Source organism: Eschscholzia californica, unplaced genomic scaffold (genome assembly GCF_041429995.1).
Source record: "Eschscholzia californica isolate CP2 unplaced genomic scaffold, dmEscCali1.0.p SCAF_5, whole genome shotgun sequence".
Taxonomy (NCBI): domain Eukaryota; kingdom Viridiplantae; phylum Streptophyta; class Magnoliopsida; order Ranunculales; family Papaveraceae; genus Eschscholzia; species Eschscholzia californica.
The window spans coordinates 18,007,686-18,079,774 of NW_028238472.1; the positions used below are offsets into that span (position 1 = coordinate 18,007,686).

General features: G+C 35.3%; 5 protein-coding genes across 5 annotated transcripts; 2 read left to right on the plus strand and 3 right to left on the minus strand.

Annotated features, from left to right (window-relative positions):
- Positions 1-16,582: 16,582 nt before the first annotated feature.
- On the plus strand, positions 16,583-20,255 carry LOC147537594 (uncharacterized). Its single transcript, XM_086643452.1, has 3 exons — positions 16,583-17,753; positions 18,655-19,089; positions 19,821-20,255. The coding sequence occupies exons 1-3, from the start codon at positions 17,075-17,077 to the stop codon at positions 20,006-20,008; spliced, it is 1,302 nt and encodes a 433-aa protein (XP_086499578.1). The 5' UTR covers positions 16,583-17,074; the 3' UTR covers positions 20,009-20,255.
- Positions 20,256-25,086: 4,831 nt separating this feature from the next.
- On the minus strand, positions 25,087-28,560 carry LOC147537595 (lipid phosphate phosphatase epsilon 2, chloroplastic-like). The gene is made up of 4 exons (XM_086644087.1): positions 28,064-28,560; positions 27,279-27,504; positions 26,717-26,790; positions 25,087-25,473 (listed from the first exon to the last, which is right to left on the minus strand). Exons 1-4 carry the CDS (start codon positions 28,391-28,393, stop codon positions 25,240-25,242), a joined length of 864 nt encoding a protein of 287 aa, XP_086500213.1. The 5' UTR covers positions 28,394-28,560; the 3' UTR covers positions 25,087-25,239.
- A 2,736-nt stretch (positions 28,561-31,296) lies between these two features.
- Positions 31,297-33,866, minus strand: LOC147537596 (uncharacterized). Its single transcript, XM_086642806.1, has 2 exons — positions 33,810-33,866; positions 31,297-33,723 (listed from the first exon to the last, which is right to left on the minus strand). The coding sequence occupies exons 1-2, from the start codon at positions 33,864-33,866 to the stop codon at positions 31,297-31,299; spliced, it is 2,484 nt and encodes an 827-aa protein (XP_086498932.1).
- A 5,857-nt stretch (positions 33,867-39,723) lies between these two features.
- On the minus strand, positions 39,724-40,482 carry LOC147537597 (uncharacterized). The gene has a single exon (XM_086642807.1). It carries the CDS (start codon positions 40,480-40,482, stop codon positions 39,724-39,726), a length of 759 nt encoding a protein of 252 aa, XP_086498933.1.
- Positions 40,483-59,419: 18,937 nt separating this feature from the next.
- On the plus strand, positions 59,420-60,796 carry LOC147537598 (uncharacterized). The gene has a single exon (XM_086641843.1). It carries the CDS (start codon positions 59,715-59,717, stop codon positions 60,495-60,497), a length of 783 nt encoding a protein of 260 aa, XP_086497969.1. The 5' UTR covers positions 59,420-59,714; the 3' UTR covers positions 60,498-60,796.
- The last annotated feature ends 11,293 nt before the right edge of the window (positions 60,797-72,089 follow it).

The following is a 72,089-nucleotide window of genomic DNA, read 5'->3' on the forward strand; positions in this document are numbered from 1 at the left end:
ATATATCTAACACTAGGTTAGTCAGATCTCATGCAAAAACTAATAATGAACTGGAAGCTTAGAGAATTACCTTAATTCGCTTTTTCCCTGTGACTAATTTGATTGTTTTTACCGAAGATCTAGAACTCCACCTGTGCAGCTCCACTTATGTAGCTCGCCTACTTGAGACACCCGAGAAATCAACTTGATCTTCCTCTCCTTAGGTTATGTAGAACCAAATCGAGATCCTTCTTGATCCTTCTTTAGCGGTAAAGATGAAGAATTCCTTCTTCTCTAGACTGGATAGCCAACTTGGGAATTTTCTCTTTTTTATCTTCTGTTAATGCAACCCGAGTTAGAAAACTTTTAAGAATTTTCCACACTTATTTTGTGTTATGATTGTTTCCTATTATAGGGACTTTTAAAGTCGAAACCTTAATCGAATTAGGATTCGAAAAAGAACACAAACAGAAATATGTCAGACTTCTTCTAAAACATGGATTCCCAGATGGACATTAATCCCATCTGAAATTTCCCATAGATGTGGCTAACCAGGAGTCTCGTTCTTAATGGAACTTGGTTGGGTAGCCCATGCCTTATGTGGCCAGCTTTAGGCATGGTCCAGGCCATGCGTCCGGCCACACCTTGGCTCGATCACTTGGCTTGGCTATTGTGCTACCTTTGCCCCGCTCTCAGGGGCCCTTCGGATACGTCTTTGGAGGATTTAATCTTCATTTTTTATCTCATTCCCTCTAGTTAGATCTTCTGATCGAGTCAACACTCTTTTGTGTGACTCTTTGTAGGTTACGATCGTCGTTAGTCGCGGATCATTCGAATAAGTCGCAGATCATTCGAATAAGCCGCAGATCATAGTTGATTTTACAATGCCAAAAACGACATGGCTTGATGATCTTCATCGTTGTCCTATTCGACAAATTGGTCGCATTGCTATCTTGATCGAAGGGACATCTCCTTCATAAGTATATGATTATACTCAAGATCCAAAATTTTACTCTATCTATTTCTATTATCTTGTAATTTAGCATTAATTCTTGTTTTGCAACCCTTTTGTTACTTGGTGAGGGATTCCTTGACGTCGATGTACACTTCCCCGCTTAGAACATTATATTGCAACATATCCTGAAATTCCTTATACTCTTCCCTATGATTTCTTTTTCACTGGATGCCCCACTTTTTTGGCGTCACGAATACAATCGTCGTACAACTGTTCAACACTATTAAACTCCATTCCAAACCTAGGTACTTCTAGTTATAATCAAACATTGTATTCATTATCATCGAATCATAAAGATCACAATATCCACTTTCTTAACTTTCTGGAATCATTTCCCCACACAAACTCAATGTGTAGTTACTAAAAGTTCAAACATAGTATTCAAAGAAGTAAATTCAATTAATAACTGATCATAAAAACAACTGATAACAAGATGTGCTCAGTCAAACTAAAACTAGATATTTTCAAAAACCTAAAACTAGATTTGATTTTTTCAAAATATTATTTTGGACTATTAAAAATAAAATAATGGAAAAACTCTCACAAGCCTTATCTCAGATTTTCTTCACAAATTGGGGTAAAACTGAACAAAACAATCAAACCATAAGTTAGGTTTTATAAGTAGTAAACCTTATTGTTGAAAAAAAAGGAAATTTTTTAACTTCCTTACGTCAAAAAATCTTCAGAAATTTGGGATGATTTTAGCTTCAAAGTGGATGAATCTTCAAAGAACAAACTTCACCAATTATTTTTTAGTAAAACCCTTTCGAATCGTTGAAAAATATGATTCTAACCTATCAGTTGAAAAAGAAAGGAAGAATCTGGTAGAAGTAAAGAGAAAGAAAGATGGAAAGTGAGTCAATATCAGTCGAGGAGAAGAAATGCGGTTTGGGGTACAAGGAATCAGCTTTTTAGATCTGGACTACCGATTCCTTTCAAAGGTCCAGATCAGAAGAATGACTACAGGACCTAATCGCGAACAAATGCATTTTGTGGACTTAATGTGAAAATTATGAGGAACCCATGTTTTCCGACACCAAAGTAGATTGACTTTCCATGTGTCAAAGTTTGATTCAATACGTTTATCGCATGCTCAAACCTTTAAATTGTCGCGGCTTTTGGGCATAAAGAAAAGTCTCTGGGGCATAAAACTTTGGTCGACAAGATTTCACTTACAGGGCAATCTTCATTTTGGGTCAAAAAAATTGACTTTGTTATTTTTACCCCTACTCTTCATCTCCTCATTTCTTTTTTCTCTCTCTTCCTCTTTCTCTCACTCGCCCTCTCTCTCTCTCGATGTCACTCTCTCTCTCGCACAATCTCTCCCTCCCTCCCTGTGTCTCTTACTATGTCATGCTCTCTCACACTATTCCTATCTCTATCTCTTGAACTCTTCCTCTCTCTATCTCTCTCACACACATAGTATAGTCTAAACTGAACTCATCAGACTAAAACTGCTCAAGGTAATGTGTATAAAAAAATTACTTTTAAAATAATCAGTTTCACAGTCTGTAGCACCCTGACTTTATTGTGCTACTAGTAATAGTGGGGGCCCATATAGCAACCTCTTATAAATACCCCTTAACCCTACCTCATTATATTCTTTTCTTTTCCTTCCTTTAATTCCCCAGTCGTGAATTGAAGAAGGAAGCACAACCTAGAGAGAGAAAGGTGATTTCTAGAGAGAAGAAGTGTGGAAAGAGAAGAAGCTTCAAAGGGATTTACTAAAGGATTTGGGTTTCTTCTTCTTGGTGCTACAACTCAAGTAAGTTTCTTCTTCCCTAAGGTTTACATAACCCTCTTCAATTTCAAACCTAGTTTTGAATTGTTAGAACTATAATAGCTTTAAACTATCAATGCTTGCTAGGTTATCATCAACTTAGACTCACTTAGTGATACAATAGACACCTATTATAATTATAATCTATTTCCAACAACAATATAGAAACCTAGATCATTATAGTTATATTAATGGAGTATATACATACCCGGACAACAACCTAGACTATTAGGGTTATACAAATAGAGTATAAATACACCCGTACAACAGCCTAGATGCTAAGAATTACTTGTGTTTATGTTATTGATGTTGACAGTTGATATTTGAGATATATATATGATGTAGTATTTTGCATCTCTAGACATACTTATGAAAGTAAACTCATTGTAATAGGTTATAGTGATATTATAACCAATACTTATCATGTTTGTCTCGTTTGGGTTTATGAGATGATATGTCTGTGAATTAGAGCATAAATACTATGAATATTTGTGTGTGATATATTACTTTAGGTTGTTAACCTGGAAAGCATAGGTTGGTCGAAACTAAGGATGGTTGGCTGGACATGTGACTCGATTGCAAACACTAGTTATTGATGTGATATTGGATAACTTAGTGGACCATGGGTTTGAATTCGGTTAATGGATTGAACTAAGACTGGTTGGCTCGACATGTGGGTCAATGCAAACACGGGTTTGTCAATGCATGTGATATTGCACAACCTAGTGGACCAGGGGCTTGAGTTCTAATATGGATTGACGGTTGTAATCCATAAGTAATCGGTGGTTGGCTCGACAGGATGATCGACGCAATCACAAGTTCATTCTTGTAGACCACATACTTCTAGTTTGAGAAGTGATTTACCAACTAGAGGTTGGCTCGCATCCCGCTCATATGTAAAGTGCTCGTGTTGCACTGTGCTCATGTTACACGGATCCCCTTTTTGGGAGGTATCCCTTATCTATTGAGAGGTTTAAGCCAATGCAAATACGGATGTCAAGTGAAGATATCTCGTGGACCTCAAAATTGGTTATACCCCTTTAAAAGGGAAATTGTATTGTATGAGTCTCTTTTCAACCGTGTAACAGGTTGGTTTTAGTTGTGTTGGCTCGATAATGGTGGAACATTTGCCTATGTTATTGTTTTCCTTCTGTTCGGCACTTTTTTTTTGTTATTGAATTGGTCTATTTAGACCTTAGGTAATTGGAAACCTACTAGTTGGGTTCTGACCTAACCTACTATTTTTCAGGTGATAAAGACCGTGGAGCGCCACCAACTTGATCTCAGTTCGTCATCTTAGAGTTTCTTTTGTAGTATTTGCTTTCTAGATTAGGTAGTTGTTTGGACTTCTTCCTTAGATTCGTAGTATTTTCTTTCAGACTTTTTTATTAACTGATGTAATCGGATACTCCAAAGATTATTATTCAACTTATTCTTCGTTAGTTTGGTTTATGATTTCTTTTAAGCTCTATATCTTGGTTTTCATGGCGGTCGACTTCAAAACTAGGACTTGGGGCGTTACATACTCTAACAATAAAAATTTACAAAACTACTTAGTCGTAAAGTTTTCCAGTGTAGTTTTAGTTTACTATTTGAAATATTAATTAAGCATGTCAAAGAGAAAACTTTGTTTGCTTAAATTAAATCTCCAATCAGATACTTAAGTTCTCAAATTCATCCATAAAACCCTAATATACACATAAAGTTATAATAAGATTGACCTTGTCATAATAAAAAATACATAAGCTAACTCAGAGCATGTGATTATGATAAGAATAAAGTAATAAAATCTCTCAATTGCGATCCAATACTTACATAAAAATATTAAATTCAGAAACTAAAGTTAAAATGACTAGTGGAACTACTAAATAGAGGTACTTCGAGAAGTTAGTTCAATTGAAAATGAATAAGTTTAGATAGAAATTGAAACCTTCAGTAAATGAATCCAGCATTCTTGTGTGAGAAAATAAGACGAACAAGTTTTCTATGAGTTTTTCGATTTCCCGTCTTCTTCTTTGCTCGTGGTTTCCGTTTAGAGAGAGAAAGAAATAGAGCGAGATCGAGGATTTAGGGGGTATAGGGAGCGAGAGATAGAGATACAACGAGAGATCTAAAGAGTAGGCGAGCTAGCAAGAGAAATCTACATAGAGAGAGAGAGAGCAACAGAGCAAGAGAGAAACAGGGAATGAAAGAGAGGAAGTGAAAGATAGTGAGATTGTGTGTGTGGGGTCAGTGGTCGGTAATGGTGGTGGTGATCGAAAGTTGTGGTGGTGAAGGTGACGAGAAGACGAAGATTAGGCGACAAAGTTCAATAAAGTGAATTTCTATGCTAAAGATAAATCTTCCACCAATCTGGAAAATCTGGAGGCTCGGACGGCCCCCCTCTATTACTGCCAAAATAAGAACGTTATTAATAATTTAAATCTCACTGACCTGTGTGTTGGAATCAGAGTCGAATTTGGCTCAACCTGACTCGTCAAACTTATAAACAGAATGCGTCTTTGCGTTCGTCTCGTTCTTTAACTTAGCCAAGAAGCACTCGAATCCGATTTCGGATGAATGAGAAATTCAAGTTCAAAGTTTGGACGAAGATTAGTTGAAATGGGGACTAAAACGTCAATTTGGACAAGTTATTTTGGGGGGATTTTTGCGAAACGAGCACGTCCAGATCTGGAGGGCTCACATTCGACACGCGGGAATTCTCAATATTTAACGGTCAGCGTTGAATTCTGCGAGATTGTGCCAGGACGCAGCCAGAAGCGTCTGATAGATCCAACGACGCGCGTCACTTTCGCGTCGGGCATCTGTTGGGATTTCATCAGATCTTTCATCTAACGGTCACTGTCTAGATCTGTTGGGAAGAATTCGATTTTAATTCAATGGTTCGCGTTTAGCCCGAGGTTTTGAGAGAAATCCAACGGTCCAGATTACAACCGACTCTAATATTCAATTATTTTCCAGTTGAGTCCGCCATTTTGAATGGATATATCTATTGACCCCAAAAGACACATGTACCTATTCAAATCCTATTTAAACAACCCAACCCCTCTTCATTTTATCATCCAATTCATTCGCTTCTTCTCTTTTCTTCCAAAATCAGTATTCTGGTGTGTTTGGAAATAATTCTGATTTTAGAAATATTCCAGTATATCTAGGATTCTGAAGAAAGAAGTATCTGAGTAACTTCCATATATTCTTTTCTTCTCTCCTGAAATCAGTATTCTAGTGTGTCTGGAATATAATTCTGATTTTAGAAATATTCTGGTGTGTCTGGAATTCCTAAGATAAAAGTATCTGAGTAAAGTTATAATATTCAAGCGTCTAGAAAATCTATTCGCTTCAGTCCAAGAGCTCATATTATTTACGAAGCTTCATCCGCTTTCAGAATATAGAACTACCATCTAAAAATTCTGAAAAGATAGTCGATGTATCCCGAAGGCATGCACCCTAATGTTTGGTACTGTTATGGGTCTGTAAAATGTCTTAAGGAAACAGAATTTATTCTTGCCTCGACTCCATTAATTTTTGTCTAACTCGGTTAATCCGAAAGAAGGATTATTGATTAGTCATTATTCGCTTATCATATATCTCTCTATAACTTAGAGAAAGGAAGTTCCCTACTTCAACTGAGACTCTGTCTTAATCAAAACAAGACAGAAATAAAGTGACATCGAACCATAACCATAGGAACAACACTGTGCTACTCCGGTAACCCATTCACTTGGACCAATACGCAATACAATGGCAAACTTATTCAGGAAAGGCTAGATAGAGCCTTAGCTAATCCGGACTGGCTTACCCATTTCCTGACACTAGAGTCCTCCATCTCGAAGGTGTCGGATCTGATCACACCCCCATTCTGTTTGACACAACCCCAAACTCCACCAATCAGCCGAAACCTTTCAAATTCCTCCGCACTTGGGTGACTTATCCTAATTGCCACCAGTTCATTGCCGACAAGTGGCCTCTTTCCACTTCCCAAGCCTATTAGTCCACCATCCAAAGTGACCTTAACACTTTGGACAAGAACCTTGCCAGGTGGAACAAAACCGTGTTTGGTGATATTGATTCCCTGATAAAGCACACCCCAACCCTCCTTCAACACCCTATGAATTAGCAACACTATATTTATCTTTCCAGCAAATTTAGAGATATCTATCGTAAAAAGGAAAGCATTTGGAAAGAAAAATCTAGAAATGACTTTGTCACTCTAGGGTATAAAAACACTAAATACTTCTACTTTACGGCTATCTCGCGGAACTGACAAAACTAAATTCTTTCTATCAAGAATGCTCAAGGTGAGTGGATTACGTACTAGGGAGCCCGCTATAGCTCATATCTTCAATGAATATCTCATCGATATTGCCAAATCTCACCATCCCACTCTGGACACTAATCTTTTGAACCTTTTCACACCTGCATCTCTGACAGTCAGAATAATGCTCTTATTGTTACCCCTACCAAAGACGAGATCGATATTGCTATCAAAAATTTTAGAACGAAGGCAGCTCCTGGGCCCGATACCCCACCATTTTTTTCCACTCTAACTAGGGTACAGTGACCCCGGATATTGTCCATCCGAACACCAACCTTACTCACTATTATCTCATTCTCAAATCTAAAACTCCTCAAACCCCGGTTGATTACCATCCGAGTATCCTCCTCAATACCACCTACAAAATCATAACTAAAATCATGGCTGATAGACTAAAACCACTCATCTACCTCATTATTTCTCCCTTTCAAGCGGCTTATGTCCTGGGTCGGCAAATTTTATAACACCATAACCGGTCAAGAACTTATCCATTCATATAAGAGAAATAAAGGCGCTAAAAGCTACTTCAGGCTAAAACTAGACATGTCCAAATCCTTTGACCGTATTGAATGATCCTTCCTCTCTGCCATCATGTTAAAACTCGGATTCTCGACACTGGATCAATCTGATCATGACCTGTATCGCGACCTCGTCTATGGTAGTCCTTACTAATAGGCGACAGGGGGAGTCCTTCTCTCCAAGTCGAGGCATTCGTCAAGGCGATCCCATAACTCCTTTCTTGTTCACGTTAGTGATGGAAGGTCTTAGTCGTCTGCCGAGCTCTACTCCAGGCGATAATGGTTTCCTTGGGTTCCCCACCAGTGATTCTGATTTGACCGTTACTACCTTCTGTTTGCGGATGACTGTATCATTTTTTTTCGTAATTCTTTGGAGAATATTCATAACCTTAAACAGCGCATCAATACCTTCTGCATATCCGCTGGTCAGATGGTTAACTATGCTAAATCTAATTTCTTCTTCTCCCACACCTCTCATCCTAAATTCAAGAGGATGATTATTAGAAGTCTCAAAGTTCGTCAGGCTTCCCCCTCAGACAAATATCTGGGAGCCCAACTTTTCATTGGTGCTAACAAGACTACAGTTTTCAACTCTCTGGTTGACCAAATATAGATTAAATTATCCAAGTGGAAGAACAAGTTTCTGTCCCAAGCTGGTCGCACGGTTGTTGTTTCGACAATAGCCTCGGTTATTCCTCAATACCAGATGCAATGTTTCACCATTTCCGAAGGTGTTTGCAATCACATTAAGACTGTGCAACGCTCTTATTAGTAGGGAAAATCCAAAGGTATCTGCACGAGATCCTTGTCTTCCATCTGTCTTCCTAAAATCCACGGAGGTCGGGGCCTCAGAGACCCATAAACAGACAATCAAGCCCTCTTGGGTAAACTGGTCTGGCGCCTTCAAACAGAAACCAGTGCCCTTTGGGTCAAATTTCGTAAGGCGAAGTATTTTCCCAAGTGTCCTTCTCTGGTCCCAATCAAGCAGACTCACTCTTGGATTTGGAAAACCATACAATACCAGCTAACTAAGATATCTCCTATCTCTTTTGGGAGGTCCATAACGGTTCTTCGTCAACATTTGGAGTGACAACTGGATACCCAATCACCCTCCCCCTCTCCCCAACATACACCACTCCTCTCTCACTAAGGTCTCGCAACTTATCGATAATAATAACTAGAATGTCAATTTAATTAACAACACCTTTGGACAATATGCAGGCCGACTCATCACCATTATCCCACTTTCGGAGGACGGATCGGATACGATGAAATGGTTCGTCACTAATTCTGGTACTTACGAGGCCCTTTCGATGTACCACCACATTACCAAAGAAAATACTACTAACCCTAGTACGCCTGTCGATTTGAACTTCATTTGGACCATTAAAACGATTCCTCGTATCTCTCTATTTATTTGGAGATGTTGTACTAACAGCCTACTAGTGCATCATATTATTGGCAAATACATTGGTAATGTTACGGCTTGTAATTATTGTGGTAAGATTGAAACTATTGACCATGCATTACTTCACGGTAGCTTTGCTAGGAATATATGGTTTTATTTTCATATTATTACTTCGAATGTATCATTTTTATTGTAATGGATAATTTCGTGGAAAGATTCCCATGATCATGTTTGTAGCACTCAGATCTCATTCCAGGCCACCATTTTATGGCATATACGGAAAGCGAGATGTACTCATTGCTTTCAGCAAATTAAGACTACTCTAACTCATGTAATCAATCAAACTTTAGTTTTTCCTCAAGTGACCAATCTCATTACCAAAGGTAAGTCAAACAAGCTTCAAATTAGATGGCTTCCTCCTACCAACAGTTTGTTAAACTTAATACAAATGACTCGTTCATTAATATTAAAGAACCAACAGGCACTAGCACCATCTTTCATAACAATAGTGCGGAATTTTTACATGCCCACACTTCAATCATTGATACCGGAACTGCAAAAGAAGGAGAAATTAAGGTCATAGTTGAAGAAATCTATTGGCCGATCTTTCATAGAATCGAGTTCCTTCATATTGAAAGTGATAATGAAGCTATAATCAATCATCTAAATGACCCTAGTTATCAAATCCACTGGAAAACCAAGGCGCACGTCCTATCGATCAAGAAACTCCTTACTCAATTTCAGGACACGATCTTCACGCATCTACCCCGCCAAGGCAATGTTCTAGCTGGATCTCTAGCTAAATGGGCTAGGACAACTCATGGTATTAATAACTGGGAGGTTGTTCCCACTATTAGACATAAATATTGTAATAACACTTTTGCTTATTAATATTATTTCCTTTGCAAAAAAAAAAAAAAGGACAATATCAAAAAAATCCAAATACAATTGGTGAACGTTGAAATGGAACTTGTTGCTTAGGTAAAGTAAGACAGAAACAACTCAACAGATGCAATAGGATATTAAATCCATGATTTTTGGAGAAACAACATGGGGTACATATGTAGACCCATCCCTCACCCTACCCCTTTAACACGACTTATTTGTCACGTGCAAAATGTGCTCTTCTGCCCTTTCACATTTATTTTATATATTCCTTTAACATTAGGTCAAAATACAGCTAATCATTTTTATGCCACTTAGAATGGGAGGATTTCTCAGAAACACTACAAAATTGATTTTGTTCAACAGCACGTATCATGTGAGAGTGGGAGATACATACTTATCATTGATGCCACCCTTTTGGTAGTTGGAAATATTTAGAACATTAATCAGTTTTCTGCTTCAAATATAATTTAGTCTGTCGACATGGTGAGACGATATATTTCGTATCGAACTATTTTTTCTAAATTTAATAAATCAAATAGGTAAATTGCACCATCAATATGTCGACAAATTCGAAAAAGTTGTAAATCTCTCTTTTTAGGTGTAAGCTATGTTTTCATAATAAGTATGATTTATAAACGTCTAAATGATTTGATCATAAAAGTTTGGGATCTCTGATACACTTCGTAGATCCTATACGACCAAAGACAAATTTGATATTTTAATCAAGAGGGCCAAAAGACATATTGAACATTTCACAAGGGCCAAAATGGTGATTTAGTCACCTATCCCCATTATTAACCCCAAAATTTCCTGGTCCACTAGCATCAACGTCACGAGCCACGAGGGGACAGATATTAGTTAGTTAGTTAGTGTTAAGGTAATTACCATCTCCCCTTAATTAAACGGCTACTGGTATTTACAGAGCATATATTGGTCTTTGAAGAGCAACAAATAAATTCACCATTTGCACTGCTTCCCCAAAGGATTGTGGACCGAAGACTAAAACAAAAAATAACGTATAAGGATCAAACTGAAAATAAATTATATATTCGTTATACAGTGAACAAATTGTTTTTATGTCAACACTTGTTTGTCCAACTGGTTGATAGTGTTGACGTAAACTCCAAAATAAGTTTGTCAAGTTTTAGGCCTCTTTTATGTTGTTGGCTCTTAGGTCTCTTTCATTATTGGTTTAACTTAGGTGGTTATCGTGCTTAACAAATCTTCAAGATGTATCAATGTCATGAAGCGACTAACGTACATCGTAGTCGATTTCTTTAAAAAAAAAGATTGTTTTTGTGTCCATCCCCAAATCCTGCCACCAATACCAGACCAACACATTTACAACCACCACCATGGCTACCAACAAACACAACACAACCACCTACCACAAACACCATTAGTGGAAGAACATTGATGTAGTTGCATTAATGGAGGAGTTTGAGAAGTTTCACTAATGGAAGAGTTTGATATCGTAGAATTCAACTATCACTCCTCATTGGATTCATATAGCAATATTCTAAGTGAAGACATATTTGTAGAGGTAAGACAACTATTTTATCGTGATTATACCTAATAAGATATCAAATTTCTAAGTCAAATATTATCTTCATTTTTCTTAATGACCTAAAATTTCGAGAAATCCATGCTTTAATGATTAAGGTTTTGGACAGTTTTTAGCCAAATTTACCCTGTAGCGAAAATTGTTCGAAAATTGCTTCCATAATTTTTTTTCAATCTATATTCTCGTCGAATAATTTTGATAAAGTTATCGTGCGTTTCACTTTATCTGCCCAAATATTAGTGGCAATGGAGACAAATGCGGGATAAAATAACACACAACAGTTTAAGCTTTGATTTGTCCCTGTTTTTCGACACAGACATGGTAAGCTACAATGAACTCATTTTATGTAATGTTTTCTTAATCTTTGGCAGTATTCGACCTTACGTACTCATTTTTTATGAGGCTGACATTATAGTTTTTTGGATCTGGACAAGAAGTTGTAATTGGTGCATTGAAGTGGAAGAACGACATAAAACTGTTTTGGGCAAATGCCATCACGCACAAAGAGTAAAAATGGTGGAACAAGTTCGTATATTTTGTTATCTTGCGACAAAAGTGGAGTTATTAACAGAGAATTAAATAAAAGTTGTACTACCAAGCCTAATGTGAAGAGTATAAGATTAGGTACCGTGAAATTTTATCGACCTTCTAAAGTAAAAATGAAATGTATCCATTCAGGAGTTCGGGTGATTATTGAACAATTGTCAAAATCATGTTCTTCCTGGAGATATTACTAGACAACTTACACTGCTCAGTTAAGTTAAGATGACAAAGAGATTGTTGAAAAGTTGACAAAGAGTGGGGTTCGACCAAAAGAACCCTTTTGAACCTCAAACAACGCAACAATGATAATTGTACAGTTAGAAGAGCGGAGTAAAACTAATCCAAACGGGTAAAACGAGATTTAAGTGAAGGTTGAAATGTCTAGAAACTTTCCTACAATAATTGTAAGTGATTGAAAACTTGCTTTGTTAAGTGCTATAAGTGTTGTATTTCTCGAGACTCACCATCTTCTTCATTTATGCCAACAGTAATGTTCAATCCCATGCAGCGAGTTTGTTTAAAGGGATGACCCTTACTTGTGAGGAGATCGTGGCAGACTGACGCATTGTTGTTTAAACAGATACACAAAAATCATTTAAAGCGAATATATGTACTTCAAAGAGTAATTGGTTTAAACTTAGTGTTGGTGTGCTAGTTGTGAATTACTGTATCAATACTTAGGTCACACGGTCACACCAAATAACAAGAACATTTTACATTTTTGGACAACACAAGGTAATACAATTTAGCACCATAACAACGAGCAGAGCTGAGGGAGGAGACTACAAACCTAAAGGATTTTTATCTAAATTAAAAGGAAGTTTTGTGACTTGTTAGGAGGCAACACACAAAATATTTGAGTTCGAGTTTTTTGACATCATAAACTCATTCCATAAAGACAAAAGAACTAGTATGCACCTGTATAATAGGATATTGTTCGACAACTACGTAACATGGTTGCTCACCGAGCTTTAGATCTTATTTTAGAAAAAGAAAATCAGATAATCGAGAATTCGTTAATCAACAATTTTTTTTATGTAGCATTCAGAGTCTACCTACTTTGAAACCACCACCAGCAACATGCACAAATAAGGGTGGGAAACGAGCTAGGATTAGGTACCCGTGGGTACCTCTTCTCGGGTTCGGGCGTTGCGCGTACCTACATTCAAGGCCTACATGTCTTAGCGAGCGGGCTCGGGCCGGGTAAATTTGAGATTTCTCTGCACAAAGTCCGCCATGGGCACTAGCTTGTTAGTTCCTTAACAGGTTTCGGGTGTGGCGGGCACGGGCACACTCACTAAAAAACCCAGAAAAATCAAGTACCCATAAATCAGATCTAGAACTGTTCATTTATTTTAGAGATCTAGAGTTGTTATTAAGATCCAAACTAAACAAAATATGTAAAGAAATATCTAGTACTCATATCAAGAAAATCATAAAACTAAAATTAAAAGAGTTAAAAAAAATTCATGAAACAAAGAAAATATCTCTAAAACCCTGACTTATAATAGTTGAAATTAGATCTTTAATTCATCAAACAGAAAAGATCTCTATAACCTTGACCCAAAAAAGTTCAAAATTATAACTTATGCATAAGTTTTCTTAACCATTTCTATGGATCATCATCAACTTCTATACATAGATGGAGGGTGAGAGTGACACAAGCTGAAATATCAAGAGAAATATACTCATAATTACTAAGAGAGTGAGACTGAGAGGGAGAGAGAAAGAGAAAGAGGAGTTTACAGATCCAAAATGAAACTACAAGAAAATTTATCTGGCCTGTCGGACACTAGACGATCTCGGTTCGGGCTTTTCCGATAACAATTTACAGAAACTTATAATTTCATTTTCATCCACGTGAAGCAACCCTCAAACAACAAATAAGAATCGAACCAGTAAGTATGAATGAAACTAGTAAGTATCTAAGTGTAAATCAAACCAGTAAGGACTAAAGATTTAGAGAAAAACATAACACAAAGTTATACAGACCTTCGTAGTACGATGCTCGATGCAAAACTTCAGATGGATGGAGAGATGCAGAGAGAGGCCAATATAAATAGAGAGGGAAAAAAACTAAGATGATCAAAGATTCTGTTTTAATGGAGAAATCAGAGAGAGAATGAAGAGTCTCAAGACTTGAAACCGACATTCGTTCAGGTTAGGAATTTAGGGATATTTACTTACTTGGACCTTGGAAGAAAATCGAGGAAAAAAGAAATTAAATTACGTAAGTGGTATTTATAAAGAGTTGGGTTTTGGGGTCAGTTTGGTCTTGTATATCTAATGACCATCATAAGTATATAAAATCTGACGGTCTATAACCTCTGAAAATGTGGATGGGTTTATTCGGTCACTAGTACTAGTCGGGTACTTGGACAGGTCATATTGGTCGATCGGTTAGTGGGCGGTCAGTCGACAAAGATTTTTGACCGTAACTGAAGGATATAGTCCTTCGGTCTGAAGGAGATGTCCTTCCGAAGGAGTGCCCTTCGACAAAGGTGGAAATTCGTACAATTTGTCAGTTAGGATAACGATGACTTTATCTGGAAGATCATCTAGTCTGATCCAATTAGGGGTTGTAATGCTTAGCTAGAAGCCGCTTACGATCGTCGGATCACTTCGGTAATAACATAGACCGGATCTTACAACGGGTTACACTAAAGAGTGGTAGCTTGATCGGAGAGAGTTGACTCATGAGAGCTTGCCTATAGATAGATATGATCCAGTCTGATAGTGCCAAAAAGATAGAAAAAATCGGGCTCGAAAGAGAAGCTCGAAAAGGTGGAAACCCCTCTTATGGGGTGTCCAAATCAAACCCAGTAATGGGTTGATCTGAACCGGCCATAGTGTGGAGTGGGCCGGCCAGGCAAGCCCATTAATGGGCTTAAGTGGCCGGCCACACACCATATTAAGGGGAAACCCTAATTTCCCTTAAAGGGTGTTAAGGGAAATTCAGGTGTTTATCTTTTCCGAGACTCTTATTGAAATCTAATTTGAGTGAGACTCCTATCAGGGTTTCTCTATATAAGGGTCATTAGTGTTCAGAAAAAGGGTTGAATTTTTCTCAAGAGAAAACATCATCTCTCTCACGATATACAACTAAGTAGAGAGAGAGGGTTTTAGAGAAAAAAACTCCCAATCTATCGATGGAGTCAAAAGAGGAATGGTTCTTCTTCTCAACCTTCAATGGAGTTCTGGCGAACAACAAAGAAGGGAGATCAAGTCACTTACTCGGATGTCTCAAGTAGAGGAGCTACATATGAAGCTCTCATCTTCGGGATAAAGGAGTTGGAATCTAATTCGAGGAAAGCGAATCCAAGTATTCTCTTTATGTTTCTAGTTCATTATTAGTTCATGAATGTGATCCTGGATGACTAGTGTTAATCATATGATGATTGAGATTCCGCTTACAATATTAGTTAGATGATATGTAGTCTTAGAGACATACAGAAGCTCTACAGTGACCGTCCCCTAATTTTTCGGGTCAGTCCACGTAGCTTTCTTCTACGTCCTTTTCCCACCACTAGGATATCACAACAAACACCTTTGAAGGAGTGGCAATTTTATAAAAAGACAGTCATGCTTCTAAGTACTTCACAAATTTGGTAAACACTACAATTTATCTATAAATATAAAATACGGATGTCTAAAATATCCTACTCGACATCATTAAGACGTGATAAACACGGTAACCACCTAAGTTATACCGATAGTTAAAGAGGTCTAAAATCCGACAACAAAAAGCCTAAAATTCGACAACATCTACTTTATTTAGTGCTTAAATTATATGGAATAAATCTTGGTGATAAATCTTGGGGAGCTGTATTACAAAATCAGTTTTTTTATACTTTAGTTCCCAATGCCAAATTGATATCGAGAGCTATTTTTTTGGATTTAAATCAAATAGTGAGATATGGAGGGATTAGAAAAAACAAGTACACAATTTAAAAAAATTTAATGGTAATTTTTTTTGTCATCTTCTTCCTTAAACCCTAAATATTTTAACAATATTACCTCTCTTTTAATCTCCACAATCAAGTTATATAACGACCATTACCACTAAATGACTAGTTTTTTATTCTTATTTTCTTTTTCTATTGGATACTTACATTATTATGTCTCACGATATTTCTAATATTGTTTAAATCGAAGAAAAAAATTATTTTTCAATCGAACCAACAAATAGAACTCGATCAAACAGTGATACTTTTCAATCAAATCAATTAATCAGAAAATTCTCGGTAAAAATAGTTCGGAGATGTTGTAGTTTGTGGAGGGAAAGGAGTGGAAGAGAAGAACTCGGAGGGGAGATTGGGAGAAGCCGAAATCGAAAGGGAGAACCAAGTGAAAAAGAAAGATTTTTAATTACTCCGTATTTTTTATTAACTTGAACCATATTACATTTTGGTCTTTCAAATCATGAGTTTTACATTTTTTTTTTAAAGTGGAGTTTTACATTTAAAATCTATAACAATCTTTAAAATAATAATCTAAATATTTTATCTCCATTTACTAATGTTTATTACTCTACAAGCATAATAGTTCCCTAACAACAATCTTCAACTCCCCTTACCAAACCCGACGCCCTTCAGCCAGGCATGACGAGAGAGAGAGACAGATGAGAGAGAGGAGAGAGATAGGGGAGGGGTGGACACGACACACGACGCACTAAAATGTGATGGCGGCACCGCGAATAAAAACAAAGTCGAATCTCTCTTTTATATCTCCTCCTTGAATCTTAAAAGGAATCCATCCATCCCCTCACCTCACCTTACTAGGGTTTCCTCTCTCTCTCTCTCTCTATGATCTTCATTTTTACAGAGCTGTAACTTGTACCCATCATTTTCACAGGTCCCAATTTCTTTATGACAATTCTTCTTCATTTAGGTCTTCAAAGGTATTTGATTCCAACTATAGAGGAGGTTCTTACTCTAATGTTCACCTTCCTCTGCTAATCTTTAACGCTTCCTCTATTCTAGGGTTTCTGATTTGGATCGTAAATAGGGAAGGGTCCTTTTTTTTCTTTTCTTTTTTCTGAAAAACTTTGATGCTTGAGAATCCATGCCGACGTTTACTGCAATTTCTTTAGATAGTTTATTAGATCGACCATCTCCAAAATCTTCGGGGAAAGTGAAACCCCCTATTGCTCCCAAACTGGAAAAGAAGAAACCTAATATAGATAAGGAAAATCAAAACTATCGGCAAAAATTGGTTTCACCACTTTTGTATACTACTCCTGCATCAACCCCACTTCCTGATTCTTCTTCATCAGCATCATCTTATCCTCCTTCTCCTTATGTTGTTAATCACAAAAGAAGAGGTCCTCGTCTCCTCAAGAGCATTTCTCATGATGAAATCTCATTACAACAATCATCCAAAAATGATGAAGGAAAGATTAATAACAATGGGGAAACTTTAAATTCCTCAATTAAAGATGAATCTGTGAATTCTGGCCCAGTCTCAATTCCTATTTTGGAAGTGGGTAGTTCTAAAAATGGTTTTTGTGATGACAACAAGGTTGGAAAAAGTTTTAATTTGGATGATGATCATGAGATTGGCAAGATTGATGATATATTCAATCCTGTTCCAAGAGAATCTGAGAGAGAATTCGAGTTCGATGACTTGTTTGATCCTCAAGAAACCAAGAACCTTGCTAGCAACTCAGAGGTGGAGGATAGCGGCGCGGAATCGTCTTTGAAGATGGGTACACCTAATGGAGAATTTTATGATGCTTATGAAGGTAATATTCTGAGTAGTATTCTACTGATCATTTATCTTTGTTCACTACTAATTTATTTCATGCCTTATGTGAAAATTCTTATGTGTCTCCAATTGGTGTTAATATGTTGACTAAACATCTAACCTAGATTTAGTCCATCTAGTTATTCAGTAACATATTGAATTCTATCATCGAAATCTGTTGACGTTATCTGAGCGAGGTTAACCTAGATATAGTCCTTGGTTATGCTAGTAATTCTTTGTATTTTTTATAGAAACTAAACAAACATATGATTCCCAAAATGTAAACTTCATTGGGCTATTTTTAACAAGTTGGAGCAGAGGTTAACTCGTAGTGTTCTCTGTATCTGAGCGATATATTTGATAATTTCAGTATTAAAGAAACGTTTTTCTTCTAAAATGTAGATGGAGTATGTCGATCTAGTTTATGATATTGTTTACCTTGCCCGATGTGGATATAGGGGATAAATCATGCTCGAGCAACCCCAAATACTGAAAAATCAAACTCCATAGCTGGTTTATGTTTATTCTTACTTTGATGAATCTCTGATATATTTGTTCTCAATCGAGCATACTTCTAATGGTTTTTTGCTCGTTCGAGTATTACAATATTTACATAATTGAGTATTTGACTTCAGTTATTTTATTAACTCTATCAAGTGTTTCTCGGACATCCCGTGTTTTTTGTTAAGATATATATAGTATTTATAGTAGATTTTTTATAGTACGAGCTACGAGGTTATAAATAGATACCCTCCTCCATTATTATATGGGTTTTATATCCTATTTCTTTAGGTTGAGTCTACTTACTTTCAAAGTCTTTTTATCCTTCCTAATAACATTGCCCTCTATCTATTGCGTAGTCAAAATATCTTACTGGAATTGTATCATACTTCTTATAGAACTCTCTTGTGATGGTGGCACACCATCTGCTATTCAAGATGTTGAAACTGAACAACGTCAGATAAGACTGAATTTGTTAGCGGAGATAGAGAAAAGGAAGCAAGCAGAGGAATCCCTCAACAAAATGCAAAAGCATTGGCAGAATCTCCATCAACACTTATCTGTCATAGGATTGAAGCTCCCTGAGTTTACATCCGTAGTAGCGGAAGATGGAGACTTAAGTTGTGATCCTGCGGAAGATCTTTGCCAACAAATACATATTGCACAGATTGTATCAAATATAGTAGCCGCAGAGTTTACTAAATCGGAGGTCAAGATGGAGATGGAGTCTCAAATTGAGTCAAAGAACTTTGAGATTTCTCGGTTATTGGATCGAATTCATTACTATGAAATTGTAAACCAGGAGATGTTTCAAAGGAATCAAGAAACTATTGGTGAGATTTCTTGCTCTTTTATTCCTTTTCCTCTTGGTTAATCGTTCTATTCATGAAAATTGCTCATCTGTTAGACTATTTTACTCAAATTTTGACGATCATGTCCTAATATTTCTCAAATGATCCAGGAAACTACTTATACTCATCATAATCTTAACAAGCAAAGTATACTATTAAATATTATCTTACTTGGGAGATTGCTTAATATGCTTATACTCCTTAGGGGTTCCTGTTTTTCTATTAGGCAACCAAAACTGTAAGTCTCCCAAGGGACGAACTCATGAACCACCCAAAACTTGTTTCATGTTTTCATGGCATATGGTCTCATGTAGATTGATTAAGAAAACTTGCATTACCCTATTTCCCTAAATATGTCTTCGTGGATTCTTTATTTGGCTGCATGCAGTCAAAATACTTGTATGCAAGTCAGCATACGTGTGGACACCAAGGTAGGGTTTGTAATTGTTATTTTAAGTATATCTGAATCTTGGTCAATGTTATGTGAATTTTACATATTTAAACAGGTGTTGATGGATGTATTTTGTTGCTTTAGAAGTGTCAGATCTTAAAATATTTTTCCTTGTCAAATGCAAAACATTTTGTTATCCAAAACTTGTGCAATTTAGATTCTGAATTTGGAAAACAATCACCAAAGATAAAAAGTTTTAATTGTTTCTCTTCTTTATAGGACCAAGTTTCTTGCTATTTATATAGTTTGTTTGTTTACACAGAGATGGAACGACGCCTTAGGCAAAGAAGAAAACAGAAACAGAAATGGATTTGGAGTTCAATTGGTGTTGCAATTAGTCTTGGAACTGCAGCTTTAGTATGGTCTTATAACTCCACTTCTAACGAATCATCATCAACCATTGTTTCTGATGCTCCTGAAAGTAGTTCTGATGGCAGAACCGAACCATGATCCCCCAACAACAGAAAAGAAAAAAAGATACTACAGACTAGAATAAGGTCAGCGATACCCCTTGAAAAAACACTCATGCTTTGATCAATCAATACATTTCTTTGCTACAAAGATCTTTGTATAGTAATAATAAAGTTGTATAAACCTCAAAGTTTAGCCATCTTTACTGGCAAATAGCAAAAGCTTAAGCATTTGCGTTAGTCTTACTGACAGGTTTTGTTTAATGTATCTGCTCGTATTGGTATAATGCTTCTGCTCGCCTCGGGCTAGTTACTGCTTTCCTTGGGCCCTTGTATGAGATAAGTTGGTTACTTTTTGTTGTCTTATTTGGATAGCAGAGTCTTTATGCTAAACGAAGTCGTAGATAGACATAGATCAAGTTGATGTTCATAGGATAAGATTGTGTTTGTTTTTTAATGGTCTAATTTGGAACCTGAATACACTTGTTTTGCATGAATACTTACATACATTCATCTCTATAACCTATGCACTACCATATTTGATTCCTAAACTTGGCGGCCGGGCCGAGCATAGTCAGGAAAAGAGTATTTCTTGGGTCCTGACTTTGACCGTTCAACTCTATCCAAATTGTGTTCGTTCATCCTGGATAGTTAATTTAACTCTATCCAAATTGTGTTCGTTCATCCTGGAGAGTTAATTTTACACGGGTCTATCAATGGATAGTCAAGTATCCATATGCAATCTACACATCCGAAATATTGTATATTTTATTAGGTACCGGATACGGATAGGTCGATGTTTTGGGAAAATAAGAAAAAATTTCAGAGAAGAAAGTTTTGGGTAGAAATCAATTTTTTTTGTTTCCTCCAAACACTACTCAGTTTTAACATTTTTTATTTTCTTCTTCATTCATTTTCTTTTCCACCACCATCAACTCAGGCGATCTCTACCATGTTTCTGCAACCTCCACTATTAATGCCGGCAAACTTCTCTACCATGTTTCTGCAACCTCCACTATTAATGCCGGCAAACTTCGCTACCATGTTTCTGCAACCTCCACCATCAACTCTATCCAAATTGTGTTGGTTACATACATTTTCTTTTCCTCTCTCTAAATTTTAGCGAAGGGGAGAGCCCCTTTGCTCGAATATAGAGGAAAGAGAGATGCAGGGAGAGATAGAGAGAAAGAGAGGAGGAAAAAGTCGCCGGCCAACTTCGGCTAGCAACATTCTTCAGACGACTTGAAGGGTGTGTTTGGATAATAGATTTTGAGATTTCCACCTTCTCGTTTTCTCAAAACACCGACATATATTAGATACATAATTATTAAATTCATATAGAGAGATGCTAGAATCACAAAAGATTTTGACAAAAAAAAGTTCCCAGCTGATGTGGCGGTTGTGATTTTCATCTCTCAACGGCCTAGATTTGGTCAAAGTTTGAAACCACACCCGCCACATCAGCTGGGAACCTTTTTTTGTCAAAATCTTTTGTAACTTTATCATTTCCCAAAACTTAAACATATGTATTTTGTGGAAAATGGAAATTTTAGACTGGGCTTAAAGGATTAGATAGTTTCCAGATTTGCCAAAAGACTCAGACGCAGATGGCAAATGTGCCGTCAATTCAATTTTGGATAGCTCTATGGATATTCGAAATGTGCTATCCATGCAGATGACAAGGCTTCCGATACTGAACTAGGCAGCATAGGATGCATCCCCAATTTTACATGTTTGAAATGTCTGGGAACTGCTAGGCTATAATTCGATTGCTATATTGTTCACTTCGAATACTCGCCAAATTTACGCCCGAAACGTTAGTCTGCCTATCTTTTCCCAATACCCATTAGGCCACTATGGAATTTTAGCCACTCCATGCAAGAAGCATCTACGAGAAACTGAAAATCACGAGCTACCTGTAAACTTTTGATAATCTTCTTGAGTTGAATGGGATTTCATATATTATTAGAAACTATTGTACTGTTAACCTATTATAATTGTAGATGATAAATGTAGGTAGAAATTAAACATCAAAAAATACTTGATGTAATAACCGATGTTTTATTATCTGGTGTATACATACTTATATCCTTTTCAAACTTGTACTTCCCCATAGGCCAAGAAGGTATTTAAAGATAAGGAGCTACAGGGTTGGTTATAGGGTGGACTACTGGATTAATTATATTTCCTTTAGGTCAACAGTTGGTAGCCCAAGTGGTTCCAAGGTGTTGACATAAACTCCAGAAATTCCTGGAGGTCTCAGGTTCGAATCCCAGAGAAGGTGGAATCTTTGGTTATTTGAATTGGAGTTATTAGGGTGTAAATAATGTTGTTGGGCTTTAGGCCATGTCTTGTTGGGCTATAGGCCCGGTTCTGTTAGTGTTTGAGTGGGCGGTTATCGAGCTTATCACATCTATGATGTATCAAGTGCCAAATGTAACGACATACGTAGATCGTAGTCGACTTCCAAAAAAAAAATTTATATTTCCTTTAGGCACCTCATGCTCCGTCTTCGTGACTCGGCAACTTTACACCTATGTGATACATGTCCATAACGATGAACTAATAACAATGCACTAATTACAATGAATGTTTTTTTTATTGTGATTTTTTTTTCATTTCATTAATGATGGAGTAAAATCCAAACATCTTACATGACTTTGATTACATCATGTGAACACTAAAGCAAATAACATCATTGTGATTTGAGAGAACATTTTTACTGCAATTAAAGATACTTGGACCTTTAAAGGTCATAATAAAATCCTAAAAGGCTATACCAAGACCCCATTACAAGACCTAGAGAAGATCTTTACTTTATTTATACCATACAATCAAAAATATTTTACATATGAGTAATGAACAACCAGTTTTATGAATCGAATCCATGACCTCTTGGATTTCAGAGTACTATACATCTAAAATAGCAAATAATGGAGAAACAGGAGATGTGATGAGTGTGTGGATTGAGGTTGTCGATCGGATACAGTATTTTCTTTTTAATGTTGTCTTTGCTTTGAGTCATCTTGATGCCGAGTATGAACAAAAGAAGTTAATACCATGATGAAACAACTTCATCCTCCCTTTAGTCTTCCACCCTTTTCGACTCCAAATTGCTTAAGAAATAAATAAAGACTAATACAGTTAACACCCCAGTGAAAAAGGAGATGCCGGCAAAGGGAACCCTCCCCTAAGAGCATCTCCAATGGGAGCTCTATCCCTCCAAAAAGTACAACTTTTGGAGGGATGGAGCTCCAAACCTTCTCCAATGGTTCTCCAAATCTCCAAAGATTTGAAGAACCATGAATAGTGGTTCTTCATACATGAAGGGGCACTATTCAACTTCTCCATATGAGATGGAACTTTTTATTTGGTCCTTTTGCTTTCATGTGTATAGTTTAGGTCCTTTAAATTATTATTTTAGTCCTAATTTATTGTATAAGTTCTTACTTATTCATTTTAAGTCCCTGCTTTAATTTTTTTCATTAATTAAGTTTCATTTCAACAATTTCATCAAAAAAAAAAAAGTTTCATTTCAACATATATTTTGATTAATAAAAATAAAATGTATTGTAATTTTATTTTATAAAGATTAACATAACTAAATTTTCATTAATAGAAATAGATAGTACAACTCGAAACTAAGACAAATTAAACTGAAAACTACGATAATTCTTCCAAACATTTTATTTTCATGCAATCTTTTTTGTATTTTTTTTCTAATACATTAGTGATTTTCAATATAATTATTATGTCTTTTTTAATTTTACTATATACGTAGTAAATGAGTTTTTGTTTAAATGTTAGATTAAAATAATGTAGTAAATGTTTTGGAGGGGTGGATAGAGATGGAACCATTGGAGAGCCCCTCCAAAAGTGGGCCCCAAATTTGGAGAAGATGCTCATTTGGAGGGGCATTTGGAGAACAACCATTGGAGATGCTCTAATCACTAAAGTTTTACTACAAAATTCATTTTACTACCGGTAGAGTTTTTCTACCTCATGAATTGGTTTTCCCAACCTCTTATTTTTTACACTCTCCCCTCTCTCGTCTCTCTCGGGGGTCTGACTCTCACTCTCACAACATCTCTCCATCTTGAACTCTCTATCTCTATCTCTCTCGCTCTCATCAATTCAAGCAAAACCTCATCTCTCCTCACTCTCGATTTCTCACCTCTCGCTGTTTAGGGTTGTTATAGATTTCTTCATAGAAAGGGTGTTGTTGATTTCTTCATGGGAATCAATTAGGGTTGTTGTTGATTTCTTCATGTGAAACAATTAGGGTTTCTCTTGATTTCTTGTTGATGTGATTTCTTCTTGGGAGCAATTAGGGTTCCTCTTGGATTCTTCATGGGAATCGGTTAGGGCTGAGTTGAATTAGGGTTGCTGTCGATTTTGTGATGGAGAGATAGAATTGGGAACGCCTAAATGCACCCCTTCTTGCAAATAACAACCCTTTTGCCTACCAAATAGGCCGCAAGCAGTAATAATTTCGGGTGCTCTTAAAATTTCGGTCAAATTTTTTCTTAATCTAACAAACACAAAAAATGAATTTTTAAACTTAGTTTTCTTTCCCATCAGAAAAAGGTGGTTTTCACACCAAATGTTTCCGCACGTATCAAACGGACCTAAGTGTAATCCAACAAGTTGCAACAAAATGAGCAGAGCTTTTCTACCTCATTTGTTTTTTTGGATTTTCAACTGCCCGTTTCTGAGAGTTCTTACAATTTAAGATTTTTCGAGAATGCTAGATAACCCAGCAATTTCAACCCACTTGGTTGACAAGTGCAGCTGGACCACAGTTCAAAAAAGAAAACTTAAATAAAATTCGGAAGTTCATTTTGTTGTCCAACTGTACTTGTCAACCAAGTACGTTGAAATTGCTGGGTTATGAAGCATCCCCCAAGATTTTTGGAGCAAATTGTAACGAAAATGAGCTTCATTGAATAGTTTCCCTTACTCTTCTAAGGGTTAGTTTGATTCTTTTTGGCCACGACTCAATTCAAGTCTTGCATACAAGTACATTTTTTTTTTCTAGAAGAACAAATTAGCACCCAACTAGCTTTTACATTTATACACAACATTTCATTAAATAGAGTAAGACAATGTTATCCAAAATGCCAGATAACCACATTGAATAGAATTAATAGTATATTCAAACGACAATATGCCTTCTTGAGAAGAATTATATTACATAACTATAAGATTAATTGGATTAAACAACCAAAGAATTGATTACAAACAACTTATCTACATTTTCGGAAAATTAATTTAAGTTAATTCTTCATCCATAAGCCAATGTCGAATCACATACAAAAGAAAGCTCAAGCAAAGTATGACAGACCCAAGAACAACAGCAATCCGAACCCACAAAAAGGAAACGAAGGCTTTCAAAACAAATGCATACCATAACTGAAACCACAAGATCGAGCAAATGGTTCCCAACACAGCACCAACGATGACTTGACTGATTGTGTGAAGTCGTTGTGAAACACGTAACCATGACTGCCATACAAAATATGAGAATAAAAACAATCAGCGCAAAATATACAACTTCACTGCAATATCTTACAAGATATATGGAAATCGGGTCTACTTAGGATATATGATACTTGCAACATCAAAGGGCACTATAGTATCAGACGGGCTGAACTGTGGTGAATTTTAGTGACACCCTCTCAACACCACCCACATGGGTTTTGTTACACGGGTTTTTTGTTATTCACACCTTTGGATATACAGATTACAGAAAACACCCGAACAGGTTATCACTATACACACTGCAACGTTATACACACACAAACCACCTTCTTCAAATCTGGCCGGACTTTCATTGCCCGAAACAATCTCTTTCTCGTCATGTCTCTAACGGATCTCTCTCTCACCGAGCATCACCACTAATACCGACCGCACCACCACCTTCTCATTCTTTCTCTTTCTCAATACAGTTGCAAAGGAGAAAAGGGAGCTTATTTCCCCTTCGCTAGATTCCTCCCAAATCCCAGACAAATCTAAGATTTGGGAGGACAAATCTCACACAAAGTTCATCTAGGATTTGGATCCCAGATGAAGCTTTCGTGGCATTTGGATCCAGACAAACCATTTTCTGGGATTCGGAATCCAGAAGATGGCGGTTGTTTGTTAAATCGACCGTGAGGGAGAGAGATAGCGAGAGAGAGCAATTTTCAGGCAGAAGTTTGGCCAGATTTGCGAAAGAATGTGAAGTGTGTACAGACCTTGACATGGTCATACGGAATTATCTCAGTCAAGTGCTTTGGCGATGTGAATAACACAAACGTGCTGTGTGGCTAAATTTTTCCCCAACTACCTTGTTCCTAACTTGGGCACCATCCAGGCTCACTTAGTATGGTCCTACATGATTTTTTCGTTCCACGGGTCTGCGCTACATAACCCTAGGCTTCTTCCAAGCCAAAAGGCCTAACAAATACGAAAAAAAAGGTGCTATGTGAGAAATAGGCACGAGTTTTTTTGAGCCTTCTGGCTCACATCATGCTTCCTCTAATCCTTTCCTTACCAGTTAACTCAAGTTTACCACAATAAATGCTAGCACTAATACGCTACTTTTATTCATTTAGGTTTGCCTTCAATATTTTAGAAGGCAAAAACTAGTCAAATATTCGGCAAACACTACCATTACGATATGTGAGCCTATACAATCAGAGGTAGTAGTAAACTAGTAATTTAGCTTATGACTACCTATTGTGAGAGCTGAAGCATTGATACTTACAAGATATGAGCTAAATCCCAAGACAAGCACCCCAACAGAGATTGTAATTTGGTTGAACCCCACCCATTTCACCACTGCCATGGAAAGGAACATAATGATACAACTGGACAAGAAAAATACTAGGCCAGAAGCAATAACCGTGCATAGTTTATAAATAGTTTACACATCTAGATTATAAAAAAAAAATATTCATAGATTATACATTTCTTTAGAATAGGTTAACAACTAAATTAATTAGCAAGCCAGGATAAGAAACTTGCTCCCGTAACCTGTTTTGGCCACTCTCTAAGGTTAAGATTATAAACTTAAAGTGCTTGTTTGCTTTTGTAGCGACCAGAATGTGAATTTCGTATTATTACTTGATGAACTTGAGTGTTTGACTGCTTTACTATGTAATAGACTTTTACTCAAGTAAATCATACAACAAGTACTCATCTTATGTACATTTTATTTGTCGACGTATCTACTCAGGCATAATTTTTTTCAAGAACAATTCTTAGTCATATTTGGCAAGATTCATCTACAGCTATATACTATTTCGAGTAAGAAATTGAAAACTTACATGACAAAATAGCATATACAGAAGCAAAGAAGATGGACTGTGCATGTGAAGATGGCATCCCTGGGTCAGCTCTCAGAGTAGAGATGGGTCGCTCTTGGTTGAGTATTCGCTTAAGAGTAACTGAAAGGGATGAATTTAGCACAGCTCCTGTTGCAGCCCACAGAGTCACGGCATCATGCCTCCAAATTACTATAGTTCCAAAAATTGCAGCGACTAGCCACTTGCTCTGGAAATCAAAGAAGAATACAGAATTACACAACTATAGAAAATACTTTACGGAGTTAAGAGCTCAAGACCGAAAAGTACAGATCTAGGGTTGCTAAAACACTAGCTTTACGACATGAAAAAGAACAGCGAAATTTAGACCCATGAATCGGGTATTAACCTTGACATGAAACCTGTGAGAAGATAATCTACCTTAGATGCCCACAGTTACTCAAGTAAAGATTTGGGACTATAAGAAACCAAATAGACTAACTAGTAGCAATCAAAAAGAAAAACTTGAAGTAATTTGATTTACTAAGATACAGTTCACTTTTGTTCTAAGTTTTTATTCCCAAATAAGATAAGTTAGGGCACAAGGCATCTGCAGATGTATCACATACACCAATGGTCAGAATCCTTGTTTTTCAACTGAATTAAGTTCAAATTTTGATGCTTTAGTTCATATGAGATCAAAATACATAAACCAATGAAAGCAAACAAATCCATTCATATCTAAAAGCACAAACAATACCCTAATTTTAACAAACCAATGTATCTAATAGAAGAAATAAAGCACTAACCAGACGATTGAGAGTCTTATGGATTCCACCATCACCACCGGAAACAATATTTCGATGAAATTCTGAAGACCCATTACTCAAAATAGCTTCAGTTTCCATAACCTCAATTCGTTCTTCATCATCATGACTAATCTTGGAAGCAGAAGACATAGTTTTTACATCCAAAAATCTGTTTTTCTCATAGAGAGTAGTTCTTAGAAAAGACCCATGAAAATCAATAGTTAGGGCTTTTGAAGTTTCGAATGAAAGGGGCTTCGAAGATGATGATGATGGTTTAGTAAAGCGAGAAATTTTCAATAAAGGTACATATGTAATAGAAGTCGCCAACATTTTTTATTCCAAAAGTGTTTTTTTTTCTTGTTGCCACTTCCAAAAGGATTAGAGATATACATTGGAACAGTTAAGAGGAAGAGCATCTTGAATTCTTTGATGATTTGGGGATATTTGTTTTGTTATTTTTGTTCTTGTTTTTGTGTTGCAAGGACTTTTGTGGTACTTTCACCACAAAAAAAAAATGATTTTTTGTTGTTGTCTTTTTTTTTTTTTTTTTTTTTTTTGTTTGCAAGGGCAAGGATATTTGTTGGTACTTTCAACAAAAAAAAAAGATTTTTAATTGTCATAGAATGAAGGAAAACGAAGGTTGGGGGCTTTGGCGGCATTCGAAATAAGATAGGAAAATGTTGGATGCCACTACCATTGTTTTTTCAAGTTTGCAAATTGTCCTTTCATGTTTGACGAAGGAACGGGGAGAGCTTTCAGGTTAAACCCGAAAACTTTCAAAGAAGGTTAAAGTGAAACCCATCTCGAGGATTTCAGACCCTTAATCGAGAGTTACATAATATCCGATCACGATTTCGTGGCCAGTGATGAAAGTAAGAGGGAGGGGGAGAGAGATAATGAGAGTTAGAGAGAGAGGAGACAGGGAGTCAAAAGTGAGAGGGAAAGAGAGAGAAAGGAAAAATGCGATGGTGGGAGGAGGTGGTGGTGCTCGACTAATGGCGGTGGTAGTGGTAGGCGGAGTAGAGGAAGAAAAAGATAATTTTGAAGAGTCAACGACGAACTTGCCGACAACCTTTGTCGACGTGAATGAGTGAATGAAGAGGTGGAGGGAGTGGGGACCTGGGGGCATCCATCCTCAGACATTTTGTAGGATGCTCAAAATCGTGGTCAAACAAAATTGATATGAAACTAAAGTATTAAAGAGTAAGAGCATCTCCAAAGAAACACTCAATCTTCGAAAGTTTGAGTGCTACATAGAATTTTTACATTTTTTTATTAGTCTCTGCAATTTTAATTCCAATTTGGCCCCTAATTTCTAACTAGTTGTAAAATTTTGACCCATATTTGTACAAGAATCTAATTTGGACCCAACACCATAATTTCGTTTGTCATTAATAGACAAAATTTCATTTCTTTTTACCTTTTTTCTCCCGAAGTATTCCCTCATTTCCTTTTTCTTCTTTCTTTCTCGACATAAAATAGTGTTAGGTAAACAAATGACTGGACACCTGCCAGCGATCTTCATCAAATTTTTTTTCTCTCTCCTTGTCTTACATTACCAGTACCACAACCACCGTCATCACCTCCGCTAACAGCATTAATAAACATAAGGTGGAGAAAAACAAAGGGAGATTAGATATGAAAAGAGAACCACTTTCACCTTATCATCAAACATCTAGTCATACAAAATAAGATTTTTAGCTAAAACAAAATAAATCCATTATAAATTTTTTGATTTCGGTATAATCATGGACTAAATTAATGGGTATAACCGTATAAGCATTAGATCAAACTTATTGAGGAACAAATGTAGTTCGTGCTACCCAAGATTGGAGATTCATAAAGAAACCTTAATTTGGGTTGCCTAGGTGACTCAAAAATCCGTTGGAGTTCATCCTGAAACCCCAATCATGGTTAGATAAAGGAATAGAAGATGAGAGACAAGGAGTAGAGAGATAATTGGAGATGATGGTGGTTGTGGCGAAGGAGAGAGGGAGAAGGTGGAATCTTTGGTGATTTGATTTGGGATTATTAGGGTATAAATAAGGTAGTGTAGTTGGGCTTTAGGTCATTATCTAGTTGGCCTATAGGCCTGGTCATGTTAGAGTTTGAGTGGGCGGGATTCGAGCTTATTACATCTTTGATGTATCATTGCCAAAATGTAACACGACAACGTAGTCGGTTTCCAAAAATAAAAGTGATTACTTTAGAGCATGCACGATTTAATTATTTTTGGAGTTACAGACATGAAGTAATAGTCAACCAAAAAAACTAATAGTCAACCATAATGACGATTATAAAGTACCAAACGACTAAATTACTGTTAGTTATATACTATTAGCAGGGTCGTGTCTGAGAATTTGGAGGTTCCGTGCGAAATTTGAAGCCGAACGTTTCGTCTAATAAAAAATGCTCGGATTGTAAAAACACCCATATAAGTGTTTTTGGCGTCTCAATTACACATAAAGTCTCCTTGATTTTGCTTTTATAGAGACGCCAAAAACAATAATTAAGGGCCTCTATAGTTAAGGGCGCCTATAGAGCCACCCAAAAATTAAAGGTTGTGATGCCTACGTGATTTGAACCTACATCACAGACGTGGATCTCGCTTTCTAAGGTAAGGGATATTTTTATTTAACTAGACATTCTCTTTTATATAATCTAGACTTTTATAGGAAACGGGGAATAGGCCCCAGTGGTGGGGGGGCCAGGGTGGGCGCCTTAAATTCAAGTATGACCCTTTTTTTTAATGAAAATGTCATAACTACCCTTTCTATAAATATTTTTTTAAAATAAAATTAATTATAAAACATGAATTTCCACCTTACTTCCACCTCACATCTCTCTCCACCTCACCTAACTCTCTCTCTCTCTCTCTCTTCAGCTCACCTCTCTCTCTCTCTCTCTCTCTCTCTCTCTCCAACTCACCTCTCTCTCTCTCTCTCTCTCTCTCTCGCTCTCACTCTCTCTCTCTCTCGCTCTCACTCTCTCTCTCTCTCTCTCTCTCTCTCTCTCTCCAGATGCCTTCGTCCCAGAGTAGGTTAGACGACCTTCCCTATATACTGCAGGCAGGGACGGAACCAGAACTTTTGTTAGGAGGGGGCCGAACTATTCAAGTCATAAATTAATTTGAAAAATTAATATAACAGTTCAATTCAAAGTTACCACAAAAAATATCAATTACGTCATAAACTTAAACACAAATAAAAAAAAAATAACATTGGAGTAGAAGATCAAAATGGAACCCGTCTCTCTTTCAAATCTCTAAAATCGTCTATGATAGATTCTGTGCTAAACTTCTGTGCAATTTCCTTTTCAATGTATAAAACCAAAGAATCTGAGAGAAAATTGTCATCCATTTTGTTTCGTAGCCTTGTTTTAATTATGCGCATAGATGAGAAAGATCGTTCCACTGTTGCAGTGGAAACGGGAAGAGTTAGCACAAGCTCAATTAATCGATAAACAAGGGGGTACCTTATTGATTTTCTCGTCTTCACCAACCATTGGCACAAATCGGAGATCGTTGCCAAATTTTTGAAGTCTGGACATTGAACAACATTATGTTCATAATGTTGTAGTTGTATTCTCAAATGCATCTTCTCATGATCTTCAAAATCTCGTGGATAAAACTTATCTACCATATTACAAATGTCATCAATTCTAAAAGAATTGTAAACTTCACGAGGAACCAATGCTGAGCTAAGAACAAGTAGTTCAACTGAGTTCTCACTAAATCGAATATTCAACTCTTGCAATTGACAATCTATTGCAGCATAAAAAATATCTACCTTGTAAAATTGTTCATTTGTCAAGTTGCCTTGTTGATAGCGAGCTTTACCTTTCCTTCCAACATAACGAGCGTTCATATCTGGAAGATCTATATTTCGCGCCTCACAAAATGAATTAACCTTTGAAAGTAAAACATCCCATCCAACATCTCTTAAATTTTGGATTAACACTTTGGTGGAAGAAACAAGTTCCATAGCATTTACAATATCTTGAGATTGACATTGCAAAGATTGACAAAGTAAATCAGTGATCTCCATAACTTCTTTCATTAGATGAAGTATAAAAACAAATTCAAACGTCGTCATACTTTCATAGGCTACCTCTGCTTTAGATCTTTCAGAATAAGTATTTCCATCTCCTATAATACCCATTAGAACCACACATGTTGCACTAAACATTTTTATCAAACTAGAAACTGATTTCAAATGCGAACTCCACCTAGTATCTCCACTTCGTTGTAAAGTACCAATTTGGTTTAACCCTGTCCCTGTCTCAAGCTCATTAATAGAGATCAAATGTTGAATTTCAGCAGCTTGAGCATTTTTCAATTCATCACTGCGTTTACAAGAAGCACCGACAATATTGACAATAGAAGATAATTTTGTAAAAAATTGTTCAACTGGTATAACTTCTTTTGAAGCAGCAACTAATGCTAATTGCAAGCGATGTGCTAAACAATGAACATAATAAGCAAATGGACAATCTTTCAAAATTAAAGCTTGTAACCCATTCCACTCACCTCGCATATTACTTGCACCATCATATCCTTGGCCTCGAATATTTTGGATATCAAGATTATGATGCGATAATACTGAATATATTTCTTTTTTCAATGTCAGTGCCTCAGTATTAGATACATGAACAAGCCCGAAAAAACTCTCAACTACATAACCATCTTTGTTCACAAAACTTAAAACTATAGCCAATTGCTCTTTTTTTGACTCATCACGAGATTCATCAACCATAATACAAAATTTTGCTTCTCCGATTTCATCTCGAATAACTCGCTTGACTTTAGTTGCGAAAACGTTTAAAATTTCTTTTTGGATCAAAGGTGAGGTGTAAGAAGCATTTTTCGGAGCTTTATCTAACACAACTTCTGAGACTTTTTCATTATATTCAGCTAATATCTCTACCATCTGAAGAAAATTTCCGCGATTTAGTGATCCTTGACTTTCATCGTCGCCTCTAAAAGGAAGACCTTGAAAAGCTAGCCACCGGATTGCATCAATTGATGTTTTGAGCCTTAACCGGTTTTCTACAATTTGTTGAGAAGTATAACTATGAATCACTTGGTGTATGTGTTGAGATTGATTCATTAAGTCCTCCAAAGATCGCATAGAAACTTTATGAGAAGAGAGTGAATCTTTTCCGACATGATTCAAAAATGCACAGTTTTGTCCATCTCTTACTTTTTTCCAATTTTTAAATCCATCAATAGTGAAAGCTTTTTGTCCGGAACTCCTAGATGGTTTGTCAAATAGATAACAAGGTAGACAAAAGGCTGCATCTTTTGAAGGAGAATATTCTAACCACAACGGAAATAATTTAAACCACGAATATTGAAAGCTACGTTGATGGGTGACATGTCCAGATTTTGGGTAGCTTGAGAGCAGAGGTTGATATGGTCCGGCTTTAATATAGGCTCTCCTAACTTCATTTTGTTGGTTAACATTATATTCCCATATTTGGATACGTAACCCTGGATCACGCTCTAAAGAACCAACGTCAACCTCATTAATTTCAATTCTTGGAGATTTCGTAGGGGGTGTATCTATCGTTGGAGCTTTAGTATTAGAAGTTGAAACTTCTTCTGCTCCGTCAATATTTTTTCTCTTAAAAAATTGATCGATTGTAGGAGATTTCTTAGGCTGTAAATTAACAAAATATCATACGAATGCTACACATAATAGTAAAAAGTGAGAACAATAAGTAGACTAATAAAATAAACACTCACCTTTTTCGATACCACTTTTGACTTGTCTTTAGTAATTCGATTATTCTCGCTAGCCATTTGAATGGTTGTATCTAGTTAAAACAATTTTTTTGACATTAGTTAAGAGAAAGAGGTTTACATAAAGAGGGGAAGAAAGAGAGAACACACAATTTTTTCGAATATATTTACCTGTTAATAAGAATTATAGACTGAAAATTTGAGTCAATTATAGAAGAGGGAGGTGGAATTTGGAACTCAAGGTAATTAGATTTTTTTGTTGAAAGCAAGGTAATTAGATTAGGTATTTAAGGTTTGGGCTGTGGCGGTGGAATAGAGGAATTGTGGGAGATACTATTAGGTCATTCATTGGTGAGTAAAATTGTGGCGGTGTTAGGTTACGTGAGTTTTAGTGGGTGCTTTAATCTTGGGTTGTGTTAAGGGGGGGCCAGAAAACTTGGAGGGAGAGACTTTAAAGCTTTTTTTTATTCTTTTGAGAAGGCAGTAAAAGAAAATTATTAAGGGCCAGGGGGGCCATGGCCCCACCTGGCCCTTTAATAGATACGTCCCTGACTGCAGGTTGTGAAGTTGATGGTTGAGAGGAAGAAGATACTTGAGAAGTAGGTGGTTGTGAAACTCGGTATCTTGGTCGAGGGTGTAGTTCTAATATAGCTAAATAAATGGGGGTCATATACTAAAAATGTTTCTAACCGTGGGATTAGGACGGGGGTATTTTGGTCTGAGATCGAGCATGGGACTCACACGCCCTTCACATAACGGCTATTTGACGGGAAAATGAACTTTGGGGGTTAATGCCTAAACGAAAATATTTTTAGGGGTTTAGTCCGAATATAGCTAAACTAATGGGGGTCATATACTAAAAAACCCTTTCAGTTTAAAGGAATGTTTCCTAAATCTTTTGACCAAAAGAAAATCGATCATAATTCTTTCTTCTTTAGTTCACCGAGAGAAAATCAAGATAAATCGCAGAGAAAATCCATCTAAGCTTTTTAGTCTTCACCTGGAAAAAAAACCTAGAAGAACATGATGCCAATGGATTAAATTTCTTCTTTTACCATATTCTTTTTTTTCAATGCTAGATTGTTGCACCATGCATGGTTTTGTTGTTCTTATTCTTAAAGCTAGGATATCAACTTTTTTCTTAAAAAAAATCCTTCAGATCTTGTCTCACTATTTCTCTCCTATAATCTTGTTTTCTCCAAAAAAAAATGCATGAAAGGTAATTATATATTTTGCAAACTTTTTGTATATTCTCATAGCATTTTCTTGATTCTAACAGCATATTCACGTTTTATAATTTTCTGACTTACCTAGAGAATCATTTACGTTTTGTAATTTTGAATAAGCGAGTTTGTTTTCAGTCCGCAACGCCCTCAAATTTCTTGTCGCACTTCTTTGATTTTGCATAAATTGTGAAAATTTTACCAACATTTTCTAAACTCTGACAAAAAATAACATATTTTACAAACATAACAACGTTACTCTCAAAATGACTTTATCGGTAGTAGAACTGTACAGATTTTTTATGAAGTTTTATATTTCGATTCTTTTTACGTTTTATATTTTATCATTCCATGAATTGCAACCACTTGTTTGAACACTAATATATTTTACAAATTTACAGAAGAGATTGTGGTTTTACGTATGTGATTTTGCACGTGGATGAACTTTTGGTCGAATATAACTACTTAAGCATTTTTCACACGGGATATTAGCCAAAGATTTAACAATACAACCGCAAAAGAAGAGGGTTGGATTAAATTATTGAATGAATTGAAGGATAAATGGAAAAAAATTAGTTCTTGTAATGGATTTCTCTTAATTTTAATTAATTTAAGTTTTAATACGAATATCGTGAAATACGTTAAAAATGTTGAGAGTTAATGGAAAATGCTAGAAGATGTCACAGAAATGCTAGAAATACCACAACAATGTCGATAATGTTTTTTCGTATCTTTCAGTATATCCATAAAATGTTTGGCCTACATGGGTGAAGATGGGGCGACATGACTCTTTCTTAATATGTTATTCCCCATTTCATATACGAGACCGTAGAATTTTGTTCACTAACATCTGTTTTATGATCGGGTAACATGTGCATTGATCCAACTTATTTATGTTTATAAAACTTTGCGGGAAATCTATATACTTCTATTGTAGTTAAACCAACTTATTTATGTTTGTAAAAAGATTATGGATTTTTTATAGTTTAGAAGATGTTGGTAGAGTTGCCAAAATTTATGCAAAAATCAAAAAAATGCTACAAGAAAATTTATGCAAAAAATGTAAAAATGCATATTATGTTGTTAGAATCAATAAAATGCTAAAAATATATTGAAATGACACTCATCTCCATTGCAGCCAATAGTCACCCTATATCGATCATTTTTTATAACTTTTTAGCTTTTTTTTTCGTACTAATAGAGTAATGACCGGGAGCATCTCAGAAGACTTGAACTTGACCTTTAAACTCTTCACCGACGTGGATGAACATTGAACCCCATGCATCTGCCTTAGTTATTTTTCGTTTAAGGTAACAACCATAAGAATTTGCGTCACTGAAATCCATTCAATGATTGAATAACTGTCCATAAAAATGTAAAAGCGTTACATGTAATAAGAATAAAGAAAATTCTAGAAAAAATATTTCAAAGGTTTTCTCCTAATTTAACTAAGACAGGAGAATCAAGAGGATGCCAGCGAATTGTTAACAATTTGGTTAACATAATGTAAGTAAGTCAGAAAACATGTGAAAGATTATTATGTTGTTGTTACGTCGATGTGATACATTACTATGTTCTTGCTACGTCGATCCATCACCTAAGTTGTTTTAAAAACTCAGAAGTATTTTTGAGTGTAAGTATATAATTGTGTTTCTTCATCAAAAAAAAAATATAATTGTGTTTTTAAAATTAATAAAATGCTAGAAATTTTTATAAAAATTCAGTTATATCTAAGAATGTTGTTAGCATTAATAACATGCTAGCAGGGCCGTGTGGTGGGGGGTGCGGGCCGTGCGCCCGCACAGGGCCCCCCACCACAGAGGGCCTCCAATTAATCCTCCAAGGTCAGGTTTGGTGATAAGTAAGAGTTCTAACGCTTGAAATTCAGAGTAACAAAGTAGCCCAGTGGTTCGGTTAGTGGGTTATAGCACGGTAGGTTACTAGTTCGAATCTGGCATTGGACATTCTTTTTCCTTTTTTTTTTTGTTTCACATGAGGGACTTCCAAAGATCAAACTTTAATAGTACATGTTATTTTTGTACATTATTCAAACCTTTCCAACTACTACTATTTTATTTTTTTTCTATATAGAAAACAATTTTATTTTTTTTCTATATACAAAACAAACCTTGTTTGCAAATTCTAAATTTTTAGATTTTGTCAAGTTTAATTTTGACGATTTTTCAATCATTTCCTATTAGCCTATTCAAACAATGTCTTAAACCAAATTTGGAAAACGGTGAATTTGTTATCTTTTGTAGTTTCATAACAACTCTTTTCCGAAGGATAATGAAAAATACAACCACATGTATAAATTTTATCTGAATCGGAGTATACAAAAGAATTATGTATTTAAAGTTAAAATAAATCAAATAACGAGTGATTTAACTATTCTCCTATACATATATCATTTTGAATTCAATCACAATATTAAAAAAAAAAATATCATTTTGAATTCATCATTGTTCTGTGTAAAAAAAATCATGTTATTGTACAATGGGGCCCTACTTAATTTTGGCACGGGGCCCCTAAATTCTCAGGCACGGCCCTGCATGCTAGATAAATAATTAAACTTTCATTCACATACTCTAATTAATTCAGAACATATGTTACGCATATTATGCTAATAGAATCAATAAAATGTTAGAAAAATACTGAAAATGTCACCAAAATAAATATCTGTTTATATTATGTTTTTTAATGAAATTAAAACTGTAGTAATCGAAAATTTAACTTTTTTTCGTATGTTGTTATAAACTGTTGACAACTTATATAATAGTGTTGTTATAAACTGTTGACAACATATGTAATAATGTCCTGACATTATAGAATGTTGACACCATATATAATTATATTGTTAAACATCATATATGCAAAAATTATTTGTCTGTTAATGGGTTTGTCAAATTCTAAAGATAACATGCATAACAGTTTAATTTTTGCAAAAGACAAATTAAAAAATGCATTAGTCTAGATGTTTCTGTTGTAAGCAAAAAAAAAAAAAATGCGGAAACCATTTCTTTCTTCACATAACAAATCGAAAAATGCCTTAGCCAAAATATTAATGTCAGTTTGTGTTTACCAAATACAAAGTGCAAAATCCAAAATATTTTTACAAAACAATTTTTGAGCAAAACAAATTTGTCCAGAAATTTACAAAATTGTTAAGAACAAACTAAAATTTGTTCAGAAATTTTCAAAAATATTTTTCAAGTTGATTTCAAGAGTAAAGTTATACTCTTATAAAATAGATTTTTTTAAATATTATTTTAAATTGGACACAATTTCCTATTATCTCCCAAATTTTGGGTTTTTAAATTAACCTCCCTTTCTTTGTTGTTGGTCTAATTGTGTATGCCAAAATTGGATGTGCCCCTAACACTTCACATCTCTTTTGTCTGCCTTCTTTTTGTAGTTGGTGTTAGCAAAAGACTTGGTCCAAGTCAAAGGGATAAACTGGGCTTGTAATACACGTGGTGCCCATATGTTCCTCACTTTCCTGATGCCATGAAAACTTCCCACTTGGGTGGTGCCCATATCTTCCCCACTTTTTTTTATTTTTTTGAAGTCCACTAGATCTACGTTTTGATACATCAAAGATGTGATAAGTTCAATAACTGCCCACTCAAACTGAAACAAGCCCGGGCCTGTAGCCCAACAAGCCAATGGCCTAAAGTCCAACTACATTATTTATACCCTAATAATTCCGAATCAAATAACCAAAGATTACACCTTCTCTGGGATTCGAACCTGGGACCTCCAGGACTTTCTGGAGTTTATGTCAACACCTTGGAACCACTTGGGCTACCAACTGTTGACTCATATCTTCCTCTCTTTCGTGATGCCGTGAAAACTTCCCACTTGGGTAGCATCAAAAGAGCTCGATTGGGGAAATGAAAAAAGTTTTGGAGAGACAAAGTTTTGGGTAAAATAAATAAATTATTGTAGTTTCTTATTTCCTCCAAACAGTACTCAATTTAATATTTTTCTCATTTTATTCTTCCTCCATCTTCGCTCCTCACTTCTACCGTTACGTCCGGCGACACTTTCACCATTATCGTTGACGACACCTCCAACACTAACTGCGGTCGTCGTCTCTCTCTCTCTCTCTCTCTCTCTCTCTCACTCTTCATCCCTCTTTCTTTTTTCTTTCTCTCTCTCCCTTTTTTTCTTCTCTGATTTGTGTTCCTGAGAAGGGAGGTCCCCTTCACCAAAACCCTCATCTGATTTTCCAGAAGTAACTTCGTCTAGAAGGAAAAGACTGTTTCGCCTGGATCTGGAGTTCTGATTTGGGTGAGGCTCGTCTAGATCTGGATTCTAGATCCAGACGAAGATTTTCGTCGAATAGACCATTTCCTTCGCCAGAACTTAGAGAGAGAAGGGGAATAATGAAAAAAGGGAGAGAAAGAGAGAGAGAGAGAGAGTGAGAGAAAGAGGAGAGAGAAAAGATGAGAAGACAGAGAAGTCGCTTGCCATCACCAACCGGCGTTTTGAAAGGTGTGTTTGGTACATATTTTTTGGGTTTTTCACTTTGTACCGCAGAAACTTTTTTTGTTTATCCAAAACATTAACCTTAAAAAATACTTTTTTTTTTATGAGAAACATTGCATTAAAAACGAACAAGAGTACTACAAGCACATAAACGGCTAAAGAAATGCCGACACAAACAAGAGTACTACAAACACACAAAACAACTAGAGTAAAGCTGACACAAAAGAAGGTACAGAATTCCATTCTTTCCTTTTTCCATTTCTTCTTCCCCATTTCGCAATCGCATCAGCTGGAGCATTGCAATCCCTAGAAACATAGGTGAACATGATTCCTTCGAAATTGTTTATAAGGGATTGAATCTGTTGTATCATCTTTACAGATTGCCAGTGTAGACCAATATTATGACCGTTGATGAATTTGATCAGTGAGTGGTTATCACTTTCTATATGAGCATGAGTAATCTTTAATTGTAATGCCCATTGCATACTAGATAGGATAGCTAATCCTTCACATTCTTCCGCGTTTTGGCTTCGCACCGAATTCGCTGCTGCTATAATGAATTTCGACTCTTCATCTCTGATAATACATCCTATTCCGGTCGGTTCCGTAGCTGTTGTAAACGAGGCGTCAACATTCAACTTTAAATATGGTGTCGATGGAGGTCTCCATTTTTGTTCCTTAGTAGTTTTCCTGCATTTGTTAGTGATACCCGTCTCAATCTTGAGAGGAGTGATAGACACATTATTAATTCGGTCTATGATTTGTCGAGGATTCTGTTTGTTCGTGTTAAAACTATTTTCACATATAGCATTCCAAATGAACCATAGTATTTTGGCATATTGGTTGGTAGTATCCTCATTTAGAGTTTTCCATTGTGATATCCATTGATTAATCGAGCTAATCTGATCAGTTCTCACATCATAATTGAACCAAATTGCTTTAGCAAACGTGCAGTGCAGCATCACAACCTTAAAAAATACTTGACGGTATTAGGTTTGGATCTCTAAACCTGAAATTACAACCATGTCCCATAGCAAAGAAAAATCAACTATATAAAGGTTAAGAGATACTAATTAGTAGTAATTAATGTATAAATTTGGCATAATCATGTCTTAATTCCCTAATTCCATTCTTCTTAAATCTCTTTACACGCAAGATAAATGTCATTAAGAATATTTTTCCGAAGAAAAAGATTGAAGGACGAAAGCTTCTCTTTACAGGAGTCATCACCACACCCCACACTAGAAATTGAAATGATTATGTTTCCAAAATGGGTTTCTTTAGAATTTTCAATCTACTTGAAAAAAAATAATCCAACACCCACTAAATCTCTCTCTCTCTCTCTAAGTCTTGCCTTGCTTTGCCTTGGCATGCCAGCTTTGGTGGATAAGTTAAAGAATAAAACTCAAAACATCACTAGATAAAAAAAGAAAAAATAGAATAGAATATTGCTTACACGTAGAGGAATAAAAGCCAAAGTTTAGAAATTATTAGAGCCAAATTGAGGAGCAAAGTTAGAACAATCAAATCATGATATTACAGGAGAGGAACCCAACCCATTCCATTTGATCATGAAGCCGAATCTTAAATGCAATTTGCTTATAATTCATGCCAAGTGGAAGTGGTTGGTTATATACTTTGACTTTTGTAGAGTAGAGAGTTAATGCCTTTTGTGTTACCCATAATTATCTAGCTAACTATACTAAAGCCAAGTTATGGAAGGGGAGGAAATGACCTAACTTCCTCCGGTTATGGAAACCCACTTGGCTAATTGACTAACTGCAATTCAACTTTCACTATTAGATAAAGATAACTCGTGCTTTCCCAGAATATTCTTGTCTCAGAGATAAAATCAAGACAAAGAGATAAAATCAAGACAAATCTTCAAGAAGCCTATTTACTCGCCCAAGTAGCATTTTATGTTGGTTGGCCCTCCTATTTTACTAGGATCACTGGATTGGAGTGATAGGTTCTTTTGCGAATGATACGTTGTCTAGAGTAAACTAAAATATGAAGAATATAAGATAATCGGACATTAGACTAACTTATTTTCTTTTGTATTTTCTTTAAGAGGGGTAGCGAATTAAAATATTGCATTTAAGGACTCTCTGAGTAAAACCAATACTTCACTCTTTAAAAGTTTGACTTTTCATTTATGCAAGTTTTTTATAAGCAATAATGTTACATACATATATATATATATATATAGACGAGAGTATAATCCGTGCTCCACCGGCACAGACAGTTCTATCAAATGCGTTAAGTGATGAGGTGCATTAAGTCAAGTGCGCATGCGAAATTAGATTTAAATTATAATAGGTCAACCAAAATCTTTGATTTCAGGGTAGTTATCTCTTAACTTCGAAGTAGAAAAAAATCATCTCGGAGTAATATAAAAAAAGAGTAACATCACTAAACAGTAACATAGCAAAACAACATTAAGTTAAAGAGTAACGTCAGTAAACAATAACACACATGTCGATTTCTCTTTAAAATTGACACTATTTGGTTGATTCAAACTTAATTCCAATCTTCATACAGTTTAATCAGCTTGGTCGTCCAAAATCTTCATCTAAACTTCCTGTTAGTCGATCAAACCTATAAATTAAAATAGGTTCAGTCAGACAACACTTGGACATTTACAGGTAATAACGGTAAGCAATTTTTGTTATTAACTACAAAGATAAGCTACAATGATGCTTATAGCAGTAATGAAAAACTGAAAAGATCTATGTCAGACTAAAGATGATCTTGAATAGTAATCATAATAAAATTCAATCAATAAACATTGAGCTGAGAGAGATTATATAATAGTATAAGCCATCAAGGAAAGCAGAAGTTAACCGAAAAAAGGGGAATGAGGAAAAATAAGGAAAAGATGAATTTACCATAAAATAGTTTCTGAATGAAGGCGCAGTGTTGTCGGAATTGGAAACTGAACCGAATGTTAAGGAATTTTAAAGTCCTACAAACAAAAGAAACAAAAAATGGATTAGAAGAAATATAAAGTTAAAGAATTTTAAAAATGTAGAAAGTGTGAAATGAAGATAAACCTTTAGCTTCACCGTTAGAAGAAGGGAGAAAGAGATTGAAGAAGAGAGAGATTCAGTAAAAAGTTTACCAATCAAAGAAACAGTTTACTCCTGGAAAAAGTATTATGAGCATCTTCAACTACGATGTCAAAACTGAATAAATTATAGAAAATAGAAACAGTTAAAAGATAATAACAAACGAGATACAACGAAGGACAAGAGACTCACTTTCATGCATACATACAAAATTATATAGATGATAACAAAAGAAATAATTTCACATCAAGATTACCCTTCACAACAAAAGAAGTAGAGTTATAACTCCGTTTGAAACCAAATTGATTACCTAGAAAGCAAACCTAACTTAAAAATTGTAGACACAAAATATTTAGAATCTGGGACACAAAAATACTCTTCAGAAGTCTTAAACACTATTCTCTATAATGAAACTAAATAATATAAAATTCAGTCAGACATTTCTTCGAACACCCTTAAACACATTTTAAAGGACACCAAGAAGAAAAGTAAACCCAAAGAGAAGGGAGTCAGACATCTTTTTTTTCTATTGAGGAGGCTCTATAGTGTGTTTCCATTACATTTAATCTATATGAATCACGAAGATAAAACTACAGTTTTTAATAGAAGAAAACTAAACTAAGATAGACTCCTCTTATTGCCGTGGCATTTAATCGGACAAAAGTTATCCTATATATTGTTTTCATTGCATTTAATCTATAGCTATTACGAACATAAAACAATAGTGAGCAAACCCTAATTCGACTTCAATTCAGTTTCATCAAACAGAAGCTATTAAAGTAGAAGATAAAATTATTAATGTAATAGATAAAATAATTTAGTAACACAATTAATCTATAGGTAGTAATGACTGAGTCAAATTATGACTCGAAGACCAACCGACATGAATGTTAAAATTTTAGATAAAGAAATCAAAGAGAAACTCTGACCTTGGTTGAAGCGTGAAGCAAATTGCCAACTATCATCAACGAAGAAATTCAATTCATTTTTTTGTTTAGGAGAAGAATGAAGACCTAATAGCAAAAGTTAAATGAATAATCCATGTATTAAATGAATAGCTCTAATTTCCAAGTAAACATAATAGCAAAAATTAACAAAAACATATATAACTACCCTCTCCATCTCTCTCTCTTCTCCATTTTATTTGTATATTTGAAAGCATCCTAACTTGGTGACATAGCCACTCTAATACACATATTTTCAAATCATGAAAAGAAACAGAGAAGATGAGTATAAATTTAAAGTACAAACCAAAGCGACCATAGAGGAAGATTGACACATTAACAATACCTAATAGTCTAAAATACTTACAAAGTGAACATAGGGGAAGATAGATGCGTTAACGTCTTAACAGTTACACCCATCTTCGTGAGCTATGAACTACACTATCTGAGTTTAAAATAACAACATTGTGAAATGGCTCAATAACAAAGTGCAAAGAAGATGTGTATTCATATCCTAAAGATTTCAAACTATTCGATATATATTAAAGTTTCACAAAAAATTCCTCAAACAACAGATTTGAAGAAAAAATTGAATGGATAACAATTTTTTGTTGCTTTAGTAGAAACTAAAACCACCAAATTCTGTAAAATCATTAAATTCCCATCAGATTTCTTCTCTTCACTACATTTTCTAATCATATATTTCTAACACACCAAAAGAACTAAATTCTGGAAAATCTAGAACATCAAACAAAAATGCTTAACCTCTAACTTACATTTGCACCAAGAGAAAAAACAGTGGTTCAGTTTTGAAGCGCTAAATGGAATTGTTAGAAAAGTAGTTGTTCAATTTTGATCTTAATTTGGCTGAAGTAAATCTACTAACGAACTCAAATTCGATGAGTTTTTGTGCTCAGGCAGACCCTTCAAAACTTTAAGCTTTTAGGCAGCTTCCACAAACAACTTATCAATTGGGAGAAACATACTATCAACAACTTGGATTGGTTCATTCCATAATGCTTCTCCGAGAGAAAAGATAGAGCTTCCCTGAATAGGCTTAGGTGTTTCAAGTGCCTTATTTCTTAACACATCAGGTGTAAAACATTCGATCATACCTAAGCTCGATTTGGTGAGGTGAGTTTGTTGCATTTTCTCAAGTTTGCAAAAGACTCGGCTAGATTATTTCATACTAATATTAAACTAAGAAAGTCGAAAGTTGGGTTTCTTTGAACACTTACATCAAGCTCTTCTGAACGACCAATATCTGCTTCTCTAATTTTGGTACTAATCCTTGAGTCCAATTTTCACAATAGTTCTCGATAGGAGAAGCAATTCCACATCCTGGATTTAAAAATAAGAATAGTCGCAAAGACAAATCAATGTTTCCAAATACAAACTGCAATGAAGTGAATATATATTTCAAGAAAAAAAACTAATCTAGGAAATTTGAGTCATACATTTCTTCACCTTGAGTGCAAGAAGGCCACATAACCAATCATACTCAAAAGCCAAAACTAAGTATTCATACTTTCGAATACATAAAATCGAGAGACAAAGACTCACCCTCTGGAAAAACCTCATAACATCATACTTTCAACAATACAAATCATTAATCCAAAATCATTACTCCCAGCATCTCACCCTCTGCAAGGTCATAACATCGGACTATTGTTGGATTATGGTGTCTCCTAGTATTCTAAGCAGAATCTCAGACATCTAATGTCTAACACTAGTATTTCTGGGATCTCATGCATAAACTAATAATGTAACTAAGTTAATTTAGAGATTACCTTAATTGCTAAATATCTCACGAACTATTCTGGTTGAATAAGAAGACCAAGAGCTCCAATTGTAGTTCCTCTACTTGAGACACCCGAGTAATCAACTTGATCTCCCACCTTTGAGTTAGATAGAACTTTATTATTGCTAGACGAAGTATTAGACTAGATAGATAGTTAGGACTAATTCTCTCTTTCTTTCTCTACTTGATGTTGTAGAGTTAGAAATCTCTTTGAGAATTCTCCACACCTTATTCTACTCTATTGAGGACGTTATATAGAATCCCTAAGTTAGAGTCCAACCCTAATTAGGTTTCCTAAAAACCAAAATAGAAGCAGAATAAAGATTTCTTAAAAAATATAAACCTTTTTCTCTTTCTCCCTACTCTGGACGACCAGACTAAGTCCTAATAGGGCATATCTGACCGACCCTATTAGTGTGGTCGGCCAAGCATGGCTGGCCCTACTAATGGGCCTTAAATTCCCTTTAAGTACCTGACCCAAATACCCCTTTATTCTGGCTTTTCTACTATCTTTGTCTTGATTTTTTTAGGACTTTTGGACACATTTATGGGTCTAATCCATGTTTATCTGTCTCATCTCTCTAGTCATATCTTTCGATCAAGTCGACACTCTTTGGTGTAACTCGATGTAGGATCCGGACGAAGTTAGTCGCGAATCGCCTCGTGATTCGACAATCGTAGTTGGTTTCTAGCTAACTACGATCCCTAAATCATCTAGACTTAATGATCTTCTTCATCAATTGTCGTATCTGACAAATTGCTCGCGTTGCATCTTTGGTCGAAGAACATCTTCTTCAACTGCTTCTTCCTCCATAAGTCGGAAACGTATTTGTAAGCCCTTGAAATTCCAACCACAAACCATTTCTATTAACGATGGAGTTCCTCCATTAAACCTAAAAGAAGCTTTTCTTTTGATAGTCAGATTTATATATCATGTTAGAAAAATATATCACGTTAGAAAAACAAATTACTCTCATTCCAGAACAACTAAAAACCCAAATCAAGTTACTGAACTTACTAATCAAACTAAGAATGAGCTATTGAACCCTAATTCGAGAACAACTAAAAACCAAATCAAGTTACTGAACTTAATAATCTGATCTATATAAATAAGAATGAGCTAATCGAAACAAACAACCTGAGTTTTCTAATATCAAAACTACCAGTATATATTTGAACTTCAGATAACAAATGAAATCAAACTAAGAGAGATGTACCCATTTTTCGTTGCTCCTCCAGTCTTACTCTCCTTTAGGTTTAGCCACTTCACAAACTCTGTTTTTAGAAAGCCTAACCTCAGAAAATTCCCAACTTAAAACCCTAATTGAAATCCTAAATGTTATAGAAGTGGGAAAAGAAAGCGAGAGAAAGAGAGAGAGAGAGAGAGAGAGGGGGAGAGAGAGAAAGAGAATAACACAAAATTCGAGTAGGTATGAGGAGTGCGTGAGAGAGGCGAACATAAAGAAAGAGAGAAAGACCTACCTGGTACTGATGAGGTGAGAGAACGTGATGAAGAGAGAGGGCACAGGATACACAAAAATAGAAAAGAAACGGTAGAAAAGAAGGATTCAAATTGGAGTGCTTTTACTATAATACCCTTGCACTTCTTACAAAAGAATGGCATCTTTGAAAGATGCTTCTTATCTCCCTTCTAATTTGAATCTTTGGATCTTTGGAGATACACTTGTAGGAATAGTTCTTGTGAAAGTTTATGTTAGTTGGTAGATTAGAAGACATAAACTGAAATAAATAACACAATAGTTTACGTGGTTCATTCGGAGGATCACAACCTACATCCACGGAGAAAGCCAGAACAACTACATACTTTATTATCCACAATTGTGGTGATTCGTTACAATGATTGATTAGTAACCGAATGCTTAAACTCCTAGAACCCATCTCTTATTTATAGGGTTTAGGGTTTCCTAGTTTCACCTAACTAAACTAGGAAACAATATAATCTCTACTCAATATTACTATTAAATAGTTACAAGAGATATCCTAAATATATCTTCGATATCTTTCATATATTCAATATCTTGGACTCATCTCGGTCGTCGGATCTCTTCATGTCGATCCTCCTCATCTTCATATATCTCGGACGGTTGAACTTGGTACATATATCCTAACACTCCCCCTCAAGTTGGACTGCGGAACATGTGAAGTATCCAACTTGAAGATAGAACTTAGAAAAGATTAGCGTTGCTCGTGTACAATTGGATTTTGCTTGCATATGATTGGATTCAAAGCTTGAACATGGAACCTGAACTTGAAGACTTGGCAGCTTGGTAATATGAATAGGCTTGAAGACTTGAAATTCTTCAACTGAAGGAATCTTGGCACATTGTTGGGAAAGATGTTTGGAAATTAAAAAAGTTTGAATAGAGATAAAAATCCAACTTAATGGAGAACTCAACGGACATTGAGATAGAGAGGAGAAAAAAAAACGAAATTCGTTAATCTCGATCTTGATATTGATAATCACAAGATAGCTTGGAAAAGGAATAAAAATCGACAAAGCGATTTAATTAATGATTAAATCATAACGGTTTAAGAAACTTCAAAAAAAAAAAAAATAGAGTTTGTTGAAAAACAATGGCACATACGCTAGAGAATAGAGCATATGTAAAAATCCAACTGACATGATTTAATCACAACAGGAAAAAGAAATCGTCGGAAATAAAAAAGCATGTTAAAGATGATTGAACGATGATGATACGTGAGGGGATACCATGGAAAAAGCTGGCATTTATGGTATACAGATGCTGCCTGAAGCAAGTATTGTAGCTTGTGTTTTGGATGAAATAAAGGATAATTAATCATGTACCGTCTGTCAGAAATCTGGTAGTGTGTATGCCTACATGTTTCATAAGTCTAAGGTGTAAAAGAATAGGTTGGTGAGTCTGGTGATGGTCAACCTTTTGCAGATAGAAAAAGCTTACTTAGTGAATCTTCTTGGGAGCTTACCAAGGGAAGGGATTTAAAAGAGCATCTCATGGATTCTATCGACAACATTATACATGAATATTTGTCTACCGAATTTTGGGATCTTCTAAAACAAATCAGAGAAGGGAAATCTTGAAGGAGGTTGCTGACTTTTGGAGGTTATCAGATGATATGTCGAAGTGATTACATTAATATATGATGCAAAATTATTCGTGGCTTGTAAAAGTGAGACCACGGAGAAAATTATCAATCGATATAGAATGATATAAGAAAACGATCGATTCGTCATCCAATTGGAAGATATGAATGATATAAGAAAATGAAACATAAGTGCGTCAAATCAAATTGGTTGACGGAAGCTTTGGTTGGAATGGAAAATCAACTTGGTTTGATTTGAAGAAATTGAATCAGACAGAGGATTCGAATGAAGTGTATCAAAGGTCTTTGATCAGTTGGAAGAAAAAGACGATTAAAGTGACTTTCGGCTGGATTGATGGAAGCCGAGAGAGGAGAGTAGTGAAAGAGAGGAAACGTTTTAGGGAAAAAAAACTTCTCTTTGAAAGACGAGATAATATTGGATTTTTTTTTTTGAAAATAATCGGTTAAGAGATTGAACCGTTATGAATTGCAACGATAAAAAAAATCATGGAATGCGGAAGCGAAATATGAAGCAAGACTGAAATCAAAACCTGCTCAGATACCATGTGAAAGTTTATGTTAGTTGGTAGATTAGAAGACATAAACTGAAATAAATAACACAATAGTTTACGTGGTTCGGTCGGAGGATCACAACCTACATCCACGGAGAAAGCCAGAACGGCTACATACTTTATTATCCACAATTGTGGTGATTCGTTACAATGATTGATTAGTAACCGAATGCTTAAACTCCTAGAACCCATCTCTTATTTATAGGGTTTAGGGTTTCCTAGTTTCACCTAACTAAACTAGGAAACAATATAATCTCTACTCAATATTACTATTAAATAGTTACAAGAGATATCCTAAATATATCTTCGATATATTTCATATATTCAATATCTTGGACTCATCTTGGTCGTCGGATCTCTTCATATCGATCCTCTTCATCTTCATATATCTCGGACGGTTGAACTTGGTCCATATATCCTAACAGTTCTCAACCATTGGGAGGAGGACCCTCCTCCCTTATTATATAGATACAGATTATGGTTTGTTAGATTATGATTTGTTGGACTTCGATTGGATTTATTGGACTTGGATTGATGTGATAAGCAATCAACCTGATGTGATTGGGTATTTAATGATCTTCATTAGGTTGATAATTAAGCATCATAACTGGCAAATAAGCACCAAAATTGGGGGCTCAGTCAACAACTCTACCCCAAAGATATTGTACCTTTACAAACCAGTAGACAACCAAAGTAGTACTGAAATAGGTGTGTTATATTATGGTCGGATTGCTAAACTTTCATTATTATTTGAAAAGCTTATGACTGATTTGGTTGACCGTTTGACCTACTAATTGCATTGATTGATAATTAACAATTATTACTCCCTTATTATCCATCCATGCATAATAATTATAATGGTGGAAGAACAAATTATCTCTCTTTGAAGAGAATCTCTAGCTACGGATATCTTTCATTTGTTTGATTTTGTTATCATCAGCAATGGTTCTTCTCACCATTTCTCCTTTCTAAACAATTAGCAAGTAGAAAAGAAGAAAGTGATGGTTTACATGGCTCACGGAGCCACGGAGGGAGAGATATTTAGCCTAAAATAACATGACTCTCTCGACTAGGACTACCAATTAAACGGTTGAATTACAGTATAATTGGATCCCCCTAAAAGTCTTTTCTCCATACACGGTTTCTAGTTCTTTAAATTGTTGCTATAAACTTTTTCAGGCAAGAAATCTGTATATGATTAATTACCCATATCTTTTGTCAACACTTAGTTGTCCAAGTGGTTTAAAGTGTTGACATATATTCCAAAAGTCCTTAGAGGTTCCGGGTTCCACCGAGAGGAGGTGTAATCCTTGAGTTGTTGAATTTAAGATTATTAGGGTATAAATAATGTAGTTGGATTTTAGGCCATAGTTAGTTGGACTTTAGGCCATCGTTTAGTTGAGCTTTAGGCATGTTCTTGTTCAATTGGCAGTATCGTGCTTATTACATCTTTGATGTATCAACGCCATTGTAATAACTATCGTAAATCATAGTCAATTTCTAAAAGAAATACTCATATCTTTTTAGACATTACAGCAAAAATTTCTTGGTATCACGGTTCAAACAATCATAAAATTTGAGTGCTGAATGATTGAAAGGATGCTACGCCTCATGAAACTATTTAGGGTACTAGAAAGGCTAAATTAATTTTATGAATTATAGTTACTAAAATTTACATAAAACCTAGAGAGAGACAATCTTTAGGAACCTTTTGAAATCAATTATGTACTTAGCTTTAACCTTTTTGGACCCTAATTTTCTCCATGTAATCATGAAGCGTGCACCTTTTGCTAATATGATTTTCACCGTTCAACATTACTTTACCTAACCCTAATCGCTAATTAATCATTTTATATTTTTAATGGATAATTTAGTCTAGTTTATGAAATCCTATCTTCCAACTTTAAGATATCTTCAATCAGTCCCACATCATTGCTGCACAACAATGGAGATGAGATTAACCTACATTAGGCCTAATATTTAAGGCAGCAAGCCTAATCAAGAGATCTTTAAAAAGAAATGTGCAAACATAAAAGGTGGATATGTATCCCTACTAAAAGACACCAATAGTCAAATTGTACCCGCTAAAAACAAGGGGAAACAACTGAGTGGTAAAATGTGATTTTGTAGCAAAATGGGCAAAAATCCCTAATAGCAACAAAATTTGGATCGAAAAAAAAAGTACATTCAACTAGAGTGAGTAAAAGCAACAATTATGATAAGAATTGTATTAACTAAATAACAAATTGTTTAGACATTTTGCTTTATTTGTTTTGGACGAGTCTGACAACATAAAATTTTGAGGTGTCAGATGAAAAATCCAAACTTTCAGTATAATAATATAAGAGATTGTATTTGTTTGAGCCGAACTAATATGTAGTAAAGGTAATATGTAATATGGTAAAAAAGAATAACAATAAATATTTTATATTTATAATTTTAGGCTAAAATATTAATAAATATTGAAACATATTATTGTGTAACTAAATCTTTTTAATTAATTTTTATTAAATTTTAGAGTCAAATTTCTATTAAATTTTAGAGAGGAATTTACAAATTGAGTTTGCCATCCACTTTCGATATTAACAAAAACACCTAGAAAAACGAAGTTCTTTTCTTTATTTTTTTTGCAAACTAATCTTGCATGCAAATCTTATAAAATGGGGTTGCAAATGCAAAACAAATTTACCAATATCTCAAACTTGATCTTGAGATGCAAAGGTTTCACAAATCTCTAATTTTGAATTGTGGATGCAAACTCATGTGTTTGCAAAGCTAGTCAACTCCGATAAGAAATTGAATGAAAATTCCTATTATGATAAATGGTGTCTCTATAAAAAATAAAAAATAAAAAAAAAAAATAAAAAAAAAAAATTGATGTGAAATTAATTAACACAAAGGAACACAGTATAGATATAAATGGTACTGTTGATTCAGTACTCTTATTTACCGTGAGAACTCAGATCGCGTGTCTGACTGACATTGTGTTTATTTTATAAAATTCAAACCTCTTATCAAATGTCAGCAGCAGCAGTTACTCCTACTTGACCAGTCATGGGAAGGTAGTTGATCTAGTCCTAAAGACCCTTCTCCTTAATTCTTTTGGCGCCCTCCTACAAGCTAAATATGTGAGGGTTTTTCATTTTTGTGGGTAGAAGGGCGCCTGAAACAATATAGTGAAGCGCTTATAGAATATCCCTGCCCAAAAATGTGAACAAAAAAGTACATTTCAGTAGCAGAAACAACTCGTTGAGTCCCAAGGATACGATTCTGTAGCTGCTTCTGTTTTAAAGTCTCTCTCTCTCTCTAAAAACTTGTTTCTCTCACTAAAACACTTCTTGACTAAGCTCCCTGTAATCCGTACGATCAGATCATTCAACAGGAATTGGTGACAGAGAGTAGTCACGTGAAAGTGCACGCTTTTGGGTTACCAAATATGATTGATTATTCGAATATTTTATTACCAAATACATGTAAGTTTTTACACCTGCAACTTGTTTGAATGTTTCTTGACCTTTACCCATTTAAGTAGTAATAAAACCAACAAAATATGAGATGTTTAACTACGAGTCTTGACTATATTTTTCTTACACTTGGTATACATTAATTGGAGAGTAAAGATAGACTATGAGAAAGCATCCTAGATTATGAGCTTTTATTTTAATTTCTATATCTATTGATTGTATAAAATTTAAAAAATGAGAGTTTTCTTAATAGTTTGTTATTGCAGCACTACAATTTTTTTTGGTACTATGTTTGTAAATTTTATTGCAAAACAGATGTTTACACATGAAATATATTTAAATAAAAAGTGTGGGTGCATAAAAATATGTAAAAGGGTGAAATCCTTATGAAAATGGGTACAAACTAGTAGAGATCTAAAAACCAGCTAAACATAAGTGATTATAAGAAGTGCACATCTTTACATATTCAGATTAAGGAAGTTTCATAAGGGTCATTAATTTTTGTTAAAAAGGATTCTCTTTGGGAATCCGGTACGAGTCTACTGAATTCACAAGAGAACAAATGGTACGAGTCCACTGAAGTCACAAGAGAATATTCGGTACGAGAGTCCACCCGAAATTCACTCAAGTAACCTATCTTTATGAATTCGGTGGACTCGTACTGGATTGTGAACTCGGTAGATTCGTACTGAGTTGTGAATTCGGTGGACTCGTACCAAATTCACATAAAGGACCCTTCTAACAAGAATGGAGTCCTCTATAAAACTTCCCTTCAGTTAATATATGTGTATTAAGATGTGATTCAAGCTAAGGTTTAATTGAAATCGTATTTCATAATTTCGAGGGAGCAATGGTAGCCCAAATCAGGATTTAGACGGGTCGTTGGAGTTCTCTCATCGATCTCTTGAAATTGGACCTAAAGTTTGTCTAACCCGATTCCTTGTGAATGAGTTATTAATGTTTCAAGTTGGTATATGAAGTAGATCAACTAAACTATGTGTGAACTAGATAATTCCACATCAAAAGGTTATGAGAAAAGTTATCTTTCTTATAAGAACTTCCCCATGTATAATATATAAGGTAGTGATTACGTAATTATAGAGTGGTTTGCACCACGCAAACCGCGAACATATATGCGTACGTGGGGGCCAATGTGTGCTGAGGAGCATTGGGCGTTTTAGTGGGCTGCTTTGCTCGTATGCATTAGCGTGAGGAGCGATTGAACCTTTTTTTCTTTCCGAATTTGAGATCCAAATTGACGCTGGATATATGGTGAGCGAATTAAGATGATCAAATGGTAAGATAGCCTCGATGCGGTTAAGATCTAGCGCTCCAGATCAAGGGCACCTATTCGGCTATTCACATAGAGCAATTGGAGATGTAATGGTGAGATGCTGGTTGTTGAACGAACGCCCAAATTCTAAGCGCTTAGCCAAACGTGATTGTTGGCGGCCGTTAGGAACATACACAGTAGCATTGTTCACTTCTATAATTACTACACAAACTCTACAAAAAATGTCCAAAGCATTCATAACAGAAATATTACAATTCCATGTAGCCATTTAGTTCGTTAGAAGTTCGTATTACTTATTCACAGTTTGACTGACTTTTTGAAATTATGACTTACCAACTAACCTATGAAAAGTAAGGTCATTTTATCCTGGGAGACACTTTTTTTTTTGGTAAATGTGAGCATACTTTAAGAGGTATGACTCCGTGTCTCGAATCCTTGACCTATAGGGTGGAAACCAACTTGGTAACCACTCCAACCAAAGGTTGTTGACCCCTTGGGAGGCACTTAGTGTTGAAATATCTTTCTATATGTTAAGATATCCCATATAATAGATACTAGGGTATATCCCGTGCCCTAGGGCACGGACACTTGAGAGGGAGATTTAAATTAGTTATTATTTTATTGAGAGAGAGATTTTCATTAGTTATTATTTTTTTGTATTACTTTTTTGTTTATTTTCTCTTAAATTAGTTATTACAGTATTTTATTGAGATAGAGAGATTTTAATTTCTTTTTTTACCCTTGAAATTTATTTTGTTTCTTTATTTTTAAATTAGAATTTTTATTTCTAAGAAGGAAAGGATTATTGTTTTTTAAATAGGTAACTTTATTTCAACGAAGGACTATACTTTAAATTTCGAGAAGGGCTTCTAGACATTATCTTTTATTAAAAAAAAATGTTTGTCACAGTCATCGTTTTCCATTCTGTTTTATATAATAAAATTTTTATTTCTAAGAAAGAAATGATTATTGTTTTTTAAATAGGTAACTTTATTTCTACGAAGGACTATATTTTAAATTTTGAGAAGGGCTTCTAGACAATATGCATAATTAAAAAAGGATGTTTGTCCCAGTCATCGTTTTCCCTTCTGTTTTATATAATAGATTAGGAAATATCAAATATTAGAAACTAGTAAGAAATTAGGAACTAGTAAATATATTAGTATAAACTATTAGAAACTAGTAAAATATTAGGAACTAGTAAAATTTGAAACAAGTAGTATTGTAACTCTATAAATAGAGTCTTATATTTCTATTGTAAACCATTAAGGAATAAGCACAAGTTCTTTGATCAATTTCAACTTGGTATCAGAGCCAACAGTCTTAAATTTGTGTTTGAGAATTTATATTGATTAAAAGAGAAAGAGGCTTCATCTTCATCTTCATCTTCATCTTGTTTTCTCGGTTTAGCTAAAGTGAAGGGTAATTGATGCTTCCGCAATAATGACTCGCAATAAGGCAAATTCAAATTTTGTTAAAGTTGTTGGTCAATCTGACAAATAAGTGTACTCACTACAACAAAATTGGTCATACCAAAAGTCATTGTTATGAACTATTGGGCTATTGAGAATGGTGGGATCATAATCGAAATAAAAGTCTAAGAAGACCCTTGTAGATCCAACTGTTAAGCAAGCTTCATCGACGGTAGCCACTACAGGTAATGTAGGCAAGACTTTAAATATGTCTACACATGTTTCGAAGAGTATTTGGATAATTGATTCTGGTGCTACAGATCATATGACTTTTGATTCTAGACAGGTCTCTACCATTAACCAATACTTAGTAACGGCAAGGACACTTCCTTTGTTTTTAAAAGAGGATATCCAATTATTAAAACTCAGACGTCTATTTGTGAATTCCTAGAGAGAACTACTATTAGTTTGTCACGGTTTTAGATAAACATTTAGACAAGATTTTAATCTTAGTGTATCAGAGATATCACAATGTGTTCATCACTTGAACTTTTAATCTTAGCACAAATTATAGGAAAGTTTTATCTTCGTTTGCAGTTGATTATCTTCTAACCGAGTGAAAGATTCATGCCAATTTTAAGATTTAGCCGCATAAAAAGTTTTAGCCGTATAAAAAATGTAACGTTGATGGTGAAATAAATGCAGACATCACATTTGAATTTAGCTTTGTAAAAAAACTCGATTTCTTCATAAGAATGTGAATTATTTGAAAAGTATTGTTGTAATGAGAACTCGTCATGGTAAAATGATAAATGTAAAAGAAGTTAAAAAAGAAGTAGTATTAACCAGTAATTTATTGTTCCAACAAGGAAGGGAATAAAAAAATGTAGCAACCTGTTGAACTTCAAAAGAGTTGTGCGTAAATTGGTAGATCATCTTCTTTTTTCAATTTCCACTATGTACATAGCATTTATCCTTCTAGCATTAGCTAATCAAACCAAACTTTTTTTTTTTTTATGTACATAGCATTTATCCTTCTAGCATTAGCTAATCAAACCAAACTTTTTTTTCTTATGAATAACTTACGTTAGAAGTTATATATTCTTGTGAAGATAATAGACAAAACTATGACTTGATCAGTATACTGAGAATAACATGATGTCTTTTAGACCATTTAGCTAAAGATTCAAGTCTTGGTTTAATATTCTATTTACGTAGTTAGAGTTAACAGTAACAAAATAAGCACATAAAATTTTGAACTCTCTCAAAATGTGAAATGAAGTGCAGTGTGTTTGGTTCTTGGTCACCCTTGCATTAAAGATGATATTACTTGAGTCACCAAAAAATGATCTTGTTTATGTCAATCTTACAGTGGCGTGGCCGAGAATTTGGGGGCCCGGTGCGGAAAAATATTCGGGGCCCTTTCTCCAATGATATCAAAACGTAAACTCTTTTCACACATTATACGTTTAGTGATTATCTCTAAAGAAACTAAGTTCGATGAGAAAAAAAAATTTAACTCCTTCCGTGAAGTTGAATACTTATTGTCTTATTCTAAGTTGTGTATTTTTTCATCCCAAATACTTCTATGCAAAAAACATACACATTTGACAACACTCCTTCCACGAAAAGATAGAACAATAAGTATTCGACTTCATAAACATAGAAACTAAACTATTAGTTTATCACTTTATCCATAACGTAATACCATAATTAATAGTTGTTATTTTTTTGTGAAGAAAATAGTTGTTGTTAGAAACAGTTGGAGATAATAACGAGTTGATTGTGATTTAATCACTTATGAATGAAATGTTGTTTCGCGTGGTTTCAAAAAAAAAAAAATTGATTGTTGTGTTGATTGAACCTGGGACCTCTTAGTTATCATTTAAGAGGTTTGCCAATTCAACTACATCACCATCTTGTTTCATTGTATACTGCTAAATTCCTATAACTAATCGGAATTTAGGGGCCCCTATCTCTGAGAAAATTATGTGGTTTGAGGGGGCCCGGTGCGATGGCACCGGTCGCACCCCCTCAAACACGCCCCCTGCAACCTTAACAGTCTACCTTAGACCTTACTGCTTCCTTAAGTGCCATGTCCTCTCCTTCATCTACAAATTCGACATCATGTTGATATTTTTGGGACAACTCGTTTCCCTGCATTATCCAGCTAATCCACTAAATATATTAGAAAGAATACATCAAACTATCAAAGTATATCTTTACTGAAGTATATGGATAATGGTCTGAATCGATTTTGTGAGCTTTTTATATTTCATTATGCGAAAAATTATGTTTGAGTTTTTTTGTATCTATAAAAATTATTTTTCATAAAAAGGAATGAATAAAATAAATCTGGTTCTTCAAGGTCTTTTCGTTATGAGTCTCTAGGGGTTGTTTCCCTAGAATCAGGTTTAGGGAGATTTGCAGTTTGGACCCTCTTTCGTATAATTAACTTGCTGTTTGGACTTCCTTTTTCCAGTGTTGCACTTTATACTCCCTTTTTGATGGAATCACCACAGAATATTCCGTCCCTGAAGTTATATTTTGCAAAATTCCCACTTTACCCTTAAATAATCGATATTGCGGTTGAACCCCCACTTTACCCTTAGAGATAGATAAAGATAGCTTGTAGAGATAGAAAGGGAGATGATTTGTCATATTCTTAAAAGAACCATTAAAGGAATTGACTGAGATTGGGTAATTCAGCAATACTTGAAGGTATGATGCCATTAATGTCATTGTTAGATAAATTTAACCATTGGGGCTTAATAATTCGCCTAGTTCTTCGACTATTGTTCCATTAATCTAATAGAAATGTCTTCAAGATTACTCCATTTACCAAATGAAATATGCATTATTTCTCATACGAAGTTATGATCAAGGGTTCAATTCACCATTAAAGTGAAATTGCAAACTAGTAAAGCTTTGACGTGTTCTTCTCAATCAAAGCAGGCCAAAGAGATGAAGATGGGGAAAGGATTCAATTCAAAAAAATTGAAGGAATTTATCATGGATGATATTTTCTTGTGGGATTTTCATTACAACTTTTACTTACACAATCATTACAATAATTCATACTTTCAGAGAGAGAAAGTGAATGCCAAACAGAAATTTGTTAGAATTAGTTTAAAATACAAGGTTGATTAATCAACATAATCAAAAGGAGAACAAAAAATGATTAACAAAAAAAAAAAGAACTCAACAAATTAGTAAAATAAAGAAATAATCAAGACGAGGAGAAAAATCAAAAGAACTCAGAGCAGATCAATCCTTTCTCTCTCTAACGTCGAACTTTCAATCTAAACTTTGAGTTCAATTTCCATATTTCCATTGAAATTATACTTGAAGAAGATAAAGGTGTTTCACCTTTGGGCATTAATCAGGCATAAGTTGACTAATCTTCTTTCGTTCCTCAACAATCAATGTTTAGGAGAAAATAAGAAGAACCTAGAATAGATCCTTTATCTCTCTAACTTCTCTCTAAAATCTGGGTTGAATCCCATTTGAAATCATATCTGAAGAAGAAGATGAAGGTTTCACCTTTACTAAGTAATCAAACATAACTTGGCTACGCTTTTGTTCTTCATTATCACCTCCTTGTTCAGTATCTCTTAACCAAATAGAAGCAACAGTAAAACTAAGCATCAAACTAAAAAACCCACGTCCCAATCAAGTTCCAACAATCGTCATTACTAGTAATAGCTTAATTTTCATCGGGTGTAAAGGGTATTAATAAACATCAAAACTAGATTACTGAGGGATGGGTCCTATGAAAAATTTGAAAGAAAGATGAAGGGTAAAACTGTCATGATTCTTGAAATTGTTATATTTAATTTTGTTTTTTGAAAAAGGAAGTCTAAAGTGCAACACTGAAAAAAAGAGTCCAAACAGCAAGTCAATTATATGAAAGGGAGTCCAAACAACAAATCTCCCTTGGATTTATTTATGTCAAAGCTCTAAAGCTCTATTGGATTTGAATTATATGTGTATGATTAGTACTTTAAGCACAAAAACATTTGTAGGGCACCCCCAAAAATTCATGAATAAACACGTATACCCCTTTTGTTTGTTGGACCCACAACATTTTTCAAATGTCTAAACCTACACAACACCTACGTGGATATAGAATTTTCGAATAAAACACTTACCTATTAAAAAACCCAAAATAAAAAAAGAACATTTTAAAATCCCAAACAGAACTTTTGCTATCCTATAAAAAGACTACCTATTCTACCCAAACCCTTCACCTCATCTCTCTCTCTCTCTCTCTCTCTAAAAACATATCATAATACAAACTGTTCAAGTGAAGCTACAACTCTCTCTTTCTCTCTCTAAAAACACACTACTCAAAATCATAATAAAACTGATTCTCTCTCTCTCTCTCTCTCTCTAAAAGTTGCAGTTTTTCTCTCAACTGATTTTTGTTCTTCTTTGTGGCTTAACTATCTGTGTAGCAAAAACAGAGTGAACTACTTGATTATCAAAATCTTGAATTTTAAGATCGGATTTCGGATTCAGATTTGGGTTTTGTGATTTTGATTATCCTGTTAAAATGGGTTTCTGTGATTTTGACAATGTGAAATTGGAGAAAGCAAACGCAATGAAAAAGTACAATCAACTTCAGAAAATCGGAAATTTCTTTAGAATCTTTGAAATTTTTGTTGCTTTGATGTTATTTTCTTGGTTTTCAAGTCGTCTTCCGATAGTTGTTCAAATCTCCGAAAAGTACTTTAAAAATCTCTGTGTAATTGTAGTTAGTCCTAAATTTGTTTTCTTCCTCGGAAATGCGATCATTTTAACACTTTTTATGAAATCCGGTCAGTTTTCCGGTGAAGAATCTGTCGGTAACAGTGACGGAAATCATTTATACGATGAGTTCGTCAAGAAAAGTCAGATAAATCATAAGAACAGGACTGATACGTTCATGGCGAAAGAGGAGATTATTTATGAAGACAAAAATACCGTATACGAAGAAAAAACGGTAACTGATACGTATACAGATACGGGTATAAAAATGGGTACGGATACTGTGACGGATACGGTTAATAATAAAGGGCCAAAAGTTTACCGGCGGAGTCAGTCAGAAATTCCGAAAGTTGAGGCGGAAGAGAAACCAAAAAGAGAACTCAGGCGGTCAAATACGGAGAAATGTTGCCGGAAATGTCACACTGGCAGTGAGAAACCGGTTGAGGAGGTGGCGGAAGTGGTGGCGGAAGAAGGGTTGGATTCTGAAGGGTTTATTAGTAACGAAGAGTTTAGGCGCACCATAGAGGAGTTCATTGCAAAACAAGTGAGATTTCATAGACAAGAGTCAATGTCTATTGTTCTTCAATAGTTAACGAATGGTTTTAGATTAAGAGTTAAAAAACCTGTGGTGAAAACGATATTTTATCGTTTTTTTCGTTATCACTGTTTTTTTAAAATTTTCTTAGTGTTGTTACGATCGATTAATCGTCTGGATCGGTGTATAGTGTTACAATATAACTTTGGAGGAAAAGAAAAATGGCAATAGAATTTTATGTCACTTCACTCCCCTCTCTACCAAGCCTCGAACTAGTTACTTTAATTGTTGGGAGCACTTCACTCTTGTTGTTCTTCTATTGTGCCAATAGAATTTTATGTCACTTTACTCTATATTCATTTTCCCTCATATTTTGGTTGAATTGTTTTTGTATAAACGAACTTTTGACAATTTTTTTTTTGACATTATGGGATTACACTAGTAGAATCATCACATATATGATTAATCAAATGACTTGAATACATCGTAAAAGTAAGAGATACTCAGAGCTGCCATAAACTGTCTAAAAAGACATTCAGAAACTCTAAAACACATTGGAAACAACACTAAAAGTCAATCGGGCGAGCTCTAGATTTTGGAAATACGTGCACATCCATTAGAGGAAGACCCATCCGCGACAAACATATTTGATCATATAAGAATGTATTTGAGGTAAATTATTAGCTTATTAGATGTAATCCACGCCCCTAGAGCATGAATAGTTTTATTTTGTACATAACGCTTGTTGAGCCAAATATTGGTCAGACTTGACTAGCCAAAGAAGTTAACTGATTGATTTGCGCGGTCGTCTTAGTTCCCTTCCTTCTCGCGAGCGTGACCGTTACTAAACCAACAGAGAGGTGGACCTGAAAGAACTCTGACACCCGAGACTCGACATGGGGGGTCGGCACGAGGCTCATCGGTACCTTGACCTCTGTCATGACTTAAAGATCGACAGAAGGGTGAATCCAAGTCAATCTCTGTGACTTAACCCTGACATGGGAGGTCTTTAGATCTATGTTCTGCACCTTGGGGTTTGGTTTGCCTAAAAGTAATGTCTGGTACACGGAGGCCAGATAACATCGAATATCCACTTTCCTTATCACGAGATACGATCATACTCGCAATGATTGGAAAGATTCTATTGACGACCCTGCCAGGTGGCCTTCTTATAGTCGATGAGCCATGCAATCCTTTATAAACTACACAAGTTTGCCCTGAAAATAGATCTGATCCTTACTCTTCGATTACTTTGACTTTCAAACTGCGTCACCGAAATGACTCAAGCGTATGTCTTGGGAGGTCACCTCCCATTCCTTAGCTGCGGTACAGAAGGACAATATTTCAAAGATACAAGGACGGCTTTCATGATGATTTCAGAAAGCCACTTTCAAATATCTTCAACTTTAATGAACGTTTACTGATGTTAAACAAGTTTTAAGTTTGTGCATGTAAACTTCTTTCGGTGCACTATGAGAGCATGAATTGCCTCAGCCGATCACATGGTGCACGAAAGAAATAAGCTATTAATAGAGACCCGATAGCCATCTCTCTCTTATGTTCCCTAGGGGAGAGCAGCGGTCGGTTTTTTTCGGTTTTGATTCGAGCCGGAGCCGAACCAATAAGTGGCGGTTTGACTAAATCATCGGCCGAAGTCAAGCCGATCATTCGGCGGCCGGCCGACATGGTTCGGCTCGGTTTGGTTCGGCTCGGTTTAGTTCGGTTGATCGGTTTAACCGAACACAATTTAGAGAAAATGACAAACTAATGTTATTCCTTTCATTGGATATACGGAAAATAAAAATTAAGAGTCCATCGTACTTTTCCACCATAACATATACGGAAAATAAAAATTAAAAATTTATCGTACTTTTCCACCATTACAAACAAAAAAAGAAGTAGAAGTGGGAATGCAAAATCTATATTTTTAAGTTACTAACTAAGAATGAGTTGTGGTACATAGAACATTAGTGAAGACTTACCTCTAAAAACCTTTCAATCAAGTTGAATAGGTTGTGGTTGACGAAGCCAACAACAACAACTAGGAAGGAGGACAAATTTAGACTTGGAAGATTTGATTATGATTTTTCTAATTTTTTTCCTTATTAACTTTACAAAATTATTATTTCCTCTTTCCAAAGAGTTCGGTCGGTTCGGTTTGGGCGGTTTCTAGAAACCCAGGCCGAGGCCAAACCAAGTCGATTTGGGTTGTTCGGTTTTTTGGCCGAACCGAGTCGAACGGTGATCGATTCGGTCCAAAAACCGATCGGTGCGGTTCGACTTTGTTTGGTTTGGTTTGGCCGATTGGTTCGGTTCTTCCTCATTGTTCCCCTTTGCCTTCGTAAGAGAGAAATAAACTATAGAATAGTTTATCTTGGTTGGACAAGAAATTACCAAACATAAAACAATAGCATTCTCTTATATTTGGGGAGAAAAAGAAAATTTTACTTTAGAGTAATAACAACATAGTAGTTGGAGCGAAGCTCAATATGAGCAAACTATTACTCTGTTGAAAGTTGTATTTGAATATTTTATCCTTTTGATCCTTTTTATTTCTTTGAGCAACGAAAACTTAATACGTGAATAATAAAACTTGTATTTGAATAGGTTTGCGACAATTAGAAAATGAACAAAGTAATGATATCGCTCTTGTTTTTTTTCATAATTTGGTGTGCAAATGTATACCGTATATTTTTTTGGTTCGCTAATGCTTTCGCAAGCAGATCTATAGTGTATGCTAGAACTAATGTTGTTGCATGCTCGATACATTGCTACAACAACATGTGCTATTTCTCTATATCGTTAATTTTCATACAAAAGTAACAAAACGTTAGTGCAATATAAAACGAAAAGTATTTCAGACTTGATCTAACTTATTGGGGTTCAATTTTAACCTGAAGGACTTTTCTGTAATCTGACGTCTCTTTCTAATATTTATGTTTATTGAGAGAATTTGAACTTCATAAAACTTAATGGAATAAATTCCCCATATGTCTACCTGAGTATTATTACTTGTTGGATTCTTAATAGATTACTGCACTTTTTAAAAATAATAGCTCATAATTATCTACAAATACCACTTGTTTGAATTTTCTAGATATGTGGATATAGTTACTGGAGATTCGAAAAGAATTAAACTTGATGTTTGCTCTTTAAATCATATAATGGATTTTAATTTAATTGAAGGGAATGTATTCTGAGTTCCTTTATGTGTTGTATATGCTTTTCTTTTTGTTTATTTAGTGGTTCTCTTATGCCCTAACATGAAAAACAAAGTGGAGAAAAATATTTCTTAAAAAGAGAAAGACTTTAAAAGCATCCATTTCCTATAATCCACAATTGTCCTTTTGAATTATATCCCATGAATAAGAACACCTCACATGCGACATTTGTAGATCTGATTTGGAGGATGATTTTTTTCTCTTTCAAATTTGTAAGTAAGATTGATTTTAGTATTCAACCAAGAAAAAAATTGATTAGATTAAGATGGGTAATTTTTTTTAATATTGATTTTAGTGTTCAGCTAACAAAAAGATTAATTTTGGTCATATTTTTCTTAAGGAACCATCAATTTAAAAATAACATGAAAAACCAGACACTGCTTTTTTTTGAGTTAATTCCTATTTAGCCCCCTACTTTGTGACCAGCTTCCTTTATGGCCCTTTTTTTTTTCGTAAATTCAAATATGACCCCCTTTTGTTAACACCGTCAGTTAACTTTAGTGGTTAACTCTTTTGTTTCCATTATTGCCCTTGTTATAAAAGAGATTTGAAAATTCAAATTTGGCCCCCTTTTGATATGGGCCAATTCCAAAAAAAATCAATTATTTTGGACAAAGTTAAGGGGCCAAAATGAAATTCAAAATAAAAAACACTTTAGATACCATATCTTTCCCTCTCTCTCATCCACCTCATCAAAACCAGACACCTCATCATCTTCTCCGTTGAAGGTCGCCGGCCGGCCAAATTTCCCGGCGACCTTCAAACTTAAAAAAAAAAAAAAAAATTGAACTTTCTCTCTCTTGTTCTTCCATCTCTCTCTCTCCTTCATCTTTCTCTCTCTCTTCTTCTTTCCCTCTCTCTCTCTCTCTCTCTCTTTCTTTCTCTCTCTCTCTCTCTCTCTCTTTCCCTCCATTCACCCTTTTTCTCTCTCTAGAGCTCCGGCGAAATAGTCTTCGCCGGAGGTCTGGTTCACCAGACCAAAGAAGGTCTGGTTCACCAGACCATTGAAGGTCTGGTTCGCTCGCCAGATCCGGCTCTAACAGACCTTCGAAGGTCTGTTAGATCGCCAGATCTGGCGATTTTAAGGTCGCCAGATCTGGTGACCTTAGAATCGCCAGATCTGGCGACAAACCAGACCTTCGAAGGTCTGTTAGCTCGCCAGAGCTGGCGAGCGAACCAGACCTTCAATGGTCTGGTTCGCTGGTTCACCAGACCTCCGGCGAAGACTACTTCGCCGGAGGTCTAGAGAGAGAAAAAGGGAGAATGGAGGGAAAGAGAGAGAGAGAGAGAAAGAAAGAGAGAGAGGGAAAGAAGAAGAGAGAGAAAGATGAAGGAGAGAGAAAGATGGAAGAACAAGAGAGAGAAAGTTCAATTTTTTTTTTTTTTTTTAAAGTTTGAAGGTCGCCGGAAAATTTGGCCGGCCGGCGACCTTCAACGGAGAAGATGATGAGGTGTCTGGTTTTGATGAGGTGGATGAGAGAGAGGGAAAGATATGGTATCTAAAGTGTTTTTTATTTTGAATTTCATTTTGGCTCCTTAACTTTGTCCAAAATAATTGATTTTTTTTTTTGAATTGGCCCATATCAAAAGGGGGTCAAATTTTTGAATTTTCAAATCTCTTTTATAACAAGGACAATAATGGAAACAAAAGAGTTAACCACTAAAGTTAACTGACGGTGTTAACAAAAGGGGGCCATATTTGAATTTACGAAAAAAAGGGGGCCATAAAGGAAGCTGGTCACAAAGTAGGGGGCCAAATAGGAATTAACTCTTTTTTTTGACATATTTTTGGCATACAAGCCATATAAAGAGCCTACTAGCTATCCTACAAATCAAGGCTATTGCTATGGGGAGCTGCATTTTTTGTTGAAGAACAATTGTGGTGGGAGAGACATATACTTTGATAGTGGATGATATTAATTTTATCTTATTACTAGGATATAGCTTGTGCCTCCAACACTGACAAATTTATTAAGCACCGCAGGATGCAGATTTGACAGCAAGTAATAAACACATTTTGCTTTAGTTGCCTCTCATTAATTAAGGAATCCTTGATACCGCCTCTTCTCTCCCTTTAAACATTATGATCCATTTCATATAGGCTGCGACTTTGGGGAATAAAAAAAATTCTCCTAAGAATAAAGAATTAGTCAGTAAAAATTGTTTCATAGGCCATATTCTTCTTTTAATCCAAAAATTGACTTGATCAAACATTGCCCCCTAACTTCATCCTCTCTCTCTCGTCCTCGCTCCCTCTCTCTCACCATCTCTTTAACTCTCTCCCTCTCTTTCTCTCCCACCATCTCTTTCACTCTCTCTCACCATCTCTTTAACTCTCATTGACTACCTTTTTGTCGTTCTCACTCTAGATCTCTCTCTCTTTCATGGTATATCACTCTCATCTCTCTCATTATAGGCATATCTTTATGTAGATTAGTTTTTCTTTTTTCTCTGGCAGTCTTTATCTCTCTTTCTCGCAACCTCTATCTCGTCATCCCTCTCTTGCAGTATGTATAGATCTCTCTGTGGAGATCACAAAGTTCGTGGCCACGAAACGTTTTGCAACCACGAAACGTTTTGCAACCATGAAATTGTCAGGGTCACAAAATGTTCTGTGTCCACGAAACGTTTCGTTTCCATGAAATACTCGAAGGCTTTCCCCAAAAACCCTCCTCGAGGTCTGGTTCTGGCAAAGGGAACACTTCCTTCGTCAGAACAGTGCCTGTGTGTGCGAGAGTGATAAAAATAATGAGAGATCAATCAGGAAACAATTAAAGATTGAGAAAGAAACAACGAGAGATCGAGAGACATCGATAGGGAGAGCAATAGAGAGAGATAGTGAGAGAGGGAGAGACCGAGAGGGAGGGTAAGAGTAAGTGAGAGAGTAGAAGAAAGGAGAGAGAAGCGGTGGAAATGGTAGCCAAAATAGTGGTAGGGGAAAGTTGTGGTGGTGATGATGATAGAGAAGATGAAGATTAGGGGGCAATATTTGATTAAGTAAATTTTTGGGTTAAAAAATAATATTCCACCGAGAATGTACAGAAAACATGGATTCCCTAGAGAATTTATTCCCCGGAGATAATTCTTTATGCCTCAAAGCCACGGCCTTCATATATTGCGAATTTTATACCAGAGTTCCTCAAACAAAAAACCCATCAATTCCATGAAGAGGATACATTGAAATCAATATTTACAGACACCATTAAAGATACAAACAAAAACATCTATTTTGCCAAAAAAAAATTATACTAAAAACTAATAAGTTAGAACTCCTTAACGTGAAAAAAAATTATACAAAAAATTATATTGAATTACTGATAATCTTCTCACCGTGAAAATTGTTTATATTAGGATTTTCTATTTCATATTAGTTGATTTTAAACGTCATAATTTTGGGGATCTATTTAAAAACTCCTCAACCCTAAAGAAAAATCATATTTTCTTTCTTTTGTCCGAGGGGAACACCCCACTGCTATGTAATTCCATCTTCAACCTTAAATTCTGAATCTTTCATAAAAAAAAAACTTATCTAAATCCTATTAAGATGCTTTGCCACCAAACTTTAGTTAGTTGAAAGTTTTTTTTGGTTATTTTTCTATTCAAATTTTCTCTAGGAATAAAAAAAAACTTATAATTTGTTTTTTTACTAGAAAAATCTTATTGTTTACAAGTTTTCACTAACTTTTTCTCGCTTAGGAAGATAATTGTTGTCTCCTTTACAACGAAAAAATAGAAATTGAAGAGAAAAACTTATTTGACCTCGGATAAAAAAAAACTTTGGGATTGCTGAATCACAAAGGAGATAAATATATAAAGCAGCGGAACCATCATAGTATTTGATACTAAGAGGAGTCGTTATGAACCCTGTAGACCATCTCCATGGGGGTGGTGAAGGGAGGGCCCCAATTGGTAGAAAAAAACCCACAACCCCTTGGGGGTATCCTGCGCTTGGAAGAAGAAGTAGAAAAAGGAATAAATATAGTGATAGTTTGATTCTTCGTCGCCGTAATAAATAGGAGAGAAAATCGAGAATATGTTTCTTCGTCTTTACAAAAGAAAAAAAGATAGGAGTAATTCGCTGTGACACGTTCACTAAAAAAAAAATCATTTTATTGCTAATCATTTATTAAGAAAAATTGAAAAGCTCAACATGAAGGGGAAAAAGGAAATAATAGTAACTTGGTCCCGGGCATCTACCATTATACCCACAATGATCGGCCATACAATTGCTATTCATAATGGAAAAGAGCATTTGCCCATTTATATAACAGATCGTATGGTGGGTCACAAATTGGGAGAATTTGCACCTACTCTGAATTTTCGGGGACATGCGAGAAACGATAATAGATCTCGTCGTTAATGTTAATAAAGTGAATATAGGTGCTCATCGTTCATTGGTGAGAGGTGAACCTTATGATAAAGAGGGACCCGGATGTAGAAGTATACGCTTTAGGCCAACATATATGTATGTCTGCTCACAAAGCACGAAGGGTAATTGATAAGATTCGTGGGCGTTCCTACGAGGAAACACTTATGATACTAGAACTCATGCCTTATCGAGCATGTTATCCCATTTTTAAATTGGTTTATTCCGCAGCAGCAAATGCTAGTCACAATATGGGTTTCAACGAAACAGATTTAATCATTAGTCAAGCCGAAGTCAACGACGGTACTATCGTGAAAAAGTTAAAACCTCAAGCTCGAGGACGTGGTTATCCGATAAAAACACTCACCTGTCATATAACTATTGTATTGAAAGATATATCTAAAGATCAAGAATATTATATATGGTTAAGAAAATATGGATGGGTATATATTGATAAATATACAGATGTTAGAGAGAGGTATCTGTGTATGAAAGAGCACGATAGACTGCTATTAGAGGAGAAATGGGCTAATGATGTTATAGAGAGGTTTCGATGTATGATAGAGCAGAAGGGACTGAAATGGGCTAACGGAGAAAGCGAGGATGTATGGGACAAAAAATAAATTCACTTGGTTTCAGACTTGGTACAACCCAAAGGCATCATTCCCTTAAAGAATAAGCACATAAATATTATTTATGTATCTCGTGAGAGATCTTGACCAATTATATTATTATTGGACCGACGTTATGGTTCTTGGTTAGATTGGAAGACCTCATCCTCCTTCCTTTAAACAGTGTTATAGATTTCTTCAAACATAATACATGAATATTAATTACATTAGGCCAAAAAGAGAAAAAAATGAATTCCTTATTAGTTATTGTTAGTGGTTGTAGTGAGAGCTGATTGTGGAGAAGACAATGTTGTTGATGGAGTTTAGTAAAAAAGAAAAGAAAAGAAGCAACAAAAATTTGAGATTTTGTATTTGCTTATTATTTCTTTTTAATCCTTATAAATGTTAATAATTAAGTTTAAATCCTTCAAACACTTCCCAACAAAAATTCTTAATATTTTGATGTTAACATTAACAGAAATTTAGTCTAAGGTGTTGTTTTTTGTCTCCTCCTTGTACTTGTCTAACTGATATGAATATGACTTCCACGAATCAAGTTTGTCTTATTCAAAAGCACAATAGTCCTTTCAAGTTATTGTCGATAGCATCCATTATATTTAGATTTATTAATTTTATGTATGACTCATATGTTTCGAAAACCGTCGCGATTCATCCACTTAATTAGATCAACTAGACAAATACAAATATGTCGAATTCTGACTCAAGTCATTCAGATCTCTAGTCAGACTTCAAATTGGACTGAACAATACATAGCTTGTCGACAATAAACTAAACTAAAACTCTAGAAAGTGTACAGGATGGGGAGAGCATTTGCAAGAATCATTGATGAAATAATAACTTAACTTTCTTTTCCTCATTAGCTACTACTTGAAATTTTATTTAGACTTTTGATCAAGGGGTAGTTGGGCAAGGTTTGCTTCTATCTAAAAGATGTGCTTATAAAGAAATTTTCATATTTTCTAAAGCCACCACTTATTAAGGTCTCTCTTACATTGAATTATTCTATTCAAAATATAGCATGTCAAGGCATTCTCCTTGTTTTTAAATGGGTGTTTGGATATACATCAGGGCTCAGGCTAAACGATTCTAGGCGGGTGATCTTTTCATTGGTCGGGGTTAATAACCATTGACCCGATATCTCTATAAGCACCCGGTCAACTAACCTGTGTGAAATTCACTTCTATTTTCTTCTTCTAAAAGAAATTTTTTTTTTGTTGTAAAACCGTAGGTAAGAGTGCAGTACTACTGACAATCTTCTTCTTCTCTCCATGCATCTCATGCATGAAGAACTTGTCACCTCTCTCTATAACTACTCTGCAACTATTAATCTCTCTCTGTCTCTTTCTCTTTCACCCTCTCCCTCTAACATATCACCAACCTCATCAAAAAGCCATAGAGACACCCAAAGAACAAAAAAAACCCTTAATTCCTCCCCCTAAATCTGCTTCACCAAATGGAAGAACATGACCCATGTGAGATATCCTAATAAACAAAACCCAAAGCAGTAGCAAAAGCTCAGAAGGTAACTGACTACCAGTCTACCCTTCATTTTTCAGGAGTTTATTTGATGTTTTTAAAGATATTTTTAACTTTTAATGATCGGATAACTTTTTTCGTAGGATGGAAGAAGAAAAGAGTATGGAGTGGAGTGAAATTGCAAAAGAGGATAAACCACCAACATTTGTCATTTTTACATTTGATATTAATCTAAGAGCATCTCCAATGCAAGACTCAATCTTAAAATCTTAAGTGCCACCTAGGACTTTAGAGTTTTTTTTGAGAAAAAACCTCTCCAATGCAAAACTCAATTGAGATCTTAAGATGATGTGGATGAAGGATATATTGCCTCAGTCAGAAGGAATGGTATCCTTCCGAAGGAGTGTCCTTCGACCAAGGTTGCAATGCGGACAATTTGGCGAATAGGATCTTAATGACCTTACTCGGAAGATCATTAGTCCGGTCCAATTAGAGATCGTAATGCTTAGATAGAAGCCAACTACGATCGTCGGATAACTTCGGTAATCCGCAGCTAACATAGACCGGATCCTACAAGGGTTACACATAAGAGTAATGACTTGAACGGAGAGAATTGACTAGAAGGAGAATAACAAATAAGTGGATTGGATCCATTATTGGTAAGTCCATATTAGTTCGGAGAAGTCCGAAGAGATACAAACAAGTCCGGGTCCGAAAGGGAGGCCCAGAAAGGCTTTGGGTGGGCCGGCCATGTGATGGCCGACCTAGGCAAAGGGGCCGGCCATTACATGGCCGGTTAGGCCCTAAGTGGGCCGGCCAAGGAAGCCCATAAAGGGCTATGTTGGCCGGCCACTCAAAGTAACCCTAAAGAGGGTAATTTTGGAAGTTGCCTTGTAATTAGGTTTTAGGAATCCTAGTTTGAGTCTAATACCTCTTCTAGGGATTTCTATATATACCTAATTAGACAACCTAAAGGAGAGCGTGAAAGAGAGCTTTTGGGAGAGACAGAATTTTCAAGGGTCTGAGTGTTAACTGAAAGAGTTTCAGAATATACATCTCAGAGAGAGAGAGAGAAAAAGAGTTTTCTCAAGTATCTAGTCAAGAAGAAGGAGTTCTTCATCTCAACCTTCAAGAAGGTCCTAGCTGACTGAAAGGAGGGAGTTCAAGTCATTACTCGGTGTCTCAAGTAGAGGAGCTACACTTGGAGCTCTTATCTTCCGAATACTGGTCGGGATTTAGTTTGTGGGAAAGCGAGTAAGAGGTAATCTTCTTTCCATTCTAGTTCATTGATATGTTCATGTATAGATCCTAAAAACTAGTGTTAAACATAGAGATGTTTGAGATTCCGCTAACAACACTAGACAATTAGGTGTATGAGATACCCTATGAAAACCCCTTCAGTGGAAGCATTAAGTTTTAAGATGTCTCAACTAGAAACTCTATTTTTGAGATCTCTTTTGAGAGTCTTAAGTGTCCTAGTCATCAAATTTAATTTTTGGACCAATAAAAAGTCTTTCTTTCTCAACCACTTTTTTCTATTAAATGTATGTGTGACATGTGTCTCTATTAGAGTTTTTTAGAGTGTTGCATTGGAGAAGGACTTGAATTAGAGGCACTCAAGTTAGCCAAATAGGAAACAGAGTTTTGCATTGGAGATGCTCTAACTATTCCAGAGTTTCTCTTTAAAACTATCAACTATATGTTCTTATGTTTGTCGAATCTCATCAACATTTATCATTCTTACATTTGATCATAATCTATTTCTAGAGGCATATATTTCTTCTAACAAGATCATGCATATTAATAAGGGTAAAAGAGGTATTCAAGTCAAATAATCCTCCCCAAGAAATTCAATGGAAATATTCTCATATATATCTCCAAGATATGGATGGAGTAGAATTAGGATTATTTCTATATTTACGTTATTTATTTCCATCCATTGTAATTCTCT

Coding starts and splice junctions, on each gene's coding strand:
- LOC147537597 (XM_086642807.1), bottom strand. CDS start 40,482: ATGCTGCACTGCACGTTTGCTAAAGCAATTTGGTTCAATTATGATGTG.
- LOC147537594 (XM_086643452.1), top strand. CDS start 17,075: ATGCCGACGTTTACTGCAATTTCTTTAGATAGTTTATTAGATCGACCA. Junction 17,754..18,654: donor ATTTTATGATGCTTATGAAG/GTAATATTCTGA, acceptor TACTTCTTATAG/AACTCTCTTGTGATGGTGGC. Junction 19,090..19,820: donor AAGGAATCAAGAAACTATTG/GTGAGATTTCTT, acceptor TTGTTTACACAG/AGATGGAACGACGCCTTAGG.
- LOC147537598 (XM_086641843.1), top strand. CDS start 59,715: ATGGGTTTCTGTGATTTTGACAATGTGAAATTGGAGAAAGCAAACGCA.
- LOC147537596 (XM_086642806.1), bottom strand. CDS start 33,866: ATGGCTAGCGAGAATAATCGAATTACTAAAGACAAGTCAAAAGTGGTA. Junction 33,724..33,809: donor CAAAAGTGGTATCGAAAAAG/GTGAGTGTTTAT, acceptor GTTAATTTACAG/CCTAAGAAATCTCCTACAAT.
- LOC147537595 (XM_086644087.1), bottom strand. CDS start 28,393: ATGTTGGCGACTTCTATTACATATGTACCTTTATTGAAAATTTCTCGC. Junction 27,505..28,063: donor ATAAGACTCTCAATCGTCTG/GTTAGTGCTTTA, acceptor TTTGATTTCCAG/AGCAAGTGGCTAGTCGCTGC. Junction 25,474..26,716: donor TGGGATTTAGCTCATATCTT/GTAAGTATCAAT, acceptor TTTGTATGGCAG/TCATGGTTACGTGTTTCACA.